Source organism: Humulus lupulus, chromosome 5 (genome assembly GCF_963169125.1).
Source record: "Humulus lupulus chromosome 5, drHumLupu1.1, whole genome shotgun sequence".
NCBI lineage: Eukaryota > Viridiplantae > Streptophyta > Magnoliopsida > Rosales > Cannabaceae > Humulus > Humulus lupulus.
The window spans coordinates 6,352,661-6,424,749 of record NC_084797.1 but is presented as its reverse complement, the minus strand read 5'-3'; the positions used below and the strand labels follow the sequence as shown (position 1 = coordinate 6,424,749).

General features: G+C 32.8%; 4 protein-coding genes and 1 non-coding gene across 10 annotated transcripts; all 5 read right to left on the bottom strand.

Annotated features, from left to right (window-relative positions):
• Positions 1-8,264: 8,264 nt before the first annotated feature.
• On the bottom strand, positions 8,265-11,885 carry LOC133834315 (putative cyclic nucleotide-gated ion channel 13). Of its 3 annotated transcripts, none has more exons than XM_062263891.1 (9): positions 11,754-11,885; positions 11,550-11,647; positions 11,034-11,457; positions 10,569-10,781; positions 10,179-10,474; positions 9,960-10,071; positions 9,308-9,535; positions 8,954-9,202; positions 8,265-8,862 (listed from the first exon to the last, which is right to left on the bottom strand). In XM_062263891.1, the coding sequence occupies exons 2-9, from the start codon at positions 11,591-11,593 to the stop codon at positions 8,356-8,358; spliced, it is 2,073 nt and encodes a 690-aa protein (XP_062119875.1). In that variant the 5' UTR covers positions 11,594-11,647; positions 11,754-11,885; the 3' UTR covers positions 8,265-8,355. The 3 variants fall into 3 exon arrangements, with proteins under 3 accessions (XP_062119875.1, XP_062119873.1, XP_062119876.1); XM_062263889.1 differs by having other exon boundaries at positions 11,747-11,865; XM_062263892.1 differs by having other exon boundaries at positions 11,550-11,650; positions 11,754-11,865.
• Positions 11,886-33,073: 21,188 nt separating this feature from the next.
• LOC133834314 (cyclic nucleotide-gated ion channel 1-like) lies at positions 33,074-37,924 on the bottom strand. The gene is made up of 9 exons (XM_062263888.1): positions 37,840-37,924; positions 37,659-37,720; positions 36,166-36,547; positions 35,742-35,954; positions 35,293-35,585; positions 35,070-35,181; positions 34,165-34,392; positions 33,807-34,055; positions 33,074-33,730 (listed from the first exon to the last, which is right to left on the bottom strand). The coding sequence occupies exons 2-9, from the start codon at positions 37,697-37,699 to the stop codon at positions 33,236-33,238; spliced, it is 2,013 nt and encodes a 670-aa protein (XP_062119872.1). The 5' UTR covers positions 37,700-37,720; positions 37,840-37,924; the 3' UTR covers positions 33,074-33,235.
• Positions 37,925-39,309: 1,385 nt separating this feature from the next.
• LOC133834305 (uncharacterized) lies at positions 39,310-44,839 on the bottom strand. Of its 4 annotated transcripts, XM_062263878.1 has the most exons (6): positions 43,237-44,833; positions 40,500-40,741; positions 40,205-40,420; positions 40,047-40,139; positions 39,860-39,964; positions 39,310-39,781 (listed from the first exon to the last, which is right to left on the bottom strand). In XM_062263878.1, exons 1-6 carry the CDS (start codon positions 44,519-44,521, stop codon positions 39,437-39,439), a joined length of 2,286 nt encoding a protein of 761 aa, XP_062119862.1. In that variant the 5' UTR covers positions 44,522-44,833; the 3' UTR covers positions 39,310-39,436. The 4 variants fall into 4 exon arrangements, 3 of the variants coding, with proteins under 3 accessions (XP_062119862.1, XP_062119860.1, XP_062119861.1); XR_009893331.1 differs by lacking the exons at positions 39,310-39,781; positions 39,860-39,964; positions 40,047-40,139; positions 40,205-40,420 and adding exons at positions 40,826-40,921; positions 41,024-41,900 and having other exon boundaries at positions 40,720-40,741; positions 41,991-44,839; XM_062263876.1 differs by lacking the exons at positions 39,310-39,781; positions 39,860-39,964; positions 40,047-40,139 and adding an exon at positions 41,024-41,900 and having other exon boundaries at positions 40,393-40,921; positions 41,991-44,839.
• Positions 44,840-51,107: 6,268 nt separating this feature from the next.
• On the bottom strand, positions 51,108-51,191 carry TRNAL-CAA (transfer RNA leucine (anticodon CAA)). The gene has a single exon. It is a non-coding gene; the product is annotated as a tRNA-Leu (tRNA).
• A 783-nt stretch (positions 51,192-51,974) lies between these two features.
• On the bottom strand, positions 51,975-66,248 carry LOC133778769 (probable cyclic nucleotide-gated ion channel 10). The gene is made up of 8 exons (XM_062218793.1): positions 65,896-66,248; positions 54,806-55,214; positions 54,515-54,727; positions 53,855-54,147; positions 53,646-53,757; positions 52,911-53,141; positions 52,565-52,810; positions 51,975-52,466 (listed from the first exon to the last, which is right to left on the bottom strand). The coding sequence occupies exons 1-8, from the start codon at positions 66,246-66,248 to the stop codon at positions 51,975-51,977; spliced, it is 2,349 nt and encodes a 782-aa protein (XP_062074777.1).
• Positions 66,249-72,089: the final 5,841 nt, after the last annotated feature.

Here is a 72,089-nt window from a genome sequence, read left to right as displayed (position 1 = left end):
GTTCCACATGCCACGAAAAATCTGCTTAGCATCTCCCAATTTACTAAGGATAATAATGTTGTGCTCGAATTTGACTTTCTTTGTTATCTTATCAAGGACAAGACCACGGCCCAAGTACTTCTACGGGGATCACTCATTGATGGTCTCTAAAAACTCCAGCTTCCATGTCCTGTTCGTTCCTGTTCCACTCCTGTCCAGTCCACCAATACACCAGATTCTGCAGTTCATGTTTACAACTGTAATACTACTTCTAACCCTGTAAATGATAAGTCACAAGTAGCCAAAATTTGGCACTGTCGACTTGGTCATCCTTCCAAACCAATTTTGCAAAAGGTCTTGTCTATAGTGCAACCAAATACCAAATGTACATCGTTACCATTCTGTGATGCATGTCAAGTTGGCAAGCTTCATCAATTTACTTTTAAATCAACCATAAATAAAACATCATTTCCTTTTGAGCTTGTATATTCTGATGTATGGGGTCCCTCATTTTACAGTTCAATGGATGGCTATAGGTATTATGTGAGTTTTGTAGATGCATACACTAATTACACATGGATATTTCCTATGCAAGTAAAATCTGAAGTTTCAAACATCTTTCAAAATTTTAATTCTTATGTTGAAAGAGACTTTGATGTCAAAATCAAATCTGTACAAACTGATTTAGGTGCTGAGTATAAACCTCTTTATAATCTGTTCAACAAATTAGGCATCATTAGAAGGCATTCACGTCCCCACACCCACCAACAGCAGGGTCGGGTTGAACGAAAACATAGGCATGTGGTAGATGTAGGTCTCACGTTATTAGCTCAAGCCAATATGCCCTTACAGTTTTGGTGGGAAGCCTTTTTATCAGCAACCTTTCTCATTAATAGGCTCCCAACTCCCACCCTTAAACTCATCTCACCATATCAAGCCTTGTTTCACCATGAACCAGATTATAATCTTCTAAAGTCCTTTGGTTGTTCTTGCTTTCCTTTATTAAGGCCATATCAGAGTCACAAAGTCTCATTTAGAAGTTCCAAATGTCTGTTTCTTGGTTATAGCTTACTGCATAAGGGGTATAAATGTATGCATCCATCTGGTCGAATTTACATAGCCTGTAGTGTTACATTCAATGAAAATGAATTCCCCTATACATCTCTTTTTCCACAACCTGATTCACAACCTATTCCACATACTACTTACATCAATATTAGTAATCATCCGATGCCTCATTTGCCTACATTTCCTTCTGCTCAGGTTGATCCGCCTAGTTCTCCTACCCCAACTGTTCCAGGGTCCTCTCCAGCATCATTAACTCAGTCCAACACTTCCACTTCTTCTCCTATGATCGCAGCTGATAGCTCATCTCAGTTAAACACCTCATTACAATCATCTCGGTCACCCTCTGCTAGTTCACCACCATATATTCCCATTTCTGATATACAAATCGATTTGCCCATTCCACCTGTTCCAACAAAGACTCACTCGATGCTAACCAGGTCCAAAACTGGCCATTCTCAACCTAAAGTTTTCTTAAGTACTGCATTACATGATTTAGAGCCTATATCATTTAAACATGCTATTACTAACCCCTCTTGGCAGCTCGCTATGAAGCAGGAAATACAGGCTCTTCAAAACAATCAAACTTGGAATTTGGTGCCTGCTGAGCCTGAGATGAAAGTTATCAGCAACAAGTGGGTTTATAGAGTAAAAACAAAGCAGGATGGCACAGTGGACAGATATAAAGCCCGTCTAGTTGCCAGAGGGTTTCAACAAGTTGCAGGCCTTGATTTTTTCGAAACATATAGCCCAGTTGTGAAGCCTTGTACAATTCGACTCATATTTACATTAGCTGTTACTTTTGGATGGGATATACAGCAAATTGATATAAACAATGCATTCTTGAATGGCATTCTCCAGGAGACAGTCTTATGCAGCAACCCAAAGGTTTTGTTGATCCCAATTTTCCACAGCATGTTTGCAAGCTTAACAAGGCAATTTATGGCTTGAGACAGGCTCCTCGAGCCTGGTTTGATAAACTCAAAGGATCATTACTGAGGTATGGTTTCATTAACTCCAAGGCAGATTCTAGTCTATTTTATACAAGGAAAAATGGCAAGTTGGTTCTTCTGCTTGTCTATGTCGATGACATACTCCTTACTGGTGAAGATACTGCTTTGATTCACAAAGTTATCACTGATCTGCACTTAGAGTTTGCTTTAAAAACTCTCGGGTCTGTTACTTACTTCCTAGGCTTTGAGGTTATTCGCGATTCTATTGGGCTTCATCTCAATCAGAGAAAGTATACTCTCGACTTACTACACAAAACCAACATGTTAAGTGCCAAACCCCAGCCTAATCCTATGTGCTCGAGTGTAAAGTTGGCCTCTGATTCAGGTATTCCTCTTGCTGATTGAAAGGTTTACAGGAGTGTAGTTGGTGCTTTGCAATACCTCACAATGACACGACCTGCATCTCGTTTGCTGTCAATCGCCTTAGTCAATATCTAAAGGCTCCTACTTCGATCCACTGGGCTACTTGCAAGAGGGTTCTGAGATACTTAGTTGGCACTACTACTTTTGGCTTACATTTCACTCCTGCTTCTTCATTTACTGTCCAAGCTTACTCTGATGCTGACTGGGCTGGCAACATCGATGACAGAAAGTCCACTTCTGGATATTGTGTTTTCCTTGGTCCCAATCTTCTCAGTTGGTCTTCCAAAAAGCAAAATGTGGTGGCTAGATCAAGCACAGAAGCTGAGTATCGATCATTGGCCCTTGCCACTGCCAAAACTATCTGGATTCAATCCTTGCTCTCTGAAATTGGCTTTCCTCTGCATACTTGTCCTGTTCTTTGGTGTGATAATATGGGAGCTGGTTCCTTAGCTAGTAATCCTGTTTTCCATGCAAGGACAAAACATATAGAGATAGATCTCCATTTTGTCCAAGACAGAGTGTTGTCTAAGCAGCTGGATGTTCGACATGTGGAATCAGCTTCTCAAATTGCAGACATTTTGACAAAGCCTCTGCCTCATCATCAGTTTACTGTTTTTTGCAACAAGTTGGCTCTTCATCAGACTCCGTCCAACTTGAGGGGGGGTATTGAACACCTCAGCTCAGCTGTTACTTAACAGTCTCATCTTGGAGCTTACTTAGTTACACAGTTAGTTATTTTAACTAACTTCTCTTGTAATATCGGTTCTTGACCGTTCTGTTTTCTTTTCTGTTGTAACAAACTTCTTCTCTCTTGTTCTATATAAGCTCCTTAGTCTCAACAATTCTGGTTGAGCTACATTTTACCATTTTCAATCTTTCCACATTTTTCCACTCTCTCTGTTTCGTGTTAAAATACTTAAAATATTATATTAAAATTAAAAAAAATTATTTATCTGCATACTTTTTATATAAGGAGGAACAATACCACTTGAAAAACCACGACTACAAATAAATAAATAAAATATTGGATGTCTTTATGTAGTTCTTTTCATTTTATTTTTGCTTGGTTCTTGATTTTGTGGCTTTTATGTTCAAATTTAACGTATGTAATTTATAAGGCATTTTTTATTTTATTTTAAAAACAGGATTATTAAAAACAAATAAAAAAAAATTACAATGTGAGGTGGTGAAGGATTTGGACCTTTCCTATTATATGCTTGAGTGAGTGGAGTCAAGTATGGCAATTCTTTCTATGCATTGGATCAGCCTAGTCATTATCGGTGACTGACTAATATATAGTAAGAGACAAAACAAAAATTGTGGTATACAATGAGAAGGGCTAGAGAAATTCTCTATTGCACTAATTTTTTACATTTTTTTTCGTACATGAATAATATATAGATATTATTTAATATTTTATATTTTACTATTTTTTTTTTCAAATCACGAGTAGAATCTGCTTATTATTTATTAATTTAAGATAATATAATGAATAATCTTTATTATTATTAGTATTATTATTTACAATGTTTAATGGTTTTTCTTAAATGATATGCATTAATACCTTACTAAAAAGGCTCTCAAATCTGTGGCTGGTCAATCAATTTGAGGAGTGAAGGATTGGACCTTTTTACGTAGCTCCATATTCCTATGAAAAAAATACTATTATATGCTTGAGTCAACAGTGGAGTCAATTATGGAGGACAAGTACAACAAAGTTAGGACTGAATGATGAAACTTCTATGCATTGGAGCTTATCCTTTTTAAATTAATATAGTACGTACCTACATTAAAGATGATTTGGGTCAAAATTCCAAAAGGAAAATCTTAAAAAGGAAAAAGAAACCAAATTAAATAAAATGGCGGCTAACACAATTATATATAGTTTTAGTAATGTCATGAAATAATATTGTACAATTCTTCTACAGATATTTTATTTTAAGTTTTATTAGTAGAGCTCTCAGTATTTCTCGACCTGTGAATAATTTTTGGCATGATATTTTTCTATGACCGTGTATAATGTAGCTATTTAGAGCATCCTGCAAATTTTCAGAAAATTCTGAATAGTTCACAGTACCGAAAACCATGTTAAAAAAAATTAGTCACGAGTGCAACAACGTGTTTGAAATTAGTTTTCGATACTGTAAACTATTCGGAATTTTCTAAAAATTTGCAGGATGCTCTAAATAGCTACAGTATACATGGTCATAAAAAAAATCACATCGAAAATTGTTCAGGGTTGAGAACACTGAAAGTCATATATATGGGAATTCTTCTATAGGGGCTTCACTTTAAGCCTTATCGGTGGGGCTCTCAGTGTTCTCGACCCGTGAACAGTTTTCGGCACGAATTTTTTTATAACCGTGTATATTGTATCTATTTAGAGCATCCTGCAAATTTTCAGAAAATTCCAAATAGTTTACAGTACCGAAAACTAAGTTCAAACATGTTGCACGCGTGACTATTTTTTTTATGCGCGTGGAAAACAACATGTTTGAACATAGTTTTCAGTACTGTAAACTATTCAGAATATTCTCAAAATTTGCAAGATGCTCTAAATAGCTACCACGATCATAAAAAAAATCGCGCAAAAAACTGTTCACGGGTCGAGAAACACTGAGAGCCCCACCAGTAGGGCTTAAAGTGAAACCCCTATAGAATAATTGTCCCACAATTATATATTGTTTTAGTAATGTCATGAAATAATATGTGAAGCTAATAATACATAAGACAATTTTTTTTATAAGGGTTTCACTTTCAGCTTTATCGGTGCGGCTCTCAGTGTTTCTCGACCTGTAAACAGTTTTCGACGCGGCTTTTTTTATAACCGTGTATAATGTAGCTATTTAGAGCATTCTGCAAATTTTTAGAAAATTCTAAATAGTTTACAGTACCAAAAACTAGGTTAAAAAAATTAGTCACGAGTGCAACAACATGTTTGAACTTAGTTTTCAGTACTGTAAACTATTCCGAATTTTCTAAAAATTTGTAGGATGTTCTAAATAGCTACAACATACATGGTCATAAAAAAAAATCGCGCGCGAAAATTATTCACGGGTCGAGAACACCGAGAGTTATATATAGGGGAATTCTCCTATAGGGGTTTCACTTTAAGCCCTACCGGTAGAGCTCTCAGTGTTCTCGACCCGTGAACAGTTTCGGCACGATTTTTTTATGAACGTGTATATTATAGCTATTTAGACCATCCTGCAAATTTTTAAAAAATTCAGAATAATTTACAGTATCAAAAACTAAATTCAAACATGTAGTTGTACGCGTGACTAATTTTTTTTACGCACGTAGAAAACATGCGACTAAAAAGTTGATACTAAAGGGTACATTTATATTTATTTGTAGTGAGCGCAGAACCTGCTTTACATGAATCTGAATATATATATATATATATATAGGATTATATATGTTGATCGACAACCATGGATACATTTTTCACTGTTGTCATGGTGAATTGTTGAGTGAATCTTCTAGTGACAAAACACTTAATCAAATCATCAATTAGCCAATCATTTATTGGTATTTTGACAATTGGACTTCATTACAATAGAGCCCAATACACAAATAAATAAAAAATGGTATTTTTGCAAACTTACTTAATAAACTGTAGTATTAGATCACTTCGATTGTATTTGAGCCTGAATTAAACGGAACTCGGGCATATGTTATATAAATAACACATGTATTACCCAAAATATAAAGAAAATAACTAACAAAAAAAAAATATATATATATATATATGCTTTCTAATTAATTAGGAGCTTTAATGAAATTATGCAAAGAAAGCACATAAGCTAATAAAATAAAGACGTGTGTTTTATTACAAGCTCAAGTATTTAGTTAGTAGATATACGTATGCTTATCTTATATATTCTTTATATTATTCTTACATTTATTTGATTTTTTTTATCTTCTTTGTTTTTTTTTTATTACTAACAAATAAGAGTAATCTTTAACAAATAAGAGTAATCTTTAGTGACAACTTTTTAGACATAATATATATTTTGTGTGACTAAATGTCACTTTTAGTAACAACAAAAAATTACTTGTGACTAAAAAGTTATACTTAATCACAAGTTGTCACTAATGTAGTTTTAGTCACAACCTATTATTTTAAGTGATAAAGTTTGTTGTGACTAAAAATACATTTAGTGACAACAAATTATAAATTTTGTGACTAATCCATTTAGTCACGGACTTTATAGTGATGACATAGATATGATAATTTTTTTTAGTCACAAATTTTTTATTTTAGTCACAAATTTTTTGTTTTGTAGTCAACTATTTTAATTAATGCTTCTTTTATTTCTTAACATCACCATAATGAAATAACTATTGTCGTGATGATTTTTTATTGCGACTAAACTCTCATATGGTGGAATTATATCCGATATATAAAACTAAACGTTATTTTAAAATTGACATAAAATTTTAAAATTTTAACGTCAATAATTTTTAAGCCTATTTTGTAACCATGCAAAAAAGTTTACATCAATTAAACTGACATGAAAACACTTTATTTTTAGTACAATTGGATAGGAAAGAAAGACAACTTTAGAAAGAAGAAAAAAATATAATTTGAATTTGATGAAAAATACATTTTTGTTAAAATAGTTGGTCTACATTAAACATCAACAAAGTTTACATATTTGTTCTCCTAGTCTTGTCTATGATTCTATCAGTTAAGTCTTGGTTTATTTATGGTATTTTTAAGTTTGTTGGCAGTTGTACAAACTTTATAAATAGGTATTGTTATCTCATTTGTGATAGAGTAACGAAAACAAAGTTCATTGTAAAGAATATGAGTTATTTTATTGAAAGGAGAGAGAGCTTGAGAGAGAAACATTTGGGTTTTAGGTGAGAAATTTCTTTGTACATGGTAAAGTGTACTTGGAGTTTTGCCTGGGTCTAAGACATTGTAACCACTCAACTGTAGAATGTCTCAAGTAGGGGTGAACATTTGACCCTTAAACCCGCAACCCAAAAATCTGAATTTTTCCTGTCCGAACCCGATATGGTTTGGGTCGGGTTTGAGTTTGGGTTTTGACACTAAGGACACACGGGTTTGGGTGTAACCTTAACATAATTTAAAAAAAAAAATAGATTTTTGAGAATAATGCATTTTTCAAAAAATTTTACCAAGACCCAATTTGTAAAAAATCAACATTATCAAACTAACAACAAAGTTAAAAAAAAAAACATATGAAAAGTAAAAAAAACAATTAAAAGTGTAAAAACTAGTATTTTTGAAATTTTTTTACCAAGGCCCATTTTTGGCCCAAAAATCCATTTTGGACCAATCCCACCAGAAACCTGAGCCCACCTGACTAAACCCGACACCCGAAACCCGAAATCACCCAAAAAACTTAAAACTTTGGAGTAGGTTCGATAAACTATTTTTCTATATGAAACCCACAAAATCCGAACCCGAAGTACTTGAAACCCGACTCAAGTGCACCCTTAGTCTCATGTGGTGACAAATTATTATAATCTCCATTACTGTTTTATAGTGCATAAAAGAACATCCAGAAGGGAGTTAAAAAAAAATAATAAGCTCAAGTTTATTTGGGATGAACCTCTATAATTATGGAGGTTGATTTTATTGTTTTTTTTGTGTTGGTTGTATTTCAGCAAGTTGTGTCTCTACTCGTTTGTTGTCTTTGTGTGTGTAGATGAAGCTGTTTTGAGAAAGATCGATTTCCTAACAATTTTGTTATTAAATCTCATACAATGGGATTATAAAAAACTTCTAATATATTGGGAGTTCGAGCTTTTGATGGTATGTAATTGTTCATATTTGTATTTATAAGAATGAAAATTTACTTGATAAGATACAGTGAACTAGGGTAAAGCTTCCCACTATTTGATAAAGTGAAACAAATAAAGTTACACCTACACTTGACTTGTAGGCTATTACAAGAGTTTAACGAAATCGTTGGTCAACACATATACTTAACTTATTATTTTCTTGTGCCTTTCTATTTCTCATGTTACGTCGGAACCTTCGTTGCATATAAATCACTGCGAAAGATTTTAAGCCCTCAGAAATGGATTCATTGGTTGAGCATTCAAAAAACTTAGACCAGCAACTAGAGAGCACATGCTCCAAGTCAATTGCCATCAAAGCAAAGGCTTCAACTTTCGTATGTGATTTGAGATTGGCAGTAGAGATTGGAAAGTCATTATAGGATGTTGAGTTAAACTGCCATTCTATGAGTTCATTTCCATAGAAATCTCCCTTTTGAAGACGATTCGTTGGACTATTATTACTACTTCCGAAGGTCCACACAGCACCTTGTGTGATGAAAAGCACCATATCAAGAGGCTCTCCCTTTCGAATTATATAGCTGTTCTCTGAATATACGACTGGCTTTAAAGATTTGCAGATTGTTTCATAAACATATTCATCCATGTTTTGAATCAGTGGAACCTTCAAATACAATCATCAAATAGTAATATGTCAATTAAAACTTAAATTAAAGATCAAATTTATTGTTAATTATAGAAGATATATGACTTACTTTTTTTAAGATAGGGAAACACATGTGTTTCTTAATAGACATTCCTAGTGTCAAAGGAAGAATTTGCAAAAGATGTTGGATATTGACATCTTTTCCTTCTTGCAATCTCAATTGTGCATATTTCATAATCTTTGGCTTTATATCCTCAGGAATTCCATTTCTTGATATCCATAGCTCTGTCTTGTGTTCAATTGTGTTCCTCTCATGCTTTTTCACATCCAATATTTTGGTAACCCAAGCTGCAAATGTCTATATATATATATATATATATATATACCAAAATGAATACTAATATGATAAGCATATATAATAATTAAATTCAACATTATGAATTATAACTATTCATTGACTAACCTCATTCTTGTGTTGGTCATGATCAGCATGTTCTTCAAGTAAAGAAAAGAGATGTTTGACATCGAAATCTTTGCCTTCTCTAATACTTCGAGTTAGGTATCTCTTGATGACTTTCTTTTTATGTGGTGGAAGGTCATGGTTTGATAGATAAGAATCTATTTCTGGTTGTTTGATACGAATTTTTCTCCTAGCTTCTTCTGACTTTGTAGTTTCCAATTGCATGTATGTCTGTAATTTACATCAAGAGTATTCATTACTTAATTTAGATATTAACTCCACCAAAATACTTATTTTGTGTCAACCAAACGAATTAGTCAACGCAATTGATACTGTTAATCGAGAATTAATATTTATGACAGTTGGATACCGACACAAATGAAATAGTATTTGCGTCTGTTGCATATTAGTGGGGCCGTTGAGTCAGTGGAGCACTGACGCTGTTAACGGTATCAGTGATATAAATTCTATTTATATCAAATATCCCCACTAACACCGTCATATAAACACTATATTAGTGATACCTATGGTTGATTGATATAAATTCTAAATATATTAGCATGTATGTAATGCTAAACAAGACCTATAATATACTCTATTTCAATATTAATACATTTACATAAATTTAACAAAGACTGAGAATGAATATATATACCTGTAAATTTCCAATAAGGTATAAAAACAAAAGTAAGCCCAGGATAGAAATAAGAACTGCGAACAGATTTTCTTCTACATTGCTACTTGTGTCGAGGTTTTGACCAAAAGAGCTACAAAACAGAATGGCACAAATCATGAGATATGGAAATTAGAGGGTATCACGCGCACATATTAAATAGAATATACATGTACTATATATATATATATATGTGCGAACCTTAAATTTCTCAAACCCCACCAAAAACTACGAGAAAATTTTCTGAGAAAATTTGTTTTGCACACTATACGAGACTCAATGGCTTGAGAAAATATTCCAAAATTGAAGATGGAGGGATTTGGTGGATTAACAGGGCAATGCTGGTTCAGCAATGTCAAATTCTTAATGGGATGAAGGCCATGACTACAGTCAAAAGGACCAAGTGTGCATTCTTGTGGTCCAACTCTTACACATGCCTTGTGCCAGCAAGCTGTCTCACGAAATATCGAATAAAAGTACCAAAATGCCCCAAACACCTATTGATGATGATATATTACAAAAGTTTATTATTATTAAATGACCAAACAAATCAATGATAAAACTGATCGTGCTAATTAAGATGATACTTACATGGCCAAAAATAATGTAGAGGAAAAAGAAGAAGGCACCTCTGACCCATACACGTCGAGTGAGTGAGTCACAAGTTTTTCCTAGCTCTTTGGCTGAGAAGTACACGCGAAGAATCCGAGGCACGTATTGGAGAAGAAGTATTAAATTGAGGTACTTTCTTGCAGTCAAGGATTTTGATCCAGTAATCTTTGAGAAGTACATTAAAACTATCACCTACAGTACATAAAAATACTATATTTGTTACAAAAGATATCACATGTTCTTAACCAACCTGATAAAGCGAAATGTTAGGGGACACTACTGGTGCCCAGGTCACACATTCATTTGAATTTAATAAGTTTGATAAGGTATCACTAACCAACATAGAGTATCAACTCACGTGGTGTTAGAAAACTTAAGATGCAAAATAGTTCAATTAGTAATACTTAAATAAAGAGTGCTAGCTAGCTAGCTAATTAGTGTTACCTGAGGGAGAGGAAGAATAGCTAAAACATCGATTAGGAGATAAGACCAGGGAAACCCAGTAAAAATGGATAGACCAAATTCCTTGGACATGGCTAGTGCAATTTGAAGCCGAAAAATGATGTGTAAGACATAAGAGAAATCTGTAACAGATCGCAGAAGAAGAGCTATGACCATCATATTGTTGTCCTTGTCGAGGCACTTGTTTTCATCGTTTACAATTGGAATGTAAAGAAACAATGGATCGATTATGACTCCAATTACACATGAAGCCAAGAATATCTTATTCCATGCTCGAGGGGATGCTGCCCATGGATCAAGTATTTTCTCTACTTTTTTTGTAGTACTATCTTTATGGTGTGGTGAATAGTGTTCTCTTCCAGCTTCAATCGGGCTTGATGAATCAATATGCCTCGCATAATAATCCCTTAAAGTATAGAAAAAACACATTAGTATTTCTGAATAAATATAATGAAAATTTTGGTTGAAAAGAGATATAGAGAAAGAAATTTTACTAACCGCAAGGAAACTGTATCCTTATCTTCATCGCAGTGATTCATCATGATCTAATTATGAGGGGGGTCTTGTTTTGACAAAGATTAGAAGAACTTCGACTCCTGCTAATTGACAATAATAAATCATTGGTCATACTAATTATTAAGATTAATTATCATTTCAAGCTCAGAAAGTACACTGAAAGTAACGAAACTGCATACCCCTTACCGGAGAAGAAACAATTCAGAATCATAATACGTCCAAATCAAACGAAGTAGACAAATATAAGCCGTCCTTATAGTGTACAAAGCTGTTTATATATATAACAAATGTATAGATTATAATACTTACTCTGATTATACTTATGCTCTTTCTCTTTAATTAGCTATATATATATATAATATTCATGCATATTTGATTTTGTCAAGAACTTGGTAATGTTTAATTTTTCTTTAAAAAAAAAAAGAGAAATTTCTGAAAATGATATTTTTTTTTTTAAGATTTTGCAATTTAGCATACTTTTGATAATATTTTGTAAAATAACATCTGTTTAAAATTCGACTAGTCGTCTAAAGTTTTTAATTAGCTATCTAAAATTTTCAACAACAACTGTTTGAATTTTTCGACTATCAGTCTAAATTTTCGACTAGCTGTCTAAATTATGAGAAATTATTTTACAAATAAAATTATTAAAATTAGATTGCAATAAAAAATAACTTTGAAAAAATATCATTATGGTCACCCTTAAAAAAAAACTATTATTTCCACGCGGCAATTATTTGACTAGTTCAAAGTAATAATTAAATATATGAATATGACACTTTTATATAGAGTTTGACTGCGGATCAAAATGATCAATAATTAAATATCATTATGGACTTTTTAACAAGTAGACAAAAAAAGAAGAAGAAAAAAAATACATTAACCCCACAATATATAGATGAACCAATGGTATAATATTATTGAAGTATATAATGGTTTAGAATTTTTTTTTTGACCCATAATAATATTAATTGATATAAATAATGATTTGTCAATAATGCTCAAAATTTTATAGTCTTTCAAAGTTAAACGACGATTCCTACCCAAAAAAAAAAATTATTATTATTAAAGACTTTCATAAAATAAAGCAAAAACCATGGCACAACAGTTTAATTTTTTACTATAAATAAAAAAAAAAAAAAAAAGCAAGTTGATTTTGTTATGTCTCAGATCAATCAAAAGCCAAAAATACAAATATTAAGCATATTATAAATTAGAACTAGTTAACCAAATTTGAAAGAATCATCTTATTATATATTCAATTTGGATAAGAATAAAGGAATCTTTATTAAGCATTATTATATGTTTGTATAATATGCTGCCGATTAACTAAGAATTAATTAATCTAAATCAATAATTACATATACTAATAGAACAGCAACCACTAATAAAGTCCTGATTATTATTTATTGAAATTTAAAATCCAGCAAATACAATATCATCAACTTGGGACTTTTAAAAAAAGAAGAAATTAGACTAAGTGCTCACTTTTAAATAATCATTTTAATTTTTACCCATTTATTAATCTTCTTACTTTTATACCTAGATTTATAATGAATATTCTTATTATACTATTTTTCTACACAATAATACATTACAATAACACTTAGAACCATATGCTCAAATAAGGATAATTTGGGAAGTCTCATGATAATAATGGGTAAAATTCAACTAAATATATTTAGTGTCTAATTTTAGTTAACTACTACTAAAAATGGGTAGTTCTCAACTTTTCCCTTTTAAAAAGGGTACGTCTACAATTTTTTAGGGTCCGTTTTTTATACATATAGGTAGACTTTACAAGAATGTGAATCTCAATACATATATTTCTTTATACAACATATATATATATATATATATATTTATGTTTAGGAAATGAATCATATTTAATTTAATTATTTTAAATCTAAGTGATACATATGAAATTCATTTAAATAGGTATAGTTTACACATTGCCATATATAATTAATAAAAAGAAGTGTTATTGGCGGTTTAAAGTGCTTCTTTTTTTGTAAGTGTAGTATTTAAGTCTTTTATTTTTTTTCGGCAAAAGTCCGTGCCCAAACCATTATTTTTCCGTTAAAATAGAAAAACGGTGCAATAATTATTCAATATTAAAGCTTTTTGCCACTAAAAAATAAAATATCAAGACCTAAATGCTTTAATTTCGAAAAAATTGATTTAGCTACCAATTTTCTTTTAATTTTGTTTGCAAGAAGATCAAATACTCTATAATAAATATATAAAAAAAAATCTTAGAATTTTTAAGAAGCTATGGACTACCTTAGATAATCCATAAGTGTTAAATTGGTCCAATTAACCGTCACAAGTTTAGGATAGAAACACAATTTTAACAACATTGAGTGTAACATTACAAATACTTACCTACTTCACATCTCATTTTAAGACTTTGCACCTCCACTATTCAACAAATCACAAGTTAAAAAAAATGCTCCCACAACTATGTTAGAAGTATCCTATACATATATATATATATATATTCTTATAAATATATATAAATTCTTTACTATCTTCTAAGTAACGCGTATTTGCATGATTATTATAGTGACAAAAATGAGGAAAACCCATCAGTTGACTTAGACGACGACTAGCTATAAAGAAATGACAAATTAGGAAGAAAAAAAAGATAAGAGTATAAAAACAAAACAAGCGAAGAAGACGAGTAGATGCTCCAGTGTCGAGTCAACAGTCAACGACGAGGACAAGTATACGTACCAACTAAGAAATACACTATTTATATATTTAGGGAGGAGTGACTAAGTAAGAACACATCCACTTTTTTGATAACATAGGTACATCACTTTTTTTTATAGTTAAAATTGTGTAAATGTCATTTTTCGTCAACTTAAATTAGAAGAACACTAAACACAAAATTAAGAATTTAATAAAAAACACACGAGTTTTTATGTGGTTCAGCACTTAAATTTTGCCTAGTCCACGAGTCAATATTATTAAGTAGTGAAATTCTCTCATAGTTTTAGAAAAAAAAATTTCACAGAGTATTCCCAGTACCCAAATTGTCTCTATCCCCAAATGAATATCTTACTGGTTTACAAAATATATTCCCTATTATTTCGGGTAGTTACAATTCAAATTTGAAATAAATACAAATAAATAGATTAATTACATAATATCCGATGATAATAGGGATTTATTATCAGATTACAACAAATCTCAAAGGAATAGGGATTTTAAAATAGCAATCGCGTTCAAACTGGATTACCGACCTTGAACATACAAATAGCTCACTTAGCCAACGACTTTACCGAGCACAACCATCGGAGACCAACCTCATCGAGCTTGCAATGAAGGTTCAAATTGCACTCAGACTTAGGAGAATATTCATTCTTTTGAGCTTGATGCCTAAGCTCGAACCTTCTTAACTCGTGCTCGATCACTAATAAGAACAAATCAGGAAATTTATTTATACAAGTGTTGAACCCTTGCAATTATTCAGTTGTCGCTTCGAGCTAACTTGTAACCTCAAAACATCTTCAAGATCACATGTAGCTCCGAGCTCACCAATTCCATCACCGTCACCTTAATGTCGAGCGAATATGTCAAACTCAATCCGCGTATATGCTGATGATGTGGCATATTTGCCTATTTTGAGCTTACACTTTGAGAGCCTACATTTCGAGGCCATAAATTCTATTATCAAAATTTGGAAGTAACAAATCCCAATTTTTTTATAAGACGGTGTATATTGTAGCTATCTAAAACATCTTACAAATTTTCAAGAAATTCTAAATAAATTATGGTACCGAAAACAGAGTTTAAACTGTCTGTTGCACTCGTGTTAGTTTTTTTTTGTGCACGTATAAAATTTGACAGTTTGAATCATGTTTTCAGCTTCGTAAACTATTCAAAATTTCTTAAAAATTTGTGGGATGTTCTAAATAACTACCATATACATTGTCATATAAAATAATTTAAGATTATATTTATTTAGATGCCAAAAACAAAAACAAAAAAATCAGCAGTATTATAAAAAAAAATGCCTTGTTCTCGTATATTCATATCAATATCTATTTGTGGCAATGCATTTTTTTTAAATATATACATTTATATTTATATAAAGTCAAGAATAACTGCATGTATGACACTCAAATTTATTATTGAATGACACTGCCGTTGAAAATTTAAACCAAACAAAAAATCATATCCATATAATAATAATAATATTCAAACAAAAAATCATATCCATATAATAATAATAATATTCAAACAAAAAATCATATCCATATAATAATAATAATATTCAAACAAAAAATCATATCCATATAATAATAATAATATTCAAACAAAAAATCATATCCATATAATAATAATAATATACGTAGAGCCAATAACGAAGACAATAACTCTTCTGGAACAATGCCTGTTTAATGCAATGTGTAACCAATCCGAAGTTTTCACTAATGTTTAATGGTGTACTTCATAGTTTTTTTGCTGCTCAAAGAGGGTTGCGACAGAGGGATCCAATGTCACCACTCTTATTTGTTTTGGGAATGGAATATCTGTCACGAATCATGAAGAAAATTGGGCAAAAAGAGGACTTTCGATTTCATGACTGATGTGCGGAATTACAATTGAATCACTTGAGTTTTGATGATGATGTACTACTTTTTTGTCATGGTGATTTTAAGTCCATATATTATATGTTGCAAGGTTTGAAGTTATTTTCAGCGACATCAGGTCTTCATCCAAATGAAACCAAATCGACGGTCTATTGTTGTAGTATGTCAGAATATGACGTACAAAGGGTCCTTGAGGCTTCCAGATTTAGTAGAAGTCAAATGCCATTCAAGTACTTCAATATGTGCGAAAAAGATTTCAGCAAAGGAATGTGAACTTTTATTGAAAAAAATGGTGGCAAGAATTCGGACATGGAGTTCCTGAAATCTTTCATAGGCAGGGAGAATAACTTTAATTAACATTGTCCTGATTTCTATACACTCATATTGGTCACAAATTATGTTTTTTCCCAAGCAAGTGTTGAAAAGAATAAACTCTATATGTCGTGCCTTTTTATGGAAAGGTCAGGCTGATTTTGAGGGGCTAGGAATGTGGCCTGGGAGAAGGTTTTCCGACCAAAGAGAGAGGGAGGCCTTGGCTTCTGAAACATTCTCAAATGGAACAGTGCAGCTCTCAGGAAATACATATGGGTTGTAGCTACTAAGAAGGACAATCTTTGGGTGAAATGTGTACAATGTATATATCAAGAATGAAGATTGGTGGGCTTATCGAGCCCCTTTGCAGAGTAGTTGGTATTGGAAAAAAATAGTGGAGGTTAAAAAAAGATTCAAGCATCTTATTGATATTCCAAGATTCATTCAGGAAGAATATACCATCAAAAATGGTTATCAACTACTTTGTGCAACCTCAAAACGTACCCAATGGTGCTCAGAAGTATGGGGTAGACTCAACATACCGAAAGATAGTATCATTTTGTGGCTGGCCATGCTCGACAGGTTAAAAGCTAAGCAATGATTATTGAGATTTCAGATGGTGAACAACTCATTATGCTTGTTTTGTGATATTCATGAAGAAAGTGTAACTCACCTTTTCTTTGATTGTCATCTTAGCAAGAGATGTATACAACAGGTGAAAGCGAAGAAGCAATGGGCTGCTCAAACTGAATCACTAAGCAGCCTTATGAGATGGATTTCTCGGGCTCACTTGAGTAAGTTTCAAAAAATGGTGTATGCGGTTTTTGTGGCTGCGGTGGTCTACCACATTTGGAAAGCACGGAATGAAGTTGTTTGGTTACTTCGGGTGAAAAGGATAGAGATAATTGTGCATAATATTGTTAGTGATGTAAAAAATAGAGTAAAGAGTGTCATGCCGAAAAAAAGTCAGTAACATTGATTTGGAATGGTTTGAATCTTTGTAAAAGATTTACTCAAAGCTTGTATAGAAAAAAAGAGTATACTCAGGCCATACATAGGTGCTGGTAAGATGTAATGTTTGATTGGTTTTAATGAGAAGCTTCTGATTTACCAAAAAAAAAAAACAATTCCTGTTTAATTTTCACTTTATGACTTTTAATTTTCTTTTTAAATAATCGGAGATGGCTGGGCCAGTTATAAGGCTCAGTTGGGCTTGAAGGTCATGATAAAAAAAAATGATGAAATTATATTTTATATGAGATTTTTAATAGAGTGTGCAAAAATATGGATTTTTTTTTAAAATTTTTTACTTTTATGGGTTTATTTTCCCATATTTTTGTATAAAAGTTGGTTTATGCCACAGTTTTACTCTTAATCAAGTTTTTATTAATTTGGAAGATTATGTTTGTAATTTGATTTTTTTTTTTTAGCTTATTTGTTTTTTTATATTATTTTTATATAACTAATTTTATATTAAATTTTTCTTTGGTTGTTTTGCAAATTTGTTTTTTTTTTTGTGATATGAATTGTGTTTATTATTATTTTTATTTATTATAAACATTTTTTCCTTATTTTTATATTGTACGTTTCTTTTTTCAAATCATGGGTAAGGTAACTAGTTACTTGATTGATTTTTAAGAATTATGTAAAAAAAATTCCTAGAGCTATGTTAAATAACATGTACCAGGAGGAGTAACCAGTTACCCTGAGAGGAGTAATATTCTACCATAAGAAGGGTAACCAGTTATCATAAGAGGGGTGACGTATTACTCATATTAAATATGAAAAGAAACATTAAATTTGAATGAAAAAGAGGAAGAACACTTCATTAAAAAAAATAACTATGATTTTGGTAACATAGGTAACCAGTTACCCCCAGAAATATACGCACAAATAATGTGAATATAACCAGTTACCCCAAGAAATATACACACAAATAACGTGAAGGTAACCAGTTTCCACAAATTTGAAGATAGAAAAAAAATCAGATCCACTCTCTTTCCTTTCTCTCCCATCTTCTTCATATAATTTTTTTTTCTAGATTTGATTGTTCCCATCAAGGTAACTTGTTACCCATTCACATTTTCATATTTTTGTTAGTTTTCTTTCCAAAATTTGGTGTTCCTATAATGGTTATAGTAAAAAGAAAATGCTGAAAAAATTTATTTGAATTTTTTTACATATAGTGAGAAAAATTATAAAAAAATTACAATAATAAAAGATAATAAATAAAAAATAGTAAAATAACTATGTAACGTTAAAATATGTGTGAAAAAAAAAGGAAAAAATGGAATGAGAAAAGAATAAGTACAAAAAAAGAATGAAAAAACTTAGGAAATCAAACTAAAAAAATATGAAAAAAAAACAAAACAAAAGAAATGATGAAGAAAAAAATAGATGAATGAATAAAAATGAAAATAAGAAGAAGAAAAATAATGGAAAGAAAAAAATGAATGAAAAAATTGGTAGAAAAAAAGAAGAAAAAAAAAGCTCATATGTGTGAAAAAAAATGGGAGGAGAAAATAATAAATGCAAAAATAAAGAAAAAATAGAAGGAAAAAAAAGAAAAAATAAATAAAAATAAAATAAAGAAAAGTGAAAAAAAAACAATACAGATGAAATAAAAAAAATAGATAAATTAATAAAAGAAGAAGAAGAAGAATAATAAGAATGAAAAAATGGAAAGAACAAAAAATATAATGGAAAAAATTGGTAGAAAAAAAAATAAGTAAGGAAAAAAAAAAGAAAATATAACTAAAAAAATAATTATAAGTAAAGGAAAAAATAAAAAATTGAAAAAAAATAAAATAAAATCACCTTCAAAATTAAAGAAAATATAACTATGATAAAAAAATATGGCATTTCCATATTTTACTAATTGAGTTTCTCATTATTTAATTTTATCTTTAATACATTTTCCTATATAAATTAAAAATATATATAATTCTCATATTTTTGCATATTAATAGTATAAAAGTCATATTTTTTTAAAAATTCTCAAAAAAATATATTCTATAATTTTAATTGAAAAATTGTCCACCAACATATTAAGAAAATCTCCTATAATTTTTTATAACAGTTAAATCCCTACAGAATAAAATAAAATCCATAAAAGTAATTAAAATGATCGTTTGAAATAGGCAAAATATATATAGATATAAATATATATATATATATATATATATATATTTCGAGCTCCCACCAACCAAAAATCCTTCTCACATTTATAATACAGACAATTCTTTGGTCCCCATGGGTTATGCCCCCATTAATGGGGTCATTTCTTCCATCATCCATTTCAAAAATTAAAAATTAATCTGGACCGTGGATGTATGTTATTATGGTACGTTGTGTATATCCCTCTCAATTATTTTCTTGGTTTCAACTTATTATTAGGCCACTTTTTTTAAAAATAATAATAATAATGTGTATTATTTATTATTTATTTGTTACAATAAAAAAACCATCGAATCAAACTAATTAATTTTTGAAGCCTTTCACAAGAATCTCTCTCCCTACAACATTTCATGACATTAGCCTCGCAACAATTAAATGTGGACTCAGTACACCTCTATTGTGCAGGTTATTAATTGTGGACTACGGTCCGCCGCTAATAATATGTAATATATATATAAATATAATATTTTTTATTAGCGGCGAACTTACTATTATTAGTGGTGGATCACTTTTATTAGAGGCAAACTACTTGCCGCTACTAATATTATTAGCAGCAGGAGAATACTAATAGTGGCGGGACCCGCCACTAATAGTTTAAAATTTTGTACAACCCTCGTCTACCCCTCTTCTCGTTCTCTTTGTCTCTTCACTTCTCTTCTCTCTCAAGTGCAAGGCAACAACACCCACACCCACCCACCACAGTTGAAGGCGTTCACCATCCACGACTCCGACAGACCCAACAACACTACTGCCACCCTTCAACGACTGTGAAGGACCACCATCGATTGACTTCGCCACCTCCGCCAGTGACTCATGCCGATTCACTACTACAAAACTGGGCTTTCTCGACACCCAACCACGACAGTCAAGTTGCTTAGCGGGACTCTACACTGATAGTTAAAAACTGTAGGCAAAGAGACCATATATTGAGTTTTGAAATGTTAAGTTCATATAGTCATCTTCTAAATATTTGATTGTTTGTTTTCTAGTAAACATTAGATGTTATTGCTATTTCAATCTCACTCACATTCAGTTGTATTCTTGGATCCCATTAACCTTCAATTATGCATTGAAATTAAAAATATAGTTAGTCCGCATTCCTTAAAGTATATTATCTTTTTAATAGTACTTGTTTGCTAATTAAAATACTTTTATTATGTATAGTGCTTTCACGCTATATGATACGGAAAAAGGAAAAAGAGTTGTAAGTCTAAAATATTATAATCCAAAAGTAAGTAACATTCAACTTTATAAAACATAAGATTTAAATTATAAGTATACTAACAAGAATATGTAATATACTTTTACATTTGTCTATGTTTAACAGTGCCGACAACAACCAAAAATCACAGAGTGCGGTATCTACTGCATGAAGTATGCTAGGGATCTCATTTCACAACAAAGAACCAGAGCATATCTAATGAATAATATAATAATTAAATGTGTTTACCTTTTAACTTTAAAAAAGTTATATTTTAATTTCATATATATTTGACATGTAACTTATAATTTAAATTATTTGTAGTTCAATTAAGTTTTACCATATACTGACGCTGAACTTAATGAAGTTCAAGAAGAGTGGACAAAATATATTCTATCGCAACTCGCTAACTGATGTCATGCATGCTTAGTACCTATGGAGGGGATTTAGTCATTTTTTGAACTTTGTATTTCTTTGTTAGAAATTGTTAGAACTAATCAAATACGGAATCAATCTAACAAATTATAGGTAGTTAATTTAGCCTTTTGAGGTGCATACTATGCTAAATATTCATTTTATGACAAACTTTTTTGGAATTATGTATTTCATTTATTTAGAAAGTGTTAGAACTAATCAAATGTAAAATTAATGTTACCAATATTAATTTAATTTAACTTTTGATGTGCATTCTTTTACTACAATTGTTGCGTTGATTTTGAAATCATGGGGCATTGGCAACATATTTGCAATGTCCTCTGCTGTAGAAACTTTGCAACAGTTAAAAACTGTCACCATAGATAACCAATCACGACACATAATAACTATCGGCGTTGCCAGCAACGGCGACACCTATTAACTGTCGGCGTTGCCAGCAACGGCGACACCTAATAACTGTCGGCGTTGTCAAAATGACGACACCTAATAACTGTCGGCGTAGCCAACAACGACGTCACCTAATAACTGTCGGCGTAGCTACCCTATACCAGTATAAACAAATACAACAGTTAATCGACTGTCGTTGTTGCTCAATAACAACAATTTAAAACTGTCAAAAAATCCCTTTTTCAGTAGTGTTTGGACCATGCTATTTCATATTCTATTAAGTTTGTCAGCCGAAAAAAAAAATAACATACCAATGTATAACGACGACAAGAATTCACAGTAATTATCTCCCTGCAATAATTGAATAATTTGCATCATGTCGTTGAAATTAGTTTAGGTTGGCTTTTTTCTACAAATATATTCATCATAGAGATAAACAATAATTACTTTACAAAAAACAAGGAATAACGTATACATATATATTTTTTATTTTGATAAATAAAGAATAACAAGTATAAACTTTGATATAATAAGCTTTTATATAGATCATTAGTATTCAAATTTATAAGTAATAATTAAAATAAGAAAACAAAAGAACTAGTACTGAGATCAAGGCTGGCTCTTTCGTTCTGGAAATGATAATGATGATGATGCTTCAGGAACATCGTTGTCTTCCTTAATATAGATGTCGTATTTCTGCACATACTTATCGTTGACTTTGATATTTGAGATGGGAGAAATCTTGGCCCATTCCTCACCTATCCTCTTTTTGCAACATTCCGCAAGTATCTCTAATGAGTGTATGGTTAAAACTTTCAGTGAGATCAGTGTTTGAAGTAAGTTTGGTAGTGTTTCTAGGCGAGGACACTTCCCAATTAACAATTCAGTAAGAGAAGGCATTACTAGGAAATGGTTCTCTTTTTTTACAACGCTACCTTCCCAATTTTCCTCCTGCGACCTTGGGAATGAAATAATTAGATTTGGTGAATTTAATCGACCATCCCCGCTTGTTGCACCATCTTCTTCTTCTCCTCCATCTTTTTCAGTTTTTTTCATAAATTCTATACCAACTTTTTCAGCCTTTTCATTACACGTATCTCTAAATTCTCGAGAAATTGTAGTTCTTGTAACGAGGGTGAGAAAAAAAAAGTTTTACTGATCTTAGATGAATTAACGACAACTGTTAGATTAAAAATCAATCTAGATGCATAACAATCCTAATGCAGAATAAATAGATTGTTAAATAGAATTTAGAGGATCGAAATTGTATACCTTCAGCCATTGATTTGATGAACCTCAATCTAAAAGCTTTAGAACTACAAAAGAAATTAGAACAAGTACACCGGCTTCTAAGCTCTCACTAACTCTTTTAGATAGAGTTACTGAAAGTCAGAATGAACAGTCAGCTTGGGGACCAGTACTCTATATTTATAGAGTGAGACCTACCATCAGAGTCTCTGCCACAGTTACAGAGGTCCAGATAAATGTTGACCATTAATTTTGATATATTAAATGAATAAAAAATCAATTAGTTGAACAAATTGATTTTTAATATATATTGCAAAAAAATATTTCAACATTCTCCCACTTGGTCAGCATTTAATTAATATATAACTTAATTCCAACGATTATCCCTGTTAGATAATAAACACATGAATCATGACGACAAGTCCTCTTTTTATGGCAAGTATTATATTCCATGTATTACAATATATTTATTACATAACAATGTACTTTATGTGGCTATATGTACTTAAACGAATAAATCCTATATTTATTCAGGTCCTACAAAATTTTCTCAAATAAAATTAAAATGCCCATAAATATGAGAAAACATCAAAATAAGAGTTTCATTGATAATAACTTCAATTTGTACAATAACTTTACATAAGGGAACCAAGTCCCATGTTCACTACATGATCCTTGAATTTATGAGATGGCAAGCCTTTCGTCATAGGATCAGCAATCATCAATTCAGTGCTAATGTGTTGAATGACCACTTTATTTTCTTTAACGTGTTCTCTCACGGCTAAGTACTTTATATCGATGTGCTTACTTCGACTACCACTTTTGTTGTTCTTAGCCATGAATACAGCAGCTGAATTGTCGCAGAACATTCTCAATGGACTAGATGTGAAATCTACAACTCTAAGGCCTAAAATGAAACTCTTTAGCCATACACCATTCGATGTAGCCGCAAAACATGAAATGAACTTTGCTTACATAGTAGAAGTAGCAGTCAAGGTCTGTTTGTGACTCCTCCATGATATAGCTCCACCGACAAACATAAACACGTAACCAGAGGTTAATTTACGTGAATCAGTACAACCAGCAAAGTCTGAATCTGAGTAGCCAACTACTTCCAGGTTGTCGGTTCGTCTGAACATGAGTTTGTAATCCTTAGTACCCTGAAGGTACCTCATAACTTTCTTTGCAACTTTCCGGCCAGTGGTCTAACCCCGGGTTACTCTGAAATCTTCCTAGCATTCTGATAGGAAAGGAAATGTCGGGTCTTGTGCAAACCTGAGCATACATTAAGCTTCCGACAGCAGAAGCATATGGAATGTTCTTCATTTCTTCCTTTTCAAAATCATTCTTTGGACTCTAGCTCAAATTTAATTTATCACCCTTAACAATAGGAGCAACACTTGGTGAACAATCTTTCATCTGAAATCTCTCTAAAAATGTGTTAATGTAGATTTCTTGAGATAGACCTAAGATACCTTGGAATCTATCTCGATGGATCTTAATGCCAATGACATAAGACGCATCACCCATATCCTTCATCTCAAAGTTCTTTGAGAGAAATTGCTTCACCTCATGTAGCATGCCCTTATCATTAGTTGCAAGAAGAATATTGTTCACATATAAAACAAGAATACAAATCTTACTCCCACTGACCTTCTGGTATATACATTGATCTATGACATTCTCTTCAAATCCAAGAAAAGAGATGACATCATGGAATTTTAAATACCATTGGCGGGGTGCTTGTTTTAAACCATCAATGGACTTCTTAAGCTTGCATACCAATTGCTCACCATCACTAGAGGAGAATCCTTTTGGTTGTTTCATGTATACCTCCTCCTCTAGGTCACCATTTAGGAAAGCAGTTTTCACATCCATCTGCTGCAGCTCTAAATCGAAGTGAGAAACTAATGCCATGATAACTCTATGGGAATCTTTCTTAGATATATACCGGAGAAAAGGTCTCGTGTAGTCAACTCCTTCTTTGTGTCTCTCAATTTTGCCTAATGAGTCTTTCTTTGTTTTGAAGACCCCTTTACACCCAATAGCCCTCGCCCCATGAGGCAACTCAACAAGATCCCAGACTCCGTTGCTCTTCATAGAATTCATTTCTTCATTCATGGCATTGTACCACAGTTCTGCTTCTTTGTTATTCATAGCTTGTGAAAACGTTTTTGGATCATTTTCGGCTCCAATATTGTAGTCAGATTCTTGCAAATACACAATGTAGTCACTAGGTATCGTCGATTTTGTTATCTTAGTGGATCTTCTTAAGGCTACTCCAGCAGGCTCTTGGGGAGCGAGTTGTTCAGCTTGTTGTTCAAAAATTGTACGCAACTCCTGAACAATTTGATCCATTTGAACTTCATCATCGACTTGTGGATCTTCAACAATTGGTTGTGGTGGTTCAACATCCATTTCGACTCTAGGAGTGCTATCAACCACAATCAATGTTGCTCTTGAGGTGGAGGGTTCTAAAGGATATTTCTCAGAACCTAAGTCCTTTGATTGATCACTCCCACTAATCAAGGCAATTTCAAGAAATTTAGAATTCCTTGATTCCACAATTATAGTGCTATGAGATGGACAATAAAACATGTAACCTTTAGACCTTTCAGGGTATCCAATAAAGTATCCACTTATGGTCCTTGGGTCCAGTTTCTTCTCTTGTGGATTGTATATCTGAACTTCATATGGCATCCCCAAATGCGTACATGTTGCAAACTCGGTTTCCAACCTTTCCATAATTCAAAAGGAGATTTTGAGACTGCCTTGGTTGGAACTCGATTTAATATGTACATGGATTTCTTTAGAGCTTCAGTCCACAAGGATTTAGGAAGATTAGGGTTATTGCTAAGCATACTCCGCACCATGCCCATCAATGTTCAGTTTCTCCTTTCTGCAACACCATTTTGCTTGGGTGTACCGGGCATGGTATACTTAGAAACAATCTCATGTTCTTAAAGAAACTTTTCAAAAGGGCCAAGTGCTTGTCCATCTTCAGTGTATCTACCATAATATTCTCCACCTCTATCTGATCTAACTATCTTAATTTGTTTGTTGCATTGTTTCTCTACTTCAGCTTTAAATATCTTAAAGACATCTAACGCTTCACTTTTTTATGAAGTAAGTAGATATACATGTAGAATGAGTAATCATCTATGAAAGAGATGAAGTGTTTCTGACCATATGAGTCCATGTCTGGACTACATATATCACTATGTATGATTTCTAATAGTTCGAAACTCCTATGGACACCACTTTCCTTAGACTTGGAGGTATGCTTTCCCTTAATGCAGTCCACACAAGTATCGAAGTCAGCAAAATCTAAGGTATTGAGTACCCTATCTTTTACTAACCTTTTAATTCTATCAATGGAGATGTGTCTCAATCTTCGGTGTCATAATGTAGAGGAATTCTCATTCATAACACATCGTTTATTGCCAGCGTGAACATGCATAGTATTATAAGCGGTATTGTTTTGTAAATTAATGCAGTAAAGACCATCAGACAGAATACAATTTCCAACACATTCAAATTTATTATATAAATTAAAAGATTTGTTTGAAAATGTAAAGGGAAAACCAAAAAGTACAGGTCTTGAAACTGAAATCAAGTTTCTAGAGAAACTTGGTACATAAAAGGTCTTTTCTAACTGTAAAACAAAACCACTGCCTAAAACTAAATGACAAGTTCCAATAGCTTCCACATGTGAGCCCATCTTGTTTCCGGGTAAGATGCTTTGCTCACTTCCCACTGGCTTCCTTAAGTTTTGTAAACCCTGCAAGGAATTTGAAATGTGAATTGTTGATCCAGAATCAATCCACCATATGTGTTAATATTAACATTAGCCATATTAGATTCATAACATACTAATGAAATTGGATTACCTTTGTCGTTCATCCATTTCTTGAAGTCGGCGATGTAACGCCCTGGATAGCCAAGACTGTTACACTATGTGTTTATAAAAGTGCTAGACTTGCTAATCAAGTCATTTAATTAAAAACATGTTACTGAAACTATAATGGAACTAGGGTTAAAATATTTTGGTCTCAAAAGTCGCATTTCTTATAAATAACATTTTCTGTTTACACGGGATCCAAAAAATAATAAGATTAAAACCATTTACAGAGATTCAAGATTTAAATACAGTAATTAGCCATTCTAAGGCAAAACAGACTGTTAGGCATTCCTTGTCCTTATCCACTCCTCGGCCAAAGCGATCGAACAACTGACTATGTACATTCAGCCCCGCAGCTCTCCATCTCAGATTTGTTCCAACTTGCCTTTGCCTTTACCTGCACCACGTAGCACCCGTGAGCCAAGGCCAAGCAAGAAAACGCAGTTACAGAGCATAAATAATCAATAGACAATCCAATATCTCATATCACATAAACATGTTCTCAACAGTTTAAGCATTTATGATAACCAAGTATTCAGCATACCAAACATATTATCTCATATCTATAATTAATTCACAAATGATAACTAGGGTTAGCGCCCTTAGGACGCACCCTCTGTTTATCCCACTGACTCCGGCCCACTTAAACCGAGCTCAGTGAATATTAAGCTGTCCTCGGCTACCAATGCCCAAGCCACGCCCTGTGCGCAAATATTGTATACGACACCCTTAGGCCGTTTATCACATGTCCCATGACATAATACCATCCATGACATTATACAGATATCGAGAGCACTTAGTCCCATCACAAACATATAACCGGGTGCAGTTTTCTTACCTTTAAATTCCCTAGCTTCGTTCACTTTGATCCTTGAGCACGATCCCTCTTGAGCCCTTGCGCACACCTAGTCACAACCATAGGTCAGAATCACCACCAAACCTCAAGTCCAAAACCTAACCTTGGGACCAATCCCGAGCCCTCGGGAAGCCCCAATTCCACCAAACGGGGTAGTGGAATCGAACCTCGAACCCCCGGGCAAAAACCCTTGAAAATAACTCAAAAACCCCTTTTCTGGAAATAGGGTAGCGCTACAACGCTCTAAGGAGGGCGCTACAGCGCTACAAACATAGCCCAAAATCATCCCAAGGCACTTGGCCTAGTGCTAGTCACATAACAGCTAATGTTGTTTTTCCCTCCTTCAACTTTCCCCAAGCCAAACCTTACCAAAACTTCTCCAAACTTCCACCAAACCTAGAATCATGCTTACTAACATGTCTAACTCATCCCAAGCATCCCAACTATACAAAACTTAAACACATGCATCCCTAATCTCAAAATTCACCATGGTTGAACCTCAAACTCAGAAACTTCAACAAAAAAACCAAAACCTCAGAATTTAGAGCTAGAATTTCATACCTTCAATGGGGATTTGACCATAAGTTAGCCTCTACACCTCCTTGGTTTACTCCTCCTCAAACCCTTAGCTTTAATTCCCTAGAGTTCCCATCAAATTCAGCTTAGACATCATAGTTCAATACCAAAACCAGAAACTGAAGAAAACTTCAAAGTCTTACGTCAACTGAATGAATTGCTCTGCCAATCCCTCAAGCTAGAACAGGGATCCTAGCCTCTAGCTCTTGCCCAAACTATTCCTGAGTTTCTCCTCCAAAAGACCTCAAGAACTGATGGGGGAAAGCCAAACCGACCTTGAAAAATACCCTGTTTTCCTTTCCCTTTTCTTTCCCTTCTTTTTCTTTCTTTCCTTCAGAATTTCCAGCCTTTTCTACACTTCCCACTAAGGCATAAAACCTGAGTTATACCTATCCTTATATGCCAAATGACCACAATACCCTCCCCTTTAATTCTAAACCTTTTAATCCACCTAGGGGCATTTTGGTCATTTCACCCAATTCCCGCTAATTCCTCGAGTGTCTCTAATATTTTCCGCTTACTTCCCGATTCCTAATTAATCACCAATTATATTCCTCAACGTCAAAATTAACCCCAATATATTATCTAAATTCCCAGAAATACCCCCCTGACTCGCCCCGAGCCGGGTATAAATCCCCGCCATGACTTTTTCGCTAACCCGCTCACTAGGATCATCTCGAATCACAGATCACAAATATATCCACATAATAATGTGGTCTCGAAAATTTATCACATATATATACAGTTATGCCCTTAACGGGCCAAAATTACAGTTATGCCCTTTCTAACCTAATGAGGGCCTACATGCATACTAATGCACATAGTCATGCATCTCAGATATTCAAATAGTCATATAGCATACTTTTAATCACTAAATCACATATATTCCAATTATGCCCTCCCGACACTCTAATCAATGCCCTTAAGCCTTATTAGTAAATTTGGGTCGTTCCAGGCGCATTCCTTTTTTCGCATGTCCCTTCTTTTTACAGAAAAAATACATGATGGAACCCTTCTTTATATCGCCTTGGGGAGACACTTTATTTTTCCCCTTGTCCTTCTTGTCCTTCTTGGATGGTTTGTGTTTCTTTCCTTGGGTGGCCATGTGAGCACTTTCACCTTGTTCCTGTAGTAGCCTTGCTTCTTCTTGAGTACTCATGGTTATCAGTTCATTGATACTCCATTTATCCTTATGTGTGTTGTAAGAAATTTTGAAAGGCCCGTATTGAGGTGGAAGATTGTTAAGGATGTAATGAACCAGTAAAGTTTCAAGAATGACTACTTCGAGCTTTTTCAGTTGAGCAGAAATGTCCCTCATCTATGAGATATGTTCTCTAACTCCTTTGACACCAGTGAGCTTTGTTGATGAGAACTAGTGGATGAGGTTGTTGTAAAGTGGTTTGTTCGAAGTGTCGAACTGCTTATCGATCAGTTTGATCAAGTCTTTGACTTTCTCAGGTTGCTCCACCGCGATCCACGCATTCCCAAAGGGATCTTGGACATAATGAACATTATGCTGAGACGATTGGATCGCTCCCATTTTTCATATAGTGCGATCTCAGCAGTAGTGCTAGTTGCAGTGATTGCAGCAGGTTCGTCCTTCCTTATTGTGTGGTCTATGTCGATGCAGCCTAAATGAAGAAGAACTCGTTCCTTCCAGATTTTGAAACTATCACCCCTAAGCTCAGGAATTTCGGTAAGGATTTCAGCGAAACTAGAGAGGGATGAAGTATCTGCATGAATATGATTACAAATTTAGAATTATGAAGATTAAGACTGAATGAAGTCATGTTTTACCAATGTATAACATGCTGAAAGATGCAATTTTATTAAACAAAAATTGCATGTGGGCTAAATTTTTAATTTGATAAAATTGGATGTACATTATGATAGATTATTCAAACTAAGTATTTAGGATAAATTAAGGTTAATTTTTCTATCTAAATTAAACTGTATAATAAAACTTTCAAATTAATTATCATAACTCCTGTGGGTAAATTAAGAAAATTAATTTAATATATTATCCTAATTAATTATATAAATATAATAAAATCCCTGTGGGGTAAAATTATTATATCTATATAATCAATCACAATTTATGTCCATTATGTGAACCGAATCAGCTTAATATATAAGTTTATATAATTAAAGATGTTGTGGCTACTCCCTAATTATTTAAAATTATATGGTTCACTAGACATTAGGGTTTAGGCTCTAAGAAAACCTAAGAACAATTTCGTTATAACATAATAAGCAATCACAAAGATTAGTGCTCCTAGTGTGGTCGTCCGAAGATCATTAAAAACTGTTTTAGATTGAGTATTTGTCTCAGTTTCATGCTTTCTTATGTCAACCACAAAATCGTTTATATAGTATTTAGAAGTTTATTCACCCTAAATGTTTTATGAATAATTTATGAATATTAATGTGCTAAATATTATTCAACCTATCTTAATGTTTGAATATAATCTAAATATATGTAGCACAAATATGGAATATAAAATGTATTTAAAATTATAAAGTCATACATATAAAATTAAAGATAATTATACTAAGAATAAATTTTGCATGAAGAATAACAAAATAATCATACAAATTAGCATAATTAAATATATGTACGAAAATAAATACAATAACTCCATATATATACTTAATGCCAGAAAAAATCATGCTAAATAAGACAATAAAATCAAGTAATTGCACATTTTAAATAATTTCCAAATATATAATATACCAAAAGTATATGTTTTAATTAAAGTGGCAAAAGAATTAAAAATGAATTTTAGTGTCTAAATAAGCATTAAAATCAAGAAAATAATAAAATCCCAAAATAAATAAAAAATGTAATTTTCGGAATTTTTCTTCAATATTTTTTTAAAATCTGCCATGTTTCCCCTTATTAGTGTCGTGTGACCCGTCAAACGACGGGTTATTTTTCTGCAGCAGGGGGGTCGTTTCCCCCGTTTTCTTCCTCCAGCCGGGTCGAAATCGACCTGGTTTCTGCGTGTGGGTCGAACAGACCCGGTTCAAAACCCGGTCGGAAAAATGCATTCCGACGACCAAAATACTCGTTTCAAAGCCCAGATTACATGGAAATGAATAGATAAAGAGATCCATGACATTAGATTGATTAAACAACAACAAAAAATCGAACTTTAATATCAAAATTGTTTTTGGCCATAACAGGATTTTTCAAAAATTCAGCAACATAATGAGTTGGAAAACTCGTTTTTAATGCATAAAATTATTTGAAAATATAAACTTAAGGATTTCTAATGATGTTGAGATTGAAAAATCGGTGTTGAATCAAAAAACAAAATATTAAGGCATAAAAAACTTGCGGGTATGTACACAAATGAATATATATATGTGTGTATATTTGACCAGATTATTATGTTTATATTGCAAAAAATATGTTACATATGAACAAAATAACATATACGTAAACACAAAAGCAATACAAACACAATCAAATTACAAAGAATATTTTGAGATGTACGGTCAATACATATTCGAAAATTATTTATAGATATATATATATATATATATATATGTGTATATATGAATATGAATATAAAGGCATATATAAATCAAATAAATATATATATGCAGATAAAATTACCAAGACATGGAAAAGTATGGCGACTGATACCAACTGTTAGATTAAAAATTAATCTAGATGCATAACAATCTTAATGCAAAATACACAGATTGTTATATAGAATTTAGAGGATCGAAATTGTATACCTCTAGCTATTGATTTGATGAACCCCAATCTAAAAGCTTTAGATCTACAAAAGGGAAGAGAAAAAATAGAACGAGTACACAGGCTTCCAAGCTCTCACTAACTCTTTTAGATGGAGTTACTGAAAGTCAAAATGAGCAGTGAGCTTGGGGATTGGTATTCTATATTTATAGAGTGAGAGACCTGCCATCAGAGTCTCTGCCACAGTTACAGAAGTTGAGATATTCTCTCAACTTAATTGAAATATTCCCTCCATTTAATTAGAAAATTCAAATAGGGTTTAACAGATAAATGTTGACCATTAATTTTGATATATTAAATGAATAAAAAATCAATTAGTTGTAACAAATTGATTTTTAATATATATCGTAAAAAAAATATTCCAACAACAACTTCCAACTTGGAGACATGCAAGGACCAATGTAGATCATATGATTATTACCGTTCTCAAGTTTTGTTGTGGTTCTAAGGCTTCGAGTATAGCACTTTCATCTTCAACCCCACACATTTTTCTCCAACTTCCCAAAATTATATCAAGCACTAAACAATTATCTTCGCTGACACCACAATTAATATTATTGAGACCTATTGTCTTGACCTCAGCTGGGCTTCCTAAATATCTGCCTCCCTTTATACAACCAATATACTTATGTCTAAGGTGCTTCAAACTTTTCAAATCTCCAATATCAAAAACGAATTTTTCGTGCTCATGTAGCACCAACATAAATAAACATAAATAAACAGCAACCCGATATAAATTTAGGGTTCTCAAGTTTAGAATAATTTTGGAGCTTTACACATGTAGCAAACAAAAACGAATAAAGGGAAAGCTATGTACACACATATCACATCCTGGATAGAAACCAATGCAGTATTAGATTAGAAAAAATGGGATCACAATGGGGGTAACCAATTCTTACTCCCTAACACACCATTTACAACATCCTCGAGATCAAAAGACAGTAAATTTGGACAGGAAAACTATATATATAACGCTTGGTGAGGCCGGAAGCTTGTTGATTATAACGCTTATATAGAGCTTAATTTGTTGATATGCAATCATAGGATTATTCACAAGACCGAAAACCCATGCGTGCATTAGATAGATTATTAATTATACATTATAGTGAGCCGTAGCTAAACCTTACAATTACTTTCTGATAAAACGAACCAAAGAAAGCCACACATATGCAAATAACAGTGTTCACTAATACCGTTTATGTATGTTATCAGTTGACACATATACTGAGCTTATTTTCTTGCGCCTTTTTGTTCTTCATGTAACGTCGAAATTGTCGCTGAACACAAGTAGCTGCGAAAGATTTCAAGCCCTCGGATGACATGGTTTCATTTGTTGAGTAGCATTGAAAGAACTTGAGCCAGCAACTGGAGAGCACATGCTCTAAGTCAATTGCCATTAGAGCAAAGGCTTCAACTTTGGTATGTGATTTGACATTGGCAGTAGAGATAGGAAAGTCTTTATAGGATGTTGAGTTTAACTGCCATTCTATGAGTTCATTTCCATAGTAATCACTTTTTTGTAGACGATTCATAGGAATGGTACTACTTCCAAAGGTCCATACCACACCTTGTGTGATGAAGAGTACCATATCAATAGGCTCTCCCTTTCGAATGATATAGCTTTTCTCTGAGTATATGACTGGCTTTAGATATTTGCATATTGTTTCATAAACATATTCGTTTATGTTTTGAAACAATGGAACCTATAAATACAATCAATTATTAATGTAAAACTGAAACTAAATATCAAATTTAGTAAATATATAGAAGATAACTTACTTTTTTCAAGAGAGGGAAACATATGTGTCTCTTTATAGACATTCCTAGTGTCGGAGGAAGAGTATGCAGAAGATGTTGGATGTCTACATCTTTTCCTTCTTGCAATCTAAACTGTACGTATTTCATAATCTTTTGCTTTATATCCTGAGGAATTTCATTTTTTGATATCCATAATTCTACCTTTTGCCCCATTGTACTCCTCTCATGCTTTTTCACATCCAATAATTTGGTCACCCAAGTTGCAAATGCCTACACAAATGAATGAAAATAAGTATAGAAATTCAACATTATCAATAAATAAATGGAAGCTACCATATCTTAATAATCATATATAAGTTATAACTATTCATTTACAAACCTCATTCTTGTGTTGGCCATGATCAGCATGCTCTTCAAGTAGAGAAAATAGATGTTTGACATCAAAATCTTTGCCCTCTCTAATTGTTCGACTTAGGTATCTGTTGATGAGTTTCTTTTTTTGCGGTGGAAGGTCATGGTTTGATAGATAAGAATCTACTTCTGGTTGTATGATGTTTATCTTTCTCCTAGCCTCTTCTGACTTTATAGTTTCGAACTGCATATATGTCTGTAAAATATACATCAAGAATATTATTAGTTCCAACAATTCTAGAGGACTGAGACTCACTAAAAAAGCTATATTGTCATTGAAATATGGTGAGGGCATCATGGAGTTTAAACTTACAACTAATATAAATAAATAGAGAGAGATAGGCTACGTTAGGAACCTTTTTTTTTTAACACACCCATATGTCCTTTTAATTTTTTTATTTTTAGTACATAGATTAGTTTTACATAACCCAAATTTTTTTATATGGTCACGTATATTATAGTTATTTAGGATATTTTACAAATTTTTAAAAACTTCTAAATAATTTAAGATGCAAAAAACATAGTTATAAATAGCTTATTTTACATTCGTATGAACAAAAAACATGCACGAGTGCAAAATACTATTTGAATCTAAATTTCGACACTCTAAATTATTCATAATTTTCTAAAAATTTATAAGATGTCCTAAATAAATAAAATATACATTCCTATATACATACATTAAATATATATACATATTTATACAAGGGGTTTTGTGAAGGTGCCTAATTGAAAGTATGGCAAACCATGAGATATGTTATGATATCAGCAAACTCAAGATAGTAGCATTTATAGTAGCGTTTATTATATATTATAGAAGTTATGAAGAAAAATAAAAGAGGAAAGGATTAACCAAGATTAAGGAGTACATACCTGCAAATTTCCAATAAGATATAAAAATAGAAGTAAACCCAAGATAGAAATGAGAATTGCAAACAAGTTTTCTTGTACGTTGCTACTTGTCTCAAGGTTTGAGCCAAAAGAACTACAAAAATAAAACCAAAGCATTAGATATCAAAATTAGAAATGTAACATCTTAAATATTTTTAGAAGATTATTATACAATAAATATGTATGCATATATATATCTTCAGACCTCAAATTTTTTAAACCCCACCAAAAACTACGAGTGAATTTCTGGGGAAAATCTGTTTTGTTGACTATACGAGACTCGATTGCTTCAGAAAATATTCCAAAATTGAAGATATTTGCATTTGGTGGATCAACAGGGCAAAACTGCTTTAGTTTTGTCACATTCACCATGGGATGAGGTCCAAGACAGTCAAAAGGACCAGGTGTGCATTCTTCTGGTCCATGTTCTAGACAGGTATGGTGCCAACAAGCTGTCTCACGAAAAATTGAATAGAAGTACCAAAAGGCTCCAAACACCTAATATGATTGTACATATTATATTACAAGCAACTTTATTATTAGTATTATAAGACTAAATAATCATAAAAACAAATATTTAATTATGACACACGTAAGTATTGGCCTGGCCATGCAATAACAAATATGAATATAAGAAGAGATAATAATTCTTACATGACCAAAAATAATGTAGAGGAAAAAGAAGAAGGCACCTCTGACCCATACACGTCGAGTGAGTGAGTCAAAAACCTTCCCTAGTTCTTTGGCTGATAAGTACACACGAAGAATCCGAGGCACGTATTGGAGAAGAAGTATTAAGTTGATGAACTTTCTTGCAGTCAAAGATCTTGATCCTGTAATCTTGGAGAAGTACACTAAAACTATCACCTACACACAATTGTTAGTACATTAGCTATATACAATATTCGATTCGGGTAAGCATTGGCATATTTGGATAGGATACGTGGCCCAATAAGGAGAAGCCACTTAAACCGAGCTAGACTCATAAAAAAATATATTAAATAAACTACGGCAAGTGCAGAGAGATGTATATATAATAAAAGACTAGCTAATAAGTAGGTTAGTGATATATAGTTACCTGAGGAAGAGGAAGAATGGCCAAAACATCGATTAGAAGATAATACCATGGAAACTTTGTGAAAATGGATTGATGAAGTTCCTTGGACGTATTCAGTGCACTTTGAAGCCGAAAAACAATATGTAAAACATAAGAGAAATCGGTAAGAGATCGTAAAACAAGAGATATAATCTCCATTTTGTAGTCTCTGTCGAGGCACTTTTTGTCATCGTTTACAATTGGAATGTAAAGGAACAATGGATCAATTGAGACTCCAACTACACATGAAGCCAAGAATATCTTATTCCATAGGCGAGAGTATGTTGCCCATGGATTGTATATTTTGTCTACTTCTCTTCCATCTGCAGTGACTTTGAAATTATCTTGCTTTGCATTATTGTCCCTAAAATTATGGAAAATATATATGCATTAAAATCAATGTAAGAACATAAATATAACATTGGACTGTACGTATATTTCACTAAGAATCATAGGTTAGACATATATATGTTCTCATAAATGGATTAATATTTTCACACACTTGTAAAGTGGGATACTCTAATATGCCAAACTTTTAAATTCCTTGTTAATATAAATATATATATATATATATATATATCTAAATACATAGCAGTTGGTTTGTTTAATTATTTTAGTTTATTTATTTATTTATTTTTCTCATATCCTAAAACATGACTTAGTGGAGATTTAGTTAGATAGTAGAAAAAATAAAGGTAAATTACTATTTTGGTCCTTTCGGTTTACGCTGATTACTATATTTAACTCTCGGTTTCTAAAAAAGCTAACAATAACCTTCTAGTTTTTAAAATATTAAAAAATGCCCCCTTAGGTTTATTTTTACTTAATGTTTCCTTGATAATGATAAAAATACCCTCATTTAAAATTCATTAATATATTTATTTTTTATATAAATAATCTATAAAAATGATTATACATAAACTTCTTAGAAATCCAAAATAAAACTATATTTTTTTAGCTAATTTTATAGATTTTACTTATTTTTATACTTTTAGATCTTCTCAATTAATTTTATTTAATTTGAGAAAATCTAAAATTAAATAATAATAATATCCAAAAGCTTAAAAAATATACTTTTATTTTAGATTTTTTAAAAAGGATTAAGTTTAATTATTTTTATAGATTATTCATATGAAAAGTAAATAAAAATGTGATTTCTGTAGAAGAATATCTTACTTTTTGTTGTGATAATTAAAATTATAAGTAGCTGGAGATGAAAAAAATAGTTAGTATAAAATTATACTATTTTTGTACAAAATTATAATATTATAGATTCATCATATATGGAAAACTAAATATGGTTGGAATCCCCTTTCATCACTAACGCTAATTAATTAACTTTTGTATAGATATTAAGAAGCAAAAGTTGAAAATATATATAGTACTCATGAGTTGTAATTACACTTTTAATTTCACTTATAATATAGTACTAGCCAAACGGTGTTTTAATTTGGAAGAAGAAAATATATACTTACCGTGATGCGACCAAACCCTTGTCTTCATCAAGATTGCTCATAACTCGATCAGTGTATAAAATCTGCAATTTATATCTTTATCAAAATTATAAATTGCATACGAAGTAAGTAGCTCTATATCAAAATTAGACGTGTATTTATATTTATACATTGTAATCAGAATGAAATGAGAACAACTCACCAGAGAGGCTATGGTGTGGCCAAGAGCAAGGTGACTATCGATAAAGGATAAATCTTTTCCTTACTTTTTTTCATTAGCTTTATACATATAGACGACTTAAAGACGACGACTTCTGTATAGCAACGTGAACAATTAATAATTTTTTTTAAACAACATATAAATTTATATAATATATATATTTTTAAAATAAATAAATAACATATAAATAATTTGCTTTCTCTCTTATCCGTCGAATAACTTTTTTTTATACTTTTGTTGTTTTCATAAATTTTTTTATTTTGTATGAATTATTTATTTTGGAGAAGAGATTCGAATTAGGATATTTTTCTGTCGAGGGAATTACTGTACATATATGACCAATTATTTTGAATTCTTAATATGTGATTTTTATATCTTCTAACTTTATATTTTTGAGACATTTTTTTTAGAGTAAAAGATTATTCTCATCAGTGAAGAATTATATAGTAAAATATTTAGATGTATATATTCTTTTTATTAATGATATTTTTTGTAATATTTTAATTCAAAGACTTCATTGCTATCATTAAAAAGGAAAAGAGACAGCTATATACAAATCAAAGAAAGAAGACTTGCATTATTGCATATGCTTAAGTCAACAGTCTGCGTGGAAAACACTTACATTAATAAAGATACTGTAACCATGTGACGTGAAAGTAATTAATGTCTTTTTTCAGCTTTCTCATTGGGTCAGAGTAATCCTATGGTTGAAAATTCAAAAGAAAAATCATACAACTTTATCGTATGGAAACTTTTTGCCTTTTATTAGGCCAAAAAAATAAGTAGAAAGGGTGATCAATAGTAACTAATTAATATTAAGAGAAAGAAAAAATGGCAACGAATAATAGTAATGCTGTGGAATAATATATCAAGCTAATAGACGGTAACTCGATCTTTAGATTACTTTTTTTTTTAAAACTATATTTTAATCATTTTCTTAAATGAAATTTCAAAATTTAAGGCCTAATTTTAAAGAAAAAATCATCAAATTAGAGTAGTTTTACCAATATATGTACTATATGTCTCTAAACTTTTAAAAATACATGTGTCCATATAAAATTAGATGTTAAAATATACACTACAAAAATCAGGGCCTATACCGAGAACAAATGTCCTCGGTATAAGCCGAAATGTCCTCGGTATATCTTATACCGAGACAATGTCGTCGGTATAAAGTTGTCGGTACAGCCGCGTCGGTAAAAACAAAACGTCTACCGACGACATTCAAAATGTTCTCGGTATACGTTTTACCGAGGATAATGTCCTCGGTAGAAAGTGACAAATGTCCTCGGTACAACAAACCTCAATTTCTCATCGTACTGGTACATACCGACATCTTGGTGGTATATACCGAGGACAATGTCCTCGGTATAGACTTGTCCCCAATTTTTTTTTATATTTGTTATTCCCTTATTTATTTATTTATTTTGAATTAAATATAAGAAAATAGAATAAAATTAAAACACTTATATTAAAGATATAAAAAAAAACATAAGAGTGTATTCGTTGAATTAAAATAAAGACTTGTCTTAAACATGATAATGTAATAGTCAATTGTAATAAAATTCATACATAAGTCCTACTGAGTCGGTGCTCCAACATCAGGATCATCGGGTGGTGGTGGTGGGGCAGATTGAGATCCCGGGGTGATACAATGAGTCCGGACATGCTCCTCTAACTGTCGAAGACGCTCTCTCATCTCAGACAACTCTTCATCTCTAGTTTGTGAAGGACGAAAATCAAATGGAGTTCGGTCCCTTATGTTAAGGATACGTCCATATCCTTTCTGGTGGCCCCGTCGTTTTCCGAAGACATTTTGTACCAAAGATATGTCTTCATCTTCAGGCGCACTCGAAACTGGTGTGGAACTCTCAGTATCAGTTGCCTGTGTCTGCTGTGTGTCGCGGTATGCACGCAATTCCTCCTGTGATACAATGTATAATGTAATTAAAATTTTGAAACAATTAAAAATTTGAAAAATGTTTAAAAAAACTTAACGTACCCAAGTATTTTTTGCTGTCTCTGTCACCCACCCTGTGCCTGATTTATGGTGAGTATCCATCCAGCTATCCGGGATGGACTCAAGTTGCCCAGTCTCTAAATTGCGCTGTCACGTACATATATTTTTATAAAATTAATAATTAAACGTAAATAAGAAAAATAAACTAAAAAATAATTAATTAACTAACCTTTTTATAGCGTAAGGCTGGGATTGACTGAGAACCTCCATAGCTAAGCTCTTTCAATTTCTTTCTATTTTCCTTGTTGACCACAGAACGTTTCTGCAAAAAGTTATCGTTAGTAATATATTTAATTAAGATAGTTAAGTTTAGCAAGAAATTAATACCGTAATTTCTGGGCGACGGAAAAAATCAATTGCTTTTTGCCACTGCGTATCCGTGCAACCACCATAACGATTTTGTGGCCCATTAATCGTTAAGTGCTCTTTAATATCGTACTTCCAGTCAGAATACTTTTTAGCACACGAAGTATCAATGCCTCTCAAGATCCCAGGCATATGCCCTTCTCCATATCTAGTACGCCCAATATCAAACAAATCATCCTAATTTACAAACATTTATTAGTAAATATCATATATAACATAAAATAAGAATTAAGATAAAAATACATAAACTACTTACTTCCAAATGTGCAAGTATTCTTTCTTTCGAGGCATTTGGTACTTTTGACCATTGAGGACAGTCCGGATCTGTGTACTGTCGAACAAGTAATCCGAGCTCTCTTGAGAAATTTGAGCTGTACTCTCCGATCTCTTTATATGTTCTCCCCCGCACATCCCACTCGAGAGGGAGAGGACGCCCCAACTGTTCCCTCTTTTCCCGCGTGTTCAATCCCTTATGGCGTCCACGTTTACTTGGAGGCGCTATTGTATGCAAATTCAATATTTTAAAATTAATATGGATTAATTGTTAAATTTTAAGGAGTATATCAATGTGTAAAATATTACCTCGTTCACAATCAGCTGGGATATCTGCCGGTCCACGTGGAGGATCGCATCCTCCACCATCACCCCCGTGAGATTGAGCAATAACATCAGCCATATCTGTCAAATTAATCGATATTAAAATTACATTTATCAGTTAAAAATGACAATATAAAATTATTTATTGTTAAAAATAATTACTTCAACATATTATAAAATTACCACTTAATTATCACTATAATAATCTTCACTATCATCATCGGTTTCTATGTGTTCATCTTCCTCTTCATCATCTTCATATTCAACCTCCTCCTCCTCCTCCTCCACTTCCTCTTCCTCCTCCTCCTCTTCTTCTTCCATTTCCTCCTCCCTCTCCTCCTCAATTGCAACATTATCTATCTCAACAAATTGTAATGGAGCCCCCGTACGTTCAAAGCTGATTTGTGGCAACGGTCCAAGATCAACGAATAATTGGAAATTAGAGGAACTAGTGTCGTGCATAACATCTACTTCTACATCCTCCGCTTGTTCTTCAACTAGTGGGATGTCCCACACATTTCTGTGATGCACTTCTTGGACGACTTTCCAATGAGATTTATTTTTAAGGTCTTCAATGTAGAAAACTTGGTTAGCCTGAGTTGCTAAGATAAATTTATCATCTTTGAAGGCCTCCGAACTGGTTTTGATACTCGTTATGTTTTGCTCAAACTTTAATCCTGAAGACCGATTAGTGTCAAACCATTTGCACTTAAATAATACAACAGAACAACCAGAAAGATAAGACATCACTAAAACTTCTTCCAACTGGCCGTAATAAGTACTATTTTCGACACCCGCTACAGAGACTCCACTATTTTGAGTTTTGCGATTCTTGTCCCTGTCATAACACAAAAATCTTACTCCATTTACAACACACCCAGGGTACGACGCAACACGAGTTGAAGAACCGTTTGCTAAAGAGATTAATTCTTCATCTACTTCCAAGGATCCTGTTTGTCGAAGATGATAAATCTTATTATAAAACCAATTAGGAAATTCCTCTCTATGTAATTGGTCTAGGTTTTCAACACCTCTAGTCTGTAAAATTTCCCTATGCTCTCTGCAAAAAACAAAAACAACTAATTTAAGAGCTACTAATAAGAGTTATAATAAACATGCAATGAAATGATGAACTACTTTAATTACTTACCGAAGATATGGCAAGATCTCATTGCAGTTGTTTAGAATATACCAATCTGCTATTTTCTTCACTTCATCTTCCAAAATTGTCAATGATTTCTTACCAATTGGACGACCCTGAGATCGAAAGACCGACATCTTTTTAAGTGATGGACCAACATCTACATTTCGGTCTGGACGATTGAACTTTGTCTCAACACCTTTCAAGTACATGGAGCAAAATGTTAATGCCTCATCAACCACATATCCTTCTGCTATTGAGCCCTCTGGACGTGCTTTGTTACAGACATAATTCTTCAATTTTTTCATATACCTTTCAAAAGGATACATCCACCTCATGTGAACCGGTCCTCCAAGTATTGCTTCTTCCGGTAAATGTATTAGTAGATGGACCATGATATCGAAAAAAGCAGGTGGGAAAATATTCTCTAACTTGCAAACAATCTCAACAATTGAAGTTTGGACTTTTTCTAAATCTGAGACTTTTAGAGTTCTCGCACAAATGAGCTTGAAGAAAGTGCATAACTCAATAATAGTTGTACTCATTGATTTCTCTAGGAATGCATGCACACCAACTGGCAAAAGGCGTTGCATAATGATGTGACAATCATGCGATTTCAAACCAGTTATCTTATTGTCATTGTCAATCACATTTTTCCTTAGGTTAGATCCAAAACCATCTGGAAACTTCACTGATTTAAGAAATCGACAAAACTTTTGGCGATCTTCAACAGTGAAAGTGAATTTGGCCGCAGGCTTTTGTATCCGACCATTCAACTTCCTCAGCTGTAACTCTGGTCTCATCTTCATCTTCTCCAAGTCTACTCTGGCACTAACTGTGTCTTTGGTCTTATTCTCCAGCCCAACTATTGTGCCTACTAAACTGTCACACACATTTTTCTCAACATGCATAACATCTAGATTGTGTCGCAGCATTATGTTGGCCCAATATGGGAGCTCAAAAAATATACTTTTTTTCCGCCAACCAACTTGCTCTTTTGTACGCTTTCTTTTTTGGCCGCCATAACTGACATGCTTACCAGGAAGAGAATCAGGTATAAAACTCATTTGTGTGAACATTTCTTGCATGGTTAATGGCTGTGGTGGTAATCTCTTTTCAACGACACCATATGTCTTCTTGTCCCTTCTAATGACATGTCTGATTGGTAAAAAATGTCTATGACCATAAAAAGCAACCTTCTTTTGTAAACGAATAGATGGTGTTGCCACATTGCAAGTAGAGCAAGCATGATAACCTTGAGCAGTCCATCCAGAAAGGCTACTCCTTGCTGGGTAATCGTTTATAGTCCACATCAAAGCTGCCCGAAGAGTGAAGAAACTGCCATCGACTGCATCTCGAGTCTGTACACCAGTCACCCATAATTCTTTTAACTCATCAATCAATGGTCTTAAGAAAACATCAAAATCTTTTCCTGGCGAATGAGGTCCCGGAATTAATAAACTCAACATGAAATTAGTTTCTCTCATGCACAACCATGGTGGCAAGTTATATGTCGTCAACACTACTGGCCACATACTATAAGACAGACTCATATTACCAAAGGGATTGAATCCATCTGCAGCCAATCCAAGCCGCACATTCCTGGGTTCCATTGCAAATGTTGGATTATTTCGGTCAAAGTCCTTCCAAGCTTTCCCATCAGCAGGATGACGCAATACACCATCTTCTTTTATACGTTGCTCGTGATGCCATCTCATATGTTGAGCAATGTGCCTCGATGCATATTTTCGCATTAACCTAGGGGTTAAAGGAAAATAACGCATCACTTTATGAGGCACTTTCTTTCCCTTGGTGTTCTTGTCCACCCATCGATCCTCTCCACAAACAGGACATTTGCTTTTTCCAGCATGTTCTTTCCAAAACAGTGCGCAATCATGCTTGCAGACATGGATTGACTCGTAGCCCAATCCAAGTTTCCGCAACAACCTTTTCGCTGCATAGTGCGATTTTGGAAGCTTATTTGGGGCTGGAAATGCATCATGTAACAACTCCAGCATTCCATCAAATATTTTGTTGGGAATTTTTCCCAACACTTTGAAATGCATTAACTTCACTAGGAAATTCAATGAAGTGTAATTTTGACACCCGGGGAATAATGGAGCCTCGATCTCAGCAAACAAATCGTTATAATGTTGCCCACTCCTGTAGTCAGTTGTAGGTATCTCTTGACCGCGCTCATTCTCCGCTTGTTCGTCATTGTCATTTTGCATAAGATCAGTGAGAACATCCATCATCTCATCTTCATCATTTTGATCTATCCGAGCTCTCATTGGTATTATTTCATCCTCTCCATGCCAATGCCAATTGGTATATTTCCGTAGAAAACCATTTACAAAAAGATGATTTTCTAATACATCAATTGTCTGAAATTCAACGTTGACACACCTCCTACACGGACATTTCACCAATCCCCTTGAGTCAACGCACTGCCGGGCTCTCTGGAGAAAATCCATCACACCAGCCTCATACTCATCGGATAATCGATCTGTCAAATTAATCCAACTCTTGTCGATCGACATTGTATGAATGTAGCACTGCACGGAACACTAATCATCAAACTTACAATCAATTTGTGTGTGTCCTAATTCAGAGAGAGGCAAATGTAAGAGTCTTCAATGACTCACCCTCTCTAAACGGGTCTAAGGCTTCTTGTGATGAACACTAAAAAAATATAATATTATCACTATGTGATAATAATACTATTATATCTTTGGTAATAATTTCTTATTACCAAAGAAAAAAGCAAATATAATTAAATATGTTTTTTTAATGTCTTATGCTTTTTGAAGTTAATTATGTTGTTTTATGATATCTAACTATAATATATTTCAGTGTAAATATTATTAAACTTATTTAAATTTGACATATTAATTTAGTATTTATTAAATTACATATTTTACTTATGCTTTATTGAATAGTTTGATTAATTTAAACAAAATTTCTAAAATTTGTTTAAAATTTATTTAACTACTTTAGGATTAATTTTTATTTTTATTAAAATTTAGTTGCATAATGTTAATGTTAATTTTTTTTATTCTTAATTTTAAAATATATTATTTATATAAAAAACATAAATTATTCAAAAATTGAAAAAAAATATTAAAAAAAATACAGAAAAATTAAAAACAACTAACAAATAATATTAAAAACATATTTTTTTAATTTTAATTTTAATAATGATTAAAACTAACAAATATTAAATTTAATTTTTTTAATTTTAATTTTAATTTTAATAATGGTTTTCTAATAATATATTTGTTAATTTTATTTAATCAGAACTAACACATATTATTTTTTTACATATTAATTTAGTATTTATTAAATTACATATTTTACTTATGCTTTATTGAATAGTTTGATTAATTTAAAAAAAAATTCTAAGATTTGTTTAAAATTTATTTAACTACTTTAGGATTTAATTATTACTTAAATTATTTAATTAATGTTTATTTTTATTAAAATTTAGTTGCATAATGTTAATGTTAATTTTTTTAATCTTAATTTTAAAATAAATGATTTTACTTATCAATTCACTATTTATTAAATTAGAAATTTTATTGAGTACTTCTACTAATATTCACAATATCTCTAAATTTTACAATTCTATAAAAAATTCGGCAGCATAACGACTATATTTTCATCTATCCCAAAATTTAAAATCCTGCAAATAACACATAAAAAATATCCAGACCCAGATCATGCAGAGAGCATTACAAATTCATTTTAAATAACTATATAATTTATAATTATTAGTCTAAATTTTATTAATTATTCAATTTTCTAACCAAAATATTAAAATTCTACTAAAAATTAACAACAACAAATTAATCATCAATATTCATAAAATCTGAATTTTTACTACTAACATAAGCAAAAAAATTAAAATTGACAACAACAACATACTAACATTACCACCAAAATTTTCAAATTAACACTCAAATATTTAATATGTTTACTAATATGTTTAATACACATAAAATTCACCAAACACAACATAGAATTTATTTAAAAAAAATACTAATTAATCATTTAACAATTTTCTAATTCCTAATATCATTTTTACTAATACTTATTTTGAAAACCTAAAAATAAATACATTCTATCTAATATAATTATTTCAGATTTTTATTAAAATTAATATTATATTATTTATATAAAAAAACATAAATTATTCAAAAATTGAAAAAAAAATTAAAAAAATACAGAAAAATTAAAAAAAACTTACCAATGACTTCAATATCTTGCTAGCAATCCCTATAATCCAACAAAAACCGAATACCCAACCTTCAAACAAAAATTAGAAAATATCATTATACAATTTCATAAATATATATATATATAAAATGAATAAATAAACCATACCTTCAACAAATACACAGAAATTCCTTCACCCTTGGCAATTTTGGGGCTTAAAACCGAGCTTTTATGGAGGAAAACGACTATAATCGGCGGAGGGAGGCGGAGGTTTCGGAGAAAACCCAGAGAAACCAGAGAGGAAGGAGAAGGGGCTTCGCGGCTGAGTGTGATATTTATAAACCCTATACCGAGAACATGTTCTCGGTATAGGTCCTCGGTATAGCAACTAAACCTATTCAGAACCGCGAAAATGTCCCGCGCATATGAAATGTCTATACCGAGGACATGTTGTCGGTATAATGTTCTCGGTATTGAACCTTTTTTTTGTAGTGATATAAGGAAAAAGTTAATTATGAAGTGTTGCTATTTGGTATTTTAAAATATTCAATATTATATGAATTGACACTTTAATTATGATTAATGTTAGAGAAATATATTTATATTCTAATGGAATTATGAAACCAAAATACAACTTTAAGTCAGAAATATAAATTGGACTTAGAAAATTGATAAATAAATGTTACAACTCTAATGTAAAAATTACAAGTAAATAGAAAGCATCCATGAAATATAGAAGAAAAATACAACTCAAAAACAGAATGATAAAAGTAAATAGAGACTACAAAAGCTAACAAAAAAATATTAAACTTTTGAGTTGGAAATTATTCTAAATTAGTTATATACTAATTAATTGATAAAAGCTAGCAATTGTTTATATTAATTTTATATATGTACCTATAGTCCTAAGACCCTACAATTTCCAACACATTAATTTCCACCACACATGCACCATTATTATTACATCCAACGTAATATCAAGTGACGTAGCTCGAAAGATGCTTAGTGACGACACTTACTTTTTGTTAGTGAGACAACGTAATATTGATGATTGGATTGGGAAAGTTCTTAATTTGTTTGGTAGGAAAGATTAATTTTATGAGAGGAGAGAGATGAGTAGAATGAGAGGGAATTGAAATTCTATTTTTAGTAATTACAAAATTAATTAAATTATGTGAATTAATTAAAGTGTGAAATGGTAATTAACTGTTTAACCAAATTTTAGTTCTGTCGGGACAGAATCTGAACTTGTCACAACAGAAACTGAACACAATAAAAAGACAGTGCAAAACAATAAAAAACACAACGAATTTTTACAAGGTTCAGAAACTCTTTCGGATAACCTACTCCTTAGGGCCACGCCCAAAGAATAAAACAAATTAATAAAGAATCACAAGTACAAAATGTTGACTTAAACAAAACAAGACTCCATCTTGAGATTTGTTGCAACTTTGTTGTACTTCTCTTTACTAATCTGATCTTGAATGAAACGCTCAACCACTTGAACCCCCTTCAATGGCCAGTGAATGCTTGCATCCTCCCGATGCAAGGCTTGTAAAAATCTTCTCCCGAATACTATAGAAGTTGTGTTCAAATTACAATGTATATTCACCCATGAACGTGGTACAAACTCACCGCATAAACTAAACTCTCATATTTTTACAAGATCACGTGAATACAATGATCTTGAATACAAAGAAGGAACTCTCACAAATATTACAATATACTAACAAATTATGCATCTAAGAGTTCCTTTTTTCTCATTGCCTTTAGAACCGTATTTATAGAGTCATTTTTCGTGCTCATAAAGGCTAAGAAAGAATCTCCTAATAAATGCAAGAATAATTGAAGATATTCTTGATTGATGAAGAGTTGCATTTTTTAGAAGATGATAATCCAACAAATACGATTTTGGTGGGGACAGCTCAAAATAGAAAGAACAATTAATGACATTAAAGATTCAGATTTCTGAATTTCAATTCTTAAGCTGCACGAAAATATACAATCAAATATTCCAGAAATGACTTTGAGTAAGTACTGAATATTTGCAAGATATAACTTCCCTTTATAATCAAATTGAGACAATATAAAACTAAATAAGGAAGCTAATATAATTCGAAATTTACAAAAAATGAAAGTGAATTTCCAAAAATTACAATAAAAGGAAACATAAATTGATCTTTTAATTAAAAATATATTTCTATAAAATATGTCAATTTTAAGATTTACATGAATAATTAATTAACTCAGAAAAAGGAGAAGAAGAGATTTTTAGAATATTTAACAGTTTGAATTTTATATGTAATTTTTATAAATCTATTCATTTTCTGTTTTTTTTTTATTTGAAAAAAGTAACACAATTAATGGTGCTCAATTTTGCTCTTTAAATATTTGTTTTTTTACAACAGGAACTACTTTTCTAAATTATGAGTAACAAAGTTAGAAATTTAAATCAATTTGAATTTCTTTAAAAACCTTCTCCCTCAAACATGTTTAACAAAATATAAACCAAATTAATCACTACCTGATTAACGCCCAAAACGTGCATCCATTAAGCGGTGGTTGTAGTATAGATCGGACGGTCGATTCTACAAAGAGGCAAAGAAATAAAGTTAAGAGATAAATAATGTGAGGAAAATAGAACAAGTGATATTTTTGTTGTTTTTTAGATTTAAATATTAGAAATAAAGATAGAATAAAGTGTGATGTAACAATAGGTAACAAGTAGGAAGGATCAAGAGTCACTAATATTCATACTTATTTATTTGGATCTTTGATTCACAAAAATTATACAAATGGATGGTCCACATCCCAACTATTCATTTGGACGACTTAACATTGAAGCACAAATATATTTCACAAAAATGAATTTAAGTGATTAGTATTCTTTATCATGGAAGGATAAGATAAATCTTATAATAAATCTAAAAACGACAGTATACCATTGGCAATAATGCAATAAAAGATTGTACATAAAACCTAATACAAATATTACTTTTACTATATATAAAATACATAGAAAGAGCATGAATAATTCTATATAGATTTAGCAAAAGTAAATATATATGAATGAGATTGAGAAAATGATAAAGATATTATATATATTATTTTCCCTAATTTGATAATACATAGAAAGTGCTTGACAAAATCTATATACTATTAGTAAACTTAAATAAAGATAACAAGATGAAGAAATAGAGATAAAAGAAAATAAATCATTCAAATATATAAAATTAAACACATGGTGAGTCAAAAATACCAAACAAAGTCATAGTTATATATGATTATCCTAACCTTCTTAATAAGGTTAGCCTATTATGCTAGACATTCTCATTAAATTCTAGAAAGAAAATATGAGAAATGAGACTAAAATTTGGTAGAGTTTTGCTACCTAAAAATTACATGGTAAATGTGAAAGAAGAGTCCTTATTTATAAAAGGAGAAAATGACTAAAAAGAAATTAAACAACAAAATGGAGTTTACAAAATAAATCTGAAATATTAATAACAAAATATGATTTTAAAAAATAAAATCTTATTATTAATATTAATCTAGCTATTTTGGTGAATAATCATTTTTCCATTTTTCTAAAATACCACAAAATATGAGCTTTAAAGCTCAAAAAGAGAGGTGCAAAACCCAAAGTGCATAAAAGGTTGGGCTAAAATGACTATTGTAGCTACAAGTTTGACCCAATCAGCAGCCAATGGAGAGGCACCACGTGGGCGCTGGCTGGGGCAGGAGAAGGCCGAACTGGGTCAGTAGGCGGGTCGTCGGGTCGCTCGCGGGTCAAAGGCTGCTGGAGAAGCTTGCGGACAGCTGGCGCACGCTGGAGGCAGCAGCTAGGCACCCTAGGCGATGCGTGGCGGGTTGTGATGATGACACTTGGCGGCTGGGCAAGGAGAAGAAAAGGCAGATGTTGCTGGGCTTGGGCCTTCGGATTGGGCCAAAATGCCATATTTTCTTTGTTTCTTCAATTTTATTTGCTTTTTTTTTCTTTGTTTCCAAGTGCCAAAAATATCAATTGAATCCTACAAAATAAAACAAATTAAATTAAAATTAAATATTTTCTTTTATAAATTAAATCATATTAATTCCATGAAAATATTAATTAGAACTTAATTTATTTTGAATATTAAAATCAATAAATATGTATTTTTTTGGCACTAATCACCACCAATCATAAAAATTTAACAAACATGTTTCAATAAATTAAAATAAATATAAAATAAACTAAATAGTATTTATATCCTAATATTTATTTAAAAAAAAATCATAATCTCTCAAATAATCAATCAACGTCATATAGGGGTGTGCATGAGATGGGTGAGGCCCAAGACAACTAAAAAAAATATTATTTTTCTAATTTTTACACAAATAATATTTTACTAAAATTTTGGGTTATTTTATGTAAAAATTGATATATTTTTTTAAAAATTTGGAGACATTTTGCATATAAAATTAATATTTTTCTAAAATTTAGGAGTATCTAAAGGCAGCATCTTAGGCATAAGTCTGGCCCACCTATAACATATAAATTAATATAAATTAATTTACTATGGCTTTTATTAAATACATACTATAAACAAATATATCCAACAAATAATAAATGCTATAGTTTATTATTCCCACATTAGAAACCTATAAAACTAGAAAGAAATAAGTATTTAATAAAAAATGTCTGTTAAACATTAACAACACGTACATAATCAAATATATAATATGCATTTAAGTTTTCTTTTAACAAAAACAAAAACTAATATGGACAAAAAAAATATTATATAAACAATGGACTTTATAATACAACTATGGCTGATACAGAGGGAAAAATCAATGTCCAATCAAGTTTACATAAATTACATCTCATATAACTTTATTAATTTAAAAAAATTGTTGATTGAATGTAGAAAATGTCAGAAGTGGGATTTGAACCCACGCCCTCGTAAGAGAACCAGAACTTGAGTCTGGCGCCTTAGACCACTCGGCCACCCTGACTTTTTCTCTTCGTTTTATATTTTAATAATCTTGGTTAATTAATGCTTAAATTAATCTAAGACAACTTGAGTTCAAACAGTGGTTAATGCATGAAATAATCTATAATGTATATTTAAAGACATATGAGTACCCCAAGCTCTTAATTTATTACAACTTCATTATTATTTATTGATCACTATTATAATTATGAATAATGAACATTGTTTCAAAAAACTAACAACCAAAACTTACTTTGTAACATAAACAATTTTATTATTTAACAAACTTTAGCACAACAATTACAGCCAGCTATTAGAATAATTAAAAAAAGCACAATATAGATCATTGCCTTTTTTTTTTTCATGTCTTCCGAGTGTGCTGTAGGAAACTAACTATAACACACATAATTTACAGAACCTACTTTACTGTGACACACATGTTCTTAATCTTCTGTTGTCTCTGCAGCACACAACTTCATCTCAAAACATACTTCACTATGAATAAATATCTAATATATTCAAACTCCTTTAACAGTTACAAGTTTTAGAGGAATATCTACTAAATTGTTGGCAAGTTCAAGAACTATAGTCTTGCACTCATGAGATGAATTCAAGGTGACAAGTAATAAAATTTTGCAGAAAATTGAACAAAAAATAAATTTAAGGACTTAATAGTTGCAAAAAAAAAAGGGTTCATTATCAATTATAATTAATCTCACTAATTCAAGAGACATTCAACTAAAAATCATTACAATAAAGACATGGGAATTCTGTTATACACCGTACGTGTAGTGCTACTACAAGCCTATGGATTGACATGAATGCTGAGCTTGTTCTCTTGTGCCTTCTTAAGCTTTATATATCGTCGAAATCCTCGCTGCACAGAAGTAGCTGCGAAAGATTTCAAGCCCTCGGATGACATGGTTTCATTTGTTGAGTTGTATTGAAAGAACTTGACCCAGCAACTGGAGAGCACATGCTCTAAGTCAATTGCCATTAGAGCAAAGGCTTCGACTTTGGTATGTGATTTGACATTGGCAGTAGAGATAGGAAAGTCATTATATGATGTTGAGTTTAACTGCCATTCTACGAGTTCATTTCCATAGTAATCACCTCTTTGAAGACGAACCATAGAACTAGTACCGAAGCTCCACACAACACCTTGTGTGATGAGGAGCACCATATCAAGAGGTTCTCCCTTTCGTATGATGTAACTCTTTTCTGAATATATGACTGGCTTTAAGGAATTGCAAATTGATTCATAAACATAATCATCCATGTTTTGAAACAGTGGAACCTATATAAATACAAACAAGCAATCAAATACAATATATGAAAATCGAAACAGAATATCAAATTTAGTGATGAGATGATATGATATGAAAGATAACTTACTTTTCTTAACACGGGGAAACACATGTGTTTTTTAATAGACATTCCTAGTTTCGAAGGAAGAATATCCAAAACATGTTCGATATCTACATCTTTTCCTTCTTGCAATCTCAGTTGTACGTATTTCAGTATCTTTGGCTTTATGTCGTTAGGAATTCCATTTTTTGATATCCATGAGTTTGCTTGTTCAATTGCCTTCTTCTCATGTTTATTTACATCCAATATTTTGTTTACCCAAGCTGAAAATGTCTATTTCAAAATGAACAAAATAAGTATAGTTATTGATTCGACTTACTATCAAACTTCAAACTACCATGTCTTATGAGTTTATAACTATTCATTTACGAACCTCACTCTTGTGTAGGCCATGATCAGAATGCTCTTCGAGTAGAGAAAAGAGATGTCTGACATCAAAATCTTTGCCTTCTCTAATTTTTCGAGTTAGGTATCTCTTGATGATTTTCTTTTTCTGTGGTGGAAGCTGGTCATGGGTTGATAAATAAGAGTCTATTTCTGGCTGTTTGATACTTATCTTTATCCTTGCTTCTTCTGACTTTGTTGTTTCCAACTGCATGTATGTCTGTAATTTACATCAAAAGTACATTAATTAATGAGAAATTTGTGAAAATGACGTTTTTTTAAGTGACTTTGCCCTCTAGTCTACTTTTGATAATTTTTTGCAAAATAATATTTGTCTAAAATTCGATTAGTTGTCTAAATTTTTCGACTCGCTATCTAAAATTATTAACCGGTTGTTTAAAATTTTTGACTACTTATCTAAATTTTCGACTAGCTGTCTAAATTATAAGATATCATTTGCAAATAAATATTAAAACTAGACTAGAATATAAAATAACTTTAAGAAATAAGTCATTTTATCTAGGAACCCTTAATTAATTAGTAGTTTATGTGTATGCATGTTGTGTGCTCAATAGGAAAATCATAACGTTTATTATGCATGTGCTTATTACATATACATAAAATATTAAACTAATAAATAAAGTTAATAAATTAAGTCTAGTCATTAACATTAGTATATGTACATATATAAGATTAATTAACGAAGATTGAGAAGTGTACATACCTGAAGAGTTCCAATAAGGTATAAAAATAAAAGTAAGCCCAAGATAGAAATAAGAACTGCAAAAATATTTTCTTGTACATTGCTACTTGTGTCAAGGTTTTGACCAAAAGAACTACAAAAAAAAAAGAGGAAAGCATGAGATATTATCACATTTTAATTATATTATTATTATTTAAAATCATATACGTTATGTTTGAATAATGATATACCTCAAATTTTTCAAACCCCACCAAAAACTACTAGAGAATTTTCTGAGAAAATCCGTTTGGCTGACTATACGAGACTCAATGGCATGAGAAAATATTCCAAAATCGAAGATGGCTGAATTTGGTGGATTGATGGGGCAATACTGATCCAGCTTTGTCAAATTCTTAATGAAATGATTGCCACGACAATCAAAAGGACCAGGTACACATTCTTGTGATCCAAGGGCTTTACAAAAGTTGTGCCAGCAAGCTGTCTCACGAAAAGTTGAATAGAAGTACCAAAAGGCTCCAAATACCTATATATATATGTTGATATGTTACAAATAAATTTATTTTTTAAAGTTATTTTACACTATAACCTAGTTTTAATAATTCTTTACAAAATAATTCATCATAATTTAAACAGCTAGTCAAAAATTTAGACAGGTAGTCGAAAAATTTGAACAACCGGTCGAAAATTTTAGATAGCTCTAGTCGAAAAAATAACTGGTCAAATTTTAGATAGAGGCCAGCATTTTGCAAAAAATTATCAAAAATAGGCCATAATGCAAAATCATTTAAAAATATAGGTTATTTTCACAAATTTCTCGTAAATTTATTATGACAGTACTAAACATATTTTATCATATGATACAAATATGACTATAATTAGATGATACTTACATGGCCAGAAATAATGTAGAGTGAAAAGAAGAAGGCACCTCTGACCCATACACGTTGAGTGAGTGAATCATAAGTCCTTCCTAGCTCTTTAGCTGATAAATACACACGAAGAATTCGAGGCACGTATTGAAGAAGGAGTAGTAAGCCGAGGAACTTTCTTGCAAGCAAAGATTTTGATCCTGTAATCTCTGGAAAGTACACCAAAACCACCACCTATACAAAACTTATATATAAGACGTCTCATGTCACATTGGTTCTAATAATAGACTACTATGGCTAGCTTGGTCTTACCTGAGGAAGTGGAAGAATGGCTAAAACATCGATTAGGAGATAAGACCAAGGAAACCCTGTGAAAATAGATTGACCAAGTTCCTTCGACATGGATAGTGCAATTTGAAGCCGAAAAATGATGTGTAAGACATAAGAGAAATCGGTAACACATCGCAAAGCAAGAAATATGTTCTTTATATTGTTGTCTATGTCGAGGCACTTTTTGTTATCGTTTACAATTGGAATGTAGAGGAACAGTGGATCGATTGAGACTCCGATTAGACATGAAACCAAGAATATCTTATGCCATACTCGAGGGTAAGCAGTCCATGGATTTAAAATATTCTCAACTGCTGTTGGTGTTTCGTTTTGGTGTGGCAACTGTTCTTCTCTTGTGGGATCGCAATTATTTTCATACACATGGTCACCCCTAAAAGTATACAAAAGATGCATTATTACTTCAAAAGCTGCCGTTATACATAAATATATATATATATATATATATGATAATTCTACATCTTCTCAGTGTGTTCTAAATCTGTGAACAGTTTTTGGTGCGATTTTTTTATCACCGTATATATTGTAGCTATTTAGAGAATCTTGCAAATTTTCAGAAAATTCAGAATATTTTACAGTAGCGAAAACTAAGTTTAAACATGTTGCTGCATGCGTGACTAATTTTTTTTTATGCATAGAAAACATGTTTGAACATAATTTTCGATACTGTAAACTATTCGGAATTTTCTGAAAATTTGCAAGATGCTCTAAACAACTACAATATACACTGTCATAAAAAAATCATGTTGAAAACTGTTCACGGGTCAAGAACACTGAAGAATCTTACCTGCAGAACTTAAAGCGAAGCCCATATATATATATATATATATATATATACATATTTGGTTAGAGGGAGAGAAATTACTTACCGCAAGGAAGCCGTATCGTTATCTTCTATGTATTGATTCATGATCACTTAATTATGATCTTATAATAAGTGACCATGTAATGAATATATAAAGAGATCAGAGAATGGAACTCATTTCAGTTTGTATACCACAAAGGTTTGAATAACACGTCGAGTCCTTCAAATTTATAATAACATTATGCAAAACACTCCATAGGAATAGGAATCGAATTAAACTTATTAATTAATACTCTTATAGTAATTAAGATTACCATTTTTTTTCATTTCTTTTCAAGTTCAGTACGTGCTCAAAGTAAACGAAGCATTAAAGTCTAGTGATAAACAAAGCTTCCACCCAAGAAAACGATCTCTCTATATATAATATTTTAATAGAAATTTATTTAGTAGAAGATATTGTATATATATATATACATTTTGGATACTCAGTAAATTAGAGCTTGGCATTTAAACACAAGTATCACTATATATTTTCAACGTTTATTTAAACCATATTGATTCCAGAAGGACCGGGGAAGGGAAATTATTTAATTGTGTGCATATAGAATTCATTAGAATAATAAAAATAAAGTATTATTAATTAATTAATTTAACTCAAGATTTGTCGATGCTCACAATTTAAGATTCTCTCAACGTTACACAGTTTCTGCCAAAGATTAATTACAACTGTTGTTGGCTCAAAGTCTTTCGAGAAAAGAGTGCAAATAACAAATAGGCGAGAAACATTACTATATATAGTCAACTACTGTTAACTAAAAAACAAAGACCAAGAGTTGATTTTGTGTTTTGAGAGGTCAATCGAAGCCAAAAAACACAAAACTATAAACGAACTAGTTGACCAACTTTAAAAAATTAAAAGATCATCATCTTTCCTCACTTTGGCTTAGGAAAGGAATCTTCTTAATTTGAAATTATTATGTTGTTGTTTGGTAATACTAAAAAAATAGTTTTTTATTTAATTAATTAAAAATTTAACAATTAAATATAAAATAGTGTTTGATAAATTTATTTTTATTTAGGGAGTGACTACAATGTATTCTCTTTTTTTGCAATACTGGTGCATTATTTTTCTATTTTCGGCACTTGGATAGATATAATCCAAAAAAATTCATATGATGGTGTACATTGTAGCTATCTAGAATATCCTACAAATTTTCAAGAAATTTCGAATAAATTATGATGCCGAAAATAGGGTCTAAACTGTCTATTGCACGCGTGCCTTTTTTTGTGCACGCATGTAAAATTTGACAGTTTGAACCATGTTTCGGCTTCGTAAATTATTTAGAATTTCTTGAAAATTTGCAGGATATCAATGTACACTGTCATATAATTTTTTTTTTAGATTATATCTATTCATGTGCCGAAAATAGAAGGATGCACCGGTGTTGAAAAAAAATTGATGCGTTGCAGTCGTTCCTTTTTTTTATTTTTTGTAAAAAACTTAATAAAAATTTATTAACTTTTGAAAATAGAATTTTTTTCACTTTCAAAATTATTTTAAATTATTTTCGACTTTTCATTTTTTTTCTTCTCTTCAAATCAACATCTCATTTGATATTGTTATATAAAAAAAATGTTATCAAACACATTTATTATTTTTTAAAACAAAAAATAAAAATAGTTACCAAATATATTTTTATTTTTTAAAAATAAAGGAACAAAAATAAAAATAATATTTCTATTTTTGTGTTTAAAAAATTCAAAAACAAAAATTTTACCAAACTGTTTGAATAATATATGCCTTGCTTATTATATAAACTAATTATCAGTTTATATAAATAGGTGCATTTGTTCTGATTATTTATTCAAAATTTGATTATATATGATAAAAATCCTATTGTAAAACCCTTCAAATTTTATTTTTAAAAAATGAATAGAAAATGGAACATTATTATTATATTATTGCTGATATCTCAAAGAGTCAAACTTCCATTACTCAAATAAATTCAATATATAATATCAGCTAGCCACTTTAAAAAAGAGTAGCTCTACCATATTTAGGGGCCGTGTTTTATGGAATAATCTTACCATAATATAATATTGAGAGTCTCAATTGCTTTTATTTTTACAAAATTTTCATTTTTTTTTAGCTTAGAAGATTGTTGGCGAAAATTTGTTAGGTTGATTTTAGGTTAGATTTTATAGAGTAATTAAAGATGCTCATGATTCCTTCATTTTTCTCGATAAATTCTTAAAAATAAAAGTTTTAGATATTTCTCTTAGCTTTTTACAGATTTTTTAATTATCAAAATTCAAGTTATATTGAGAAAGTTATGATCAAAATACTATCATTAGTTACTGAAGAGTTTTTACGAGAAATTTCATCCACCACAGTCGCACTCAACGCCGACAGAGGAAAAACATTCAGGTCTTTTAAGGGTATTTTTGCATTTCATCACTCAAAGATTGAGTCACTATGTATACATCTTATTAGAACATTTTAGGTTAGTTTTTGGAGTCTTAGAGACTCATGGGAGGCTAGAGAAGAGCAAGAGAAGTAGATCTAAACTTTCCTCTTATTTGTATTCTTCATCTCCTATATTTCTCTTATAGAATTCAATATGTCATTAATGGTTTCCTTTATATGAATATAAACTAACTCTTTTCTATAGGATTTTTAGTATAGTTACTTGAATTTATATTATTTTTTATGAAGATTTAATTATTTCTTGATCTTCATCTCTAGTCTGAATTATTTAATTTGTGCTTAATGCTTGTGAGTGCCTTATCACCATTTATATGATTTGTGATTTTGATTCAAGATCTGAGAAGTGAGAATTGAATATACTATAGTTAAATAATCATAATTTACTTATTGAATGAGAATACATGTATGGAATGTGTAGCATTTATGGTTTTTGTTCTTAATGTCTACAATATGTAAGAATTTATCGCAAAGATGTAGAAATTTCATATATAGGTTGAGATCTTATATCTTGAGAAAAAATAAGAATCATTTTAGTAAACCCGTTATCCTTTCCTCGAAGTTGGGGGCTCGACACACCAACTTGGCGGACAACTTTAACCCGTAACATGACAAGGAATCTGATATCTGTCTCCTGGAAGTGATGGAGCTATGGTAGTGTTTGGCCTAGAAGAAAGAACTCTCCGAGGCAGGGATAGAAGAAACCTGGGGGGTTGACAGTGTGGTGGCTGGCTCAAAGAACTGTCCATAATTTCAAAAGACAACTTGCCTGGGGGAAATTCTATTGTAACCCTACAGTGGGGATTAAGTAAGATTGGACAAATCTGGAGGTTTGGATCAGGATACACGGAAAATTGTAGTCTCATTCTCTTTCCTTCTTCAACCTTGATAATTTAACGGTGGAAATGAGCTCTAATGTCTTCACTTTTGAGGCAGTCCTCGTGTTGCAATTTTTTTGTTGCGCAAGTATACGCAATCAAATAAACAAGTAATAGTAGTGGAAGTATAGTATCGTTCCATCAGAGAATTGATCCACTAATTACCAAAAGCAAACTTTTATTTCTATTTGACTAAACTAGAAAAGCAAAGTTTAATTAACGAAATTTAATATAAAAGAAATATTAAAGCAATTTAATGTCATCAACCTTCAATTCTATTCAAGCAATAATACTACTAATATGATTCTTATACTTATGATTATAGCAGGTTTACTATTGACAATTCTATTCTTTCTCAAGATATAAAATATTCAGTTTACCTGTGAATTCTCTACATGTCTGTGATAAATTCTACACATAAATCGCATTAAGAACAAAAACTTAATTGCTACACAAACCAATTTGATACTTTCGTTATAAATTGAAATTTATGTCTATTGCCTAAAGCTATTCCAATTCTCACTTTTCAGATATTGAATTAAAACCAATAATCATGCAAAAGATGGTCAATCAATTACAAGCATTAAACATAAGAACTATAGATAAACATAAATTCAAAAAATCATAGAAATTTCATTAAAGATGAATAAAATATCGAGTGACTCCATTAAAATACTCTAATTAAGAATTTAGTTCATAATATTAAACATCATTGCATAATCTAAAATTCAAAAGCATAAAGAAATGAAAATAAAACTAATGAATTATTCTCTGTTTCTCTCCTCTGCCGTCCATAACTCCCCTCTCTCTCTCTTCAATCTTCTTTTATTTCCACCAAAAACAAAACCTACGAAATTCCATGAAAAATTCCAAAAATACCCTTGTGCTGATATATCGCCTCCAATGTTGCGATATATCGCATGCCGAATAATCTCGATGAAAACGCATAATATCTATTGTCATTTCTGCTTCAGCCAAAGTCCATATTCCTCATGTTGCGATATATCGCTCAAGACAGGCGATATATCGCTTGTGCCAGATTTCCAAATATTAACCAATTTTGACTAATTAAATAGATATTTAATTTTAAAACTCCGAATTCTCGTACTAATCAGAATTATAATGACACACTGAACAAGTTCACCAAACAGATCAAATACATAATTTCACTTGAGAAAAACAACCAAATCAAACCGAAAAAGCTATGAATAAGCGTATATTTTGTACGCTTATCACCTCTTGTTCTCGAATCTACCGTTGAGTTCGAGTAAGCGGAGATTTAACTCGAGGAGACAGTGGGTGGTAAGAGATTGCAAGCTCGAGCCCCCACCAATTTTATGAAGACTGCATCATCTAACAAGAAAGAAAATGGTGAAGGTCCATCACTTAGAAATAGTGGAAAGAAAATATCTTGATAACTCGAGCAATAAATTTTCTTAGCCCCAAGGGCATCAAAATAGATAATTACAGTTATCGAAAAAATAATATAGGTCGCAGCCCATGTTTGAATCCTTAAGAATTGGTGGCTTTGGCATCCATCGATCCAGCTTGTTCCTCGGCCTTTGCAGCCTCCTAAGCCGCAAGCTTTGCCTCCTCCTCTAGTCGAGCCTTCCACTTTTCGACATACTTGTTGGGTAGGTAACTGGCATCGAGGTCGGGATTCATGACCCAGATGTTGGTGCTCGTGATGATGCGTGGGATGACCATAATTTTGGACCATTTGAAAAATCATAAATCTCCACTAATAATGAAGGAGGTTATGGAAAAGTAATTTTTTTAAATTTTAATGTATGAATTGTTAATTTTTAAGAGTTGATAATATCTAGTTAATTAATTTTAATTTTTGTAGAGCATACACACAATGTTCACAAAATGAATACATTGGTACATTTTACGAAATTGCTGAGAGGTCTTTGTCAAAAACAAGCTGAAAGTCATGAATGCGGTTTGTATGTACTAAGATACATTTATGATCTTGTGAATGCACTGAATCCAACAAAATTTATCAAGAAGAAAGTATGTTATATTTTGTACTCCTTTTTGCTTAAGAAAAACTAGATATAGTATTTACTCATCTAATCTATATTAACTTTTCAATTTTGCTATGGTTTGACAAAAAGGAATACAATGTCAAAGGCAATCTACTCCCACTACAAAACGATTGGTTAGCAAGATTAATGTCATTTATTTATAAAGTCTAATTTTTCATATGTATGTAACTTGCTAACTTATTGATTTATATGTTAAATGATATTTGTATGTTCTTATTATGTATATAAGATCTACCGTATTATTTTTTATTTAATCATTGAATTATTATAAGATTAAAAGCCAAACATAGTAGTGATAATAAGTAGTTCGTTCTTACTCAACAATCCAATGAATGAAATATATTTGGATTCGTCTATCCATAGTCATCATCCATTTGGCTATAAGATCCACCGTATTAATTTTACTTTCATCATTGCCAATAGAAAGATGTTTGGTGTCAAAAAATTTGTATAGCTGTCATGAATTTGGGTGCATGCTTTTCCAAATGCTTCTATAGAATCAATCATGCGGGGGCAATTGCATCATAATGTACACTGGCGGTGTTGAATGGGGCCATTTGCGTCAGTGGCCCACTGACACAAACATGTCGTTAACAGCGTCAGTGGCCCACTGATGGTAACGACACGTTTGCGTCAGTGGAGCACTGACGCTACGTGCCGTTCGGTCAGTGGGCCACTGACACAAATGGCCCACTCAACAAATTTAGCCCCATTTCGTCTTTACAAAGGCATTACCCAAAAAAAGTTGCAAAGAAAGTTTAGAGAGAATCCCAGCGACGCCTCAATCCGTTTTCCCTAATATTGGTAAGTTTTTTTCATTTTTTTTTCAATTTCAATGTAAAAATATTGATATATATATATATATGTTTATGAATCTTATACATAGTTTTTTTTTTAATATTTTGTATAGATTTTGTATTTTTGAAGATTGTTGTTGAAAACCCATAAACTTTCTTAGTTTTTTGGGGTTTTCTAATTCAAGAACCCACATTGCTCAATTACCACAAGTAAGTGCAATTTTATTTATTTTTATGTTTTAAATTGAATTTTGTAATTTTTTTTTATAAATTGACTATATTTCGAATTATTTATTTTTTTGGATAGTTTTATATTAATGATTATGTAGTTGTTTTAGGTTTAAACTTTGCATTTTAATATTTTAGATTTTTTTTTATTATAATTGCTTTATTTTTTGTTGACTTTTTCAATTTTTTTAAATTTAATTTAATTTTGGATTCACTTATAAAAATGAATATATATATTAATGTATATATTTTGTATAAGTTGATAAATCAATTAAAAACTCAAGAATTAGACAACAATTAGCACATAAAAAGTGGTAAAATAACTCTATTTTGTAGAGTTATCAGATGCCAAGGAAGATTGTGTCTGATAACGGTACTCAATTCGACAACGATCTGTTTACCAACTTTTGCGAAAAAAATGGGATAATAAAGAGCTTCTCCTCTGTGGCCCACCCCCAGGTGAATGGCTAGGTCGAAGCTGTGAATAAAACCCTAAAGAGTTCGCTGAAGAAAAAGTGGGAAGAAGCTAAAGGAAAATGGCCCGAAGAATTGCCCCAAGTTTTGTGGGCATATCGAACCACAACCCATACTTCAACAGGACATACCCCATTTTCTCTGACCTATGGTTGCGAGGCTATGTGGCCAATCGAGGTCGAAATTCCCATAATTCGTGCCCTCGCTTATGACCAAGCCTCGAACCAATCCCATCTCGAAGTAAGTCTGGACCTGATTGAAGAAAGAAGGAACGAAGCTCAGCTAAAAAATGTTGCATACCAACAGCGAGCTACCCGGTATTTCAATAAAAGAGTTCGAGATAGAAAAATCGGTGTGGGAGATTTGGTGATGAGGCGTGTATTCTTGGCGACATGGGATCCAGCTGCTGGGGCGCTCGGGCCTAATTGGGAAGGACCTTATCAGATCGAATCAATCATCCGACCCGGCGTATACAAGTTGGCAAGATTGAATGGGAGTTTGGTACCACGAGCATGGAATGGTGAACATCTACGACCTTACTATCAATAGTGTAGGAATGATGTCACCTGTAACCATACCTGTTAATCTTTACTATATTCCGGTTAATAAATCATTCGAATAAAGTTTGATTTCGTTTTAATATGCTGTATTTTTTGCAATCTCTCGTAATTAAATAACCTATGGTCAGACTCATAGGATATTTTTTTTGATGAATCAGCAAGATTTTCATTACTCCAAAAACAACTATACAATCTAATAGCATCTTTAATGGAAGATCTAATAATAACAAATTCTATACAAATATGTGAACTGTTAGAATATATCCCTCTTTACACCATTAGTTTTATAATGCCAAGAACCATTCTATTTCTATTGTATTGACACGTTTAGGCCGAACACAGCTAACTCTATGTTTAACATCTTCCTTAATCTTCCTTACAATCATATCTGCTGTCATCACCTTCGAATGCCAGAGAAGTTCATTTCTGGCATGCCAGACTTGGTAAACCAAAGCTGCAAGTGCAGCAGAATAACATTGTTTTTTGAACTTACTTATTTTGGCTCTTTCTATCCACCTTAGAAGACTACCCAGATGCCTTGATTTAGCTCCCCATCGAAGCTAGTTCTTCACTTGCTGAAGGCAAAGCCAAGCTAAAGAGCAATCGAAAAATAAGTGCTCCTCTGTTTCTGTGTGACGCCGACAGAACAAGCAGTGAGATTCATCAATTATTTTATATTTCTGCAGCTTTTCCCTTGTTCTCAACCGATTCTGAACAGCTATCCAGAACACCAAACTATGTCTGGGCAGGTTAAGTCTACCCCACACCTCTTGGCTCCATTTTACTCTATTCTGAACAGGACACAGCATCATGTAGCCATGGGATATCTGGTATCTTGCTGTAGAGTCCAAGAACTTTACTTAGCTAATTGTTTAGTAGTATTATAGTATGTTTAGTGTTATCATTGTTACTTTGGATTTTTGGTTCAGACCGGGAGTTATTTGGACACTCATAGTAGTACTTATAGATTTTCTAAGTTTAACCTATAGTTTAAGAATATTAAGTATAACCTAAGGTTTGATTGATGTGTCTGATATTAAGGAATATATTATTATATTATAAGGTTTAGACATCAACCAATAGGATTTTAAGCACATGTTTTGAATGGTAATTAAGGATTTAATATTTTTGAGGATTAAATTAAATAAGGGTAAAAGTTTGAATGTATAGGGTCAGTCAGCAGCTTTGAGCACGTTGAGGGCTTAGTCAAGGCTGTTTACTCCATTCAAACTCAGCTAAAAATGTGTAAATTCGTGTTTAAATATTCAGCGTATGCCGATATATCGCAGCTATAGGGGGCGATATGTCGCAGCACGAAGATACGGAAAACACGAATCGATGCACGGTCGCCTCGGGAACAAAGGTCCAGGCGATATATCGCCTATAGGGGGCGATATATCGCCTCCACCAGCATGAATTCAAATACATTTGAATTCTTTTCCCTTCAGCCATTCAAACTCCTTCAACAGTCCAGCATCTTCTGAACGAGTCTTCAGCCTCTGCTGAACGATTATTCAAATGATTTTCACCTAAAAAGCCATTATTTTTATTCAAGTAAAATCAAGATATTTTCATTCCCAAACTCTATAAATAGGACCTAGTACCCAGCCATTATTCACCATTTGCTCTAAGTTCAGAGGCTGCTAGTGTTAAGTGAGTGAGAGAGTGTAAACACTTGGTTTGGGGAAAGACTATAAGCTTAAACATCATAAGCTTATCAAACACTTGGGAAGTAAGTGAGTGCTATAGTATTTCGGTGGATGTTAGATTGATCTTGCAATCTTTGAGGTAAACCCAAAACTCTAGTCCTTTCTGTATTCTATGTTATTTCTTTTCTCAAAACCTTCTACTCAGTCCCCTAACCTTATTCTTATTTTTGGTTAGGGAATCCAAGTTCTTAAGCACTTAAGTGGTGGTAAGCATATTTTCGTTTAATGGTTTAGTCTTCCTATTCTCTTTCATTTCATCTCCTTTCTTTAGACTCACCCTTGTTCATTGTGGTTTTAGGAGTGTTCCAAAAGTCCTAACTCAGTCCATTTTATCCCGGTAACTTTGGTAAGGAAAATAGGCTAGAATTAATATGTTATGTGCTTATGTTATCTATATGTTTATGTTATTAAAAGTGTTATGATATGTATATGTGTATGTAGGCTTGGGCATATGACCCATATGACTAACAAGACCCCAAATGGGTTATGGGCATATGACCTACTTAGCTAGTAGGACCCCATTAACCCCATGGGCATATGCTTGTTTAGTCTATGGGACCCCAAGTAATAATGGCCATTATAATAAGTGTATGTTATATGTATTATGTTAAGTCTTTATGTTTTCTTATGAAATTGTGTATATGACTATGTGTTAGGTTTTTCCTTGCTGGGCATTAGGCTCACTCCTTTCTGTTTATGTGCAGGAAAATAAGCTTAGAGGCGGTAAGATTCGTGATGCTTGGGAGGATGTGTATCGATGATGAATGGAGTCAAGGGGCCGAGCGTTATTCGATTCGAGGATATAGTCTCCTTTTATGTTTTTATGGTTTTTATGTGTATTTTCCGCATTATTATGTAATGTCTTTTATTTTAAATCTTGTTTTGTTTTAAAGACAATGGGATCCCAAAATCCTTCTTAGTATTCTGTTTCTTTGTAAATAACTCTTATTTTCAAGTTACTCAATAAATTATGGTATTTTCGTAAAATGTAAGTTTTTATGTATAGTTTCGATAATGGTCCAATTAGTCTAGATTAGTGGGTCATTACACTTGCACCAACAAATTACTGTATATCAGTAATATTCTTAACGCGATCTTTGACAGCCACCAGCTTTTTCCAATACCAGCTCCCTTGGGTAAGGGGCTGGTAGTTCCACCAATCTCCACCTTTAAGATAGACACTATGTATCCACTTAACCCATAAATTTTCTTCATTGTTTGCAATTGCCCATACATACTTGATGATGGCAGAAATATTCCATTCAGCAACTCGTTTGAAACCAATTCCCCCTGCTGCCTTGGACTGACAAACTCTCTCCCAAGCTATAAGACCTGCTCCCTGAAACAGATGTTGTCCCTTCCAAAGATAAGCACGACAAATGGCCTCAATTCCATCAATAACTTTCCTTGGTAGGATCATGATTTGGCTCCAATATTAATGTATGGTTAATAACACTGAGTTGATTAGTACAGCTCAGCCAGCAAAGGACAAATTTCTAGTACTCCAAGTCTTAATCCTAGCTGTCATTTTATCTGCCAGTACAGCACACTCATTACTTGAAATTCGCTTGGCACAAACAGGGATGCCTAAATATTGGAATGGTACTTCTTTCCTGCTAAATCCAGATACATTCACAATGCGCTGCACCTCACTATCCTGCATGCCACAGCAATAAACAGCCGACTTTGAAGGATTGGGATGCAGCCCAGAGGAACAAGAAAAAAGCTTCAGCCCTTGCAAGAGAAAATGGATGCTTTTAAAATATCCATGGCAGAACATGAGAACGTCATCTGCAAAACTCAGGTGATTTAATTTCAACTCTGCACACCTGTCATGGAACCTGAAATCTGATTTTGTCCCAATTCGTTGCAAAATTCTTGTGAGATACTCCATTCCGAGGACAAAGAGGAGCGGAGACATAGGATCCCCTTGCCTTAATCCTCTCTTTGCGTCAAAATATCCATGCATTGAGCCATTGAACATGAGAGAGAATCTTGGAGTCCTGACACAATTCATAACCAGCTTTACAAACTTGCCAGGAAATTGGAAAGCAAGGAGCAATTCTTCTAGGAAATCCCACTCTACTGTATCATAAGATTTCCGTAAATCCAGTTTTATCACACATCCTGCCTTTGTTGCTTTCCTCCCATAATGCCGAATGATATCTTGGCAAATCATAATGTTGTGAGCGATGAACCTGCCTTTGATGAAACCCCCTTGATTTTGTGCTATCAACTCAGGAACGATGTGTTTGAGTCTCGAACAAATCAACTTGGTGGCTGTTTTGTAAATTACATTGCAACATGCAATGGGCCTAAAGTCACTAACAGTGTTAGGACACTTAACTTTGGGTATAAGAGTTAACACAATTGTGTTAATCTCTTTGAGTATTTGACCTGAATGCAAGAAAGAGGTTACCGCATCACAAACATCATTCCCAATTAGGTCCCAATTGTTCTGAAAGAAATAACTTGAATATCCATCCGGTCCCGGAGCCTTGACCCCTGGAATCTCAAAGATTATCTTCCTGATTTCTTCCTTTGTAAACTCGCCCAGTAGTAAATCAGCTTGTGGCTTAGTCACTAAGGGCCCTTGTTTCACCACATTGAGTAGAACAGACTGCCTATTAGCCATCTTATTACCAAGTAAGTGTTGATAAAAAGACAGAAAGGCTTCTGTTACTTGAGAAGGAGCATATACTCTGATTCCTTCCTGGTTTACAATTGACAAAATTCTATTTTGTCGTCGTCTTTCTCTAATGCTAGCATGAAAAATTGCTGTGTTTGCATCCCCATCTTTGAGCCAACTTAGTTTGGCTTTTGTTGCAAAAAAGAATGCAACTCTTTATGCACTTGAATGTATGTGTCCCTGGCTTCTGCTTCTCGAAAATGCAACTCTCAAGATTCAAAGGATCTGACTGAAGTTTTTCTTGACAGTCAACCAAGCGCTCCTTGGCCTGAGCATCAGCTGCATGAATATCACTGTACCCTTGTTTGTTTAATTCTTTTAAGACTCCTTTAAGAGCCTTGAGTTTAGCCACTACTTGATACATTTTTGTCCCAGTGATTACTCACTTCCAAACCGCCTCCTCTGTCTCTGAAAACTTTGGATGAGAAGACCACATTCTAAAGTATTTAAATGGCTTTTTTCCACTTAGAATCTCAGCATATACAGACAAAACCACTGGGGTATGATCAAAAATCCCTTCAGGCAGAAACACTGGTTCAGCCATGTCTGATTTGCAAGCACCCTATCTATTTTGGAGCAAATTCTATCATCTCCTTGTTTCTTGTTGCTCCAAGTGAAAAAACTCCCACTATACTTTACATCTTCTAATTGGAATTCCCCAATACATTCAATAAAATTTGTGGCTGAGCTATATTTCACTCGTTTACCAATCCTTTCTTCTTTATTCAATATCTCATTGAAATCTCCCATGACAACCCAAGCCTCCTGGGTATTTATATCCTGTAGATCTCTCCATAATACCTTTCTCCCATCTATATCATTAACAGCATACACAAAAGTGACATAGAATCGATTCTTACCATCCATCGTGGACACTAGAAGATGTATGAGTTGGCTAGTACATTGTAAAATGTTCACTGTGAAACTAAGAGGATTCCATGCTACTATGATTCGCCCACCCGCATGCCAAGCTATGTTAGAAGAGAAACACCAACCATTGAACATGTTAACATATAAGGACCCAAGTTTCTAGGCCTTAACTCTCGTCTCGAGAAGACCAACCAAACTCACCTTTTGAGAATGAAGCAAGTGCATGACTAATTGTTGCTTTTGTGGGTTGTTGATCCCTCGGACGTTCCAACTCAAAATTCTATCCATGTCGAAGAGGAGGCTCTCCCCCTCCTCCTGTTTTCGCTCCTTTGTTTAATCCATTGAAATCTACTGTGCCCGGAATCTGCTCAGCTAATTCTCGTGGTCTAGTCTTTGGTGGCTGCTGTCCTCCACTCGTGCCTTCTGCAACACCACCCTCACTTGCTGTATTCAATGAATCATGCAGATCAACTAATGCCTGAAAGGAATTAGCTGTTTTTGTTTCCACCATTCCCTTATCCTTATACTTCCTTCCTTTAGTGATTTTTTGAAATCCATCAGCATCTACTGGCAGTTCCTGGGTAGTTTGATTAGGTGCTGCTCACTTGACACCTTCTTTGACCACCCATTGCTGTTTCCGCCCCTCTTTCTTCCTGCAAGCATCAGTCGTGTGTCCCATGCCCTTGCAATGGCCACAGACAATAGGCTTCCATTCATACATGACTGATATAGAGACCTTGGAACCATATTCATCTTCAAAGTAAATGAGTTCCGGAAAATCCTGTTTGATAGACACTTCTATGAGGACTCCGGGAAAAGTGAGTTTGTCTCGCTCTTTAGTCACTGAATCCACTTGCACAGGCTTTCCCACTTGCCCAACAATCTTGAACAATGATTTCTCACCCCAATATTTCAAATCTAAATCAGAGACTTGAATCCAAATCGGTACCGTTCAAACATCTTCTTTCTTGAAATTGCTGTGTGGATCCCAGGCCTTCATCACCACAGGCCTCCTATTGAGGAAGATATACCCACCATTGAGAACCTCATCCCTGTCTGCAATGGTTTCAAATCTAATAAGGAATACACCGTATGATAGCAGCCCAACCTTATCTACTTTGTCTCTCCCCATTCTTCTAACAAACCCCTCAAAGATTGACTGTGGTGGGTTAGCACCAAGCACATAGCACACCATAGAAGAATTCCAGAATGCTACCTCTTCCTCAATGTCTTCCATTGTGATTTTTACCTTACAATCTTGCACAGCATTTGAAAACGAATGATCCAAATTCCTTATGATTGTTCCGGATCGCAGAATTGGAGGAGTACTGGAATTACCTTGCGAAATGCTCTCAGCACATTTACGATTAGCAGCTAAAAAACCTGCGAAGTCCGATCTAATTGCATCTTGCCTCTGTATGTCTCGCAAGGATGATTTGGGTGATAGAGGCTCTGGGCGCACATCACACAATGCAGGCTCCATAGACGTCGACCCAGCAAGAAGCACCTCCACCCCATCGTCATCTTCATCCGAGAAAACAATTGGCTCAATGCCGAGCACAGCTTCCATGGATTTTGTTTTTTGGACATCTGAAGAAGAGGATGGACCTCTCTTCTTTGATTTCTTGACAGCAGATTTCGATTTCCCCTGAATTTTTGCCCTTGTTTTCGCCATAGCACCAGCTCGGAAGCTGCAAGACGCGCCAAAATAGAGAAAATCTATCCAAGCAATCCTTGGATCGGTATTGATGTGTAACTCTTGTGACTCATAGGATATTAAGGGGGCATTAGTGGTACATATACCATCAGCTTGAAAAAAATGAAATAGCATATATAAAAAACATATAAGTGTTTGGATATAACCAAATGCGCGAGCTAAGATAGTTTGGACATAACCAAACTATCAAAAACATACAAGTGTTTGGATATAACCAAACACACGAGCTAAGAAAGTTTGGACATGAACAAATTTTTAAAAGATAAAAGTGTTTGGATGTAACCAAATATGCGAACTACATTAAGTGTATGGATTACAAACCTAACACGACCTTAATAGGTTTGGAACAAACCAGCTAAAACTAATCGACAGTAAGTTGGAACATAAACCCACTTCGCGTTAAGTCGAGATCGAGGCTGGAGTCTCTTGCAAAACGATAGTTTCGACCTCATAACCTCAGGGAGCTACCCAAAGAAGAGGAAAAGTAACTAAAATAGTAAGATATAACTAAACCACTTACATTACACGCCATATAAGTACCTGCGGGTGCATGGTAAAAGTAATCTCCGACCTTGACAAATAACGAGATCGGATGCGGATATTTCGAGCAAACTATGCATGAATGCATTGAACCTCGGGCTTAAATCCACCATATGTTTATATGAATAAACAGACATATAAGACACTTTAATATAAAAATGCGTGAAATATTTTGACCCAAGAAATGTAAGGAAAATATATTAAAATAAAGTCAAATATGAAATCACAAATATCATAAGTATGAGCTCGAAAATAGCTCATAAGAAAACAGCTCTTTCACGAGCTATCAAATTGTCTTAGCCCCAGGGGCATAAAAAGAAAAAAATCAAAAATAAAAATTATTACAAAGGATTCAGAGGGACGCAGCCCCGAGGCAAGATTTAGGAAGTAAGAGCATTCTCCTTGGCCTTCTTAGCATCTTCCTTGGCTCTCTCTGCCTCATCCCGAGCAGCCTCCTCCTCATCAAGCCGAGCTTGCCATTTAGCCTCGAGTTCTGCCTCAAAAGAGCCTAAGAATGTGGTGTCGAGGTCGACATTACTGGCCTAGATTCTATACATGGCCAAGTCGACCACCCGATCCTTCTTCTCCTTAAACTCTGCAAGGAGACGAGCCGTTTCGCTCTCCATGATCTCGAAAGTGGCAGCCTTCTCTTCCTCAAGCTTGGCATTGATCTTCTCGAGCTCCGCGAGCCGGGCATTCAGCTCCTCCAGCTCGGCTGTCTTGGCCTTTAGCTGTTCAGCTTCAGCCTCCATCATTGCCTTTGTGGCCTTGAGCTCATCACTGAGCTTGAGTTGGAGATCCTTCGACTCCTGAGCATAAGACATGCTCGAATGGACCACATTGTTCAACTTATAGTTACGTTGAGCAGAGACAACAAGAGTCTGACATACAAAGAAGTCAAATTAGAATAGGAACTATGTATAAATACAGCTAGTAGCGAGATGAGAAAGATTACCGTGGTAGTGAGCTCGATGCTCTTCTCATAAAGAGTGTTGCAGTCTCGAGCATTATTCAAGAACTGCCAATAAGGGGCGTCGAAGATGCCAAAACTCTGGCCCACCCGAGACAGAACATCCAAGCCAAGCATAGCACCGTGAGGTCTGGCTGCGGTATCGATTACATACTCATCAACGTGAGTAGAAATCGAAAGCAGATGTGTTTTGGAGGCTGAGGGTTTTTTCGGAGGTGGGCCAAGCGTGGAGTTAACCTGGATCGAAGGAGGTGCGGGAGGCAAGGTCGTAGAGGATGCCTCGACCTGAGGAGTTGGATTCACAGTTGGGCTCGGAGCAACTGGAGCTGGTGGAGGAGGTGTCTTCTTGGTCCTCTTAAGGACCTTAGCCAGTTGGTCTGACCTCCACGACCCCCTCGGGCGCTTACTCCTTTGGGCTCCCTCGTCGCTAGCAAGTACGTTGTCGAAGTCGGAATCCATATCACCTGCACATTCA

Coding starts and splice junctions, on each gene's coding strand:
- LOC133834315 (XM_062263891.1), bottom strand. CDS start 11,593: ATGATGAATCACTGCGATGAAGATAAGGATACAGTTTCCTTGCG. Junction 11,458..11,549: donor AAGGATACAGTTTCCTTGCG/GTTAGTAAAATT, acceptor CTATACTTTAAG/GGATTATTATGCGAGGCATA. Junction 9,536..9,959: donor ACCTTATTGGAAATTTACAG/GTATATATATTC, acceptor TGTAAATTACAG/ACATACATGCAATTGGAAAC.
- LOC133834314 (XM_062263888.1), bottom strand. CDS start 37,699: ATGAGCAATCTTGATGAAGACAAGGGTTTGGTCGCATCACG. Junction 35,586..35,741: donor TCTACATTATTTTTGGTCAT/GTAAGAATTATT, acceptor CAATCATATTAG/GTGTTTGGAGCCTTTTGGTA. Junction 34,393..35,069: donor ATCTTATTGGAAATTTGCAG/GTATGTACTCCT, acceptor TATATTTTACAG/ACATATATGCAGTTCGAAAC.
- LOC133834305 (XM_062263876.1), bottom strand. CDS start 44,521: ATGTCGATCGACAAGAGTTGGATTAATTTGACAGATCGATTATCCGAT. Junction 41,901..41,990: donor GAGATCTTGCCATATCTTCG/GTAAGTAATTAA, acceptor TGTTTTTTGCAG/AGAGCATAGGGAAATTTTAC.
- LOC133778769 (XM_062218793.1), bottom strand. CDS start 66,248: ATGATCCTACCAAGGAAAGTTATTGATGGAATTGAGGCCATTTGTCGT. Junction 54,148..54,514: donor TCTACATTATTTCTGGCCAT/GTAAGTATCATC, acceptor ATATATATATAG/GTATTTGGAGCCTTTTGGTA. Junction 52,467..52,564: donor GTTTCCCCGTGTTAAGAAAA/GTAAGTTATCTT, acceptor GTATTTATATAG/GTTCCACTGTTTCAAAACAT.